Below are 72,089 nucleotides of genomic sequence, written 5' to 3'. Positions count from 1 at the left end.
ACACAGATGCACAGGTTAATTCGCTACCCGTTGCCATGGAATGGACACGCTGCCCACATAGACATAGGAAGACACATTGTTTGCATTGGATAAATAATTTTTGGACCAATCGGGTGAAAGCGGGCATTTTTCCACGACGCACCTGATGATCTCTCTCGGCACAGTGGTTGGGAAACACTGCCCTGATCACACACCTCAAATTCATCATCGAGAACTTAATTTTAGGTCAGTCTCCTCGGGGAAACAAAAGAAAAACACAAAAAAAAATCCAAACCGGGTGGCTGTTTTTCTAAAACTCGCGGGACGAGACTTTAAAAATGGGTGTTATACTTTTCATTTCATTGTTTTTCCTTCCACTCCCGCCCATCCGGGTGTTTTGAGTCGCGGTAGCAAAACACGGAAGCGAAAAGTACCAAATCTTACTTACCTCCGTATTTGTTTGGAAACTGTTTTGTTTTTCCCGCCAGTGATGAGTTTTAATAGCAGGTTGAAAACGCGAGGATGTCTCTGTTTAGTTTGTACTTTCTTTAAAGGTGCTTTCTTCCAAATCAGTTTCCCCCTCGGCTGTCTGCGAGCCGGAGATACTCTTCTGTAGATCAGACTTGTGAGCTCCATTATGCTTTATTCCCTCAAACAGTATGTTTTTCTTTTCGGTTTCCTTGGTTTTGCGAGGTATTTCTTTCAGCGTCACATCAAACTTAATCCACTTTGTTGTTCCAATTTCCCCTGCAGTCATTGGTCAATCATCGGGGAAACGTTTCGGCGGAGCTCTAAACACAAGAGAGGAAATGAGCTGAGACGGAAGCGCCTCAAAACACACAGGAGATATAAGCAAAGGAGACAATGGCAGGAATCATTTAGGAAGGACGAGCGGGCGGAAACGGACGAAGGCGGACAGGAGGGAGCAGGTGAGGTATGAGTGGCTGACCTTACGCCTTTGTGTCAGCCTCTCTGGCCGGGTTCATCGGCCGTCGTATAAACATGTCAGGACCGACAAACAAAAGGAAAACAAAGCGCGGCGGAAGCGACGGAATAGAAGGACGGACGTCCGAGCTCGGAGGAGGCTCAGCTGGGAGGATATCTAGCGGGGGATGTTTTGCCGAGCGTCGCGCCTCTGTCATCCATCATTTCTCTCTGTCTCGCTTTTCTTTTTCGCTTTTGCTCTACATTTCTGTGTAAACAACGGAGCAAAGCTAGCTCGCGTTTCCCGTTCGCACGTTATTATTAAAGGTTTACGCCACCTGGAATGTTATCAGACTCGTGCGCCATTTAAGCAGAAGTGGGTCACATTTTGTGCTCTCGTGAGCAGCTCTGAATTATTCTCCGGTGCGCCACCACGTCTCATCTCCGGCCCGCAAAGCTGCAAAAGAAGGCGGAGGGAGAGATCTCGGGGCCGGGGGGGGGTTTGGTGATGGAGACCCTGCAAGCCAAGATGCGGATTGTCTTTTTGTTTGTATGTTTGAACTCTTAATCTTGTCAAGTGGGTTATAGAGCACAGCTGTCAGTATACAAAACCAGTGGGGCGGCTGATCTAATACATTGAGCTCTTTTTACCTCCCCACATGCAACACACACACACACACACACACACACACACACACACACACGCACGCACGCATCTAGCGTACACGTGGATCTTCAGTGCCTCTTGGTGGAGATATGCAGCGCTGCAGCAAAGGCTCAAGGATACACTGCATGTGTTTATGACCTAGTTCTCATATTTGTGCGCATTTAATGTCTCCTTAATCAAATCTGTTTTGGGGGAGGGAAAAAAAAAAAGAAAACAACTTAGATCTTTCTCTCAGTAAACAGAAAATAAGGGAGTTTCTTCCAGACGCCTCCGTTCGGCACACAGATTATTTCATTGTGAACATTTTGAAACATTGCGGTTGGTGAATGTGACTGCTTTCAGCGAAGCCAGGTAAGGGTTACATCACGTCAGAAGGAAGTGACATGTATTGCAGTAAAAGCTCTGTAGGCAGGCTTAGAAGATACCGTTGATACCATTGCTCTGTTCTCCCGGTGTCTCTCTGGTCTCTTCTTTCTGTTTCGGTCTGCGTCGGATCTAGTCCCAGTTATTGTTCTCCACAAAGCACAAGAAAACCCTTAGGTTCTGGAGAGAGAAGCGCAACAAGAACATTGTGACTTTTGAGGTGGTGAACCCTCACCGCCTTTTCTTTCTGATTTAATGTCTGTCTGTGATGGCTGTCAATGGCTGGAGTCCATTTGGCTTGTACTTGTGTGCATGACGGTGGTACTTTTGGTATATTTTTACTGTTTAAGTGTGCTTTGCATTGCTTTTGATTTCAGATTTTCAAATCATTTCCCCTCCCCCTTGGCTTCCACACACCTAATTATGCCTTCTTGCACCGCAGCCAGATTATTTAGTCCCTTTTTTTTTCCGAACCTCCTCTGTTCGATTCATCGTGACACTCACGTTAGTGAACAGCGCTTTGCGAGCAGCATCGCCCCAAAACCTCCAGACGAGGGTGAAGAAATAGCAGGCGGGCTAAGAATCACATCTCTCTTCTTCTGCCTCCGAAGAAGAAACCCAGTGTTTAGGTCACAAAGAAAAACAAAACTGCACATTAATGCATTATAAAAAGAAAAACTCATGGAAACGTCAACATATTGAAGACAGAACGCCAGGGACTGGACCTGTCGGGGGGGGCCGAGGTCAAGGCGGGGCCTCACATGGCGAGGGGAGTTTGATGAAGGGGCCGCCGCTCTCTGACAACTTATTTTCGGTGGGTTTATCCGTCAAGCGTGTTGATTCCATTAGCTAGAACTTGACAGGGAGCGGCAGAGCTCCAAGCCCTCCCAGTCTCACGTCGCAAGATATCGCCGTAAAGTCACAGAGGGGTAAATAACGACGGCTTCTTTTCCGTTATGAATCCAATACCTTAAAAACCCCTCGCCCGCACCGCGATCGACCAACACGCCGCGTGTGATAGATGGACCGGACAAACAATCCCGAGATTCAATGCCTAATAATCTTGCGGTAAAAATTCCACTCATGAATATTATGACAATGCGAAAATGAAGCCTCGGAGAGCGGCGGCGTTACGGAGGACCCGATTGAAGTGGGTCAAAGCTTTAATGCCCTCTTTGTGAAAGTGACAAAGTGTAAAGCGACTGCCGCCGCCGCCGCCTTGTTATACCCCTTTCCCACGCACGGACACATAAATCTCCTCCTCATTTACTGCTCACATGATTGAAATTCAATTCCCCCGGAAACCGGTTCTAAAAAGACACTTCTGCCGCCGCGAGTTATCGGTTTACGCAACACTCCTCCCCATCCAGGCCGAGCCGGAGTAGATCCGGTGAGGAGGGGATGAGGTCGGACGACCATATTTCAGCTTTATACCCAAGCAAATATTTCCGTCTGCAATTTCCTGCCGCGGCTGGGATTTATTCAAAATCCAAATAAACCTTTTTTTTTTCAGTTGCCTCCTCTTTTTCCCCGGCAAGTCCATCAGTTTTGACTGATTACCATTTCCCCTCAAAATGCGTCAGGGATGGATCTTGCCGGTCTTCTGATGATGGAGAATCTCACTAAACGGGCAGGCGGCCGATACCGGAAAACGACGGAAGAGAATGAAACATTACTCATTTGAGGGGGTAATGAATTTGAACGTGATTAAAAAGTCCTTTCATTCTCTTGAGCTCGGACCCAAACAATTCAAGCTGGCTCAAAGTCGGGGTTTGACAGAACAATTTGTATGACGCTTGAGAACTCATTAGCTTGAGAAAGCTAATTACAGCTTTCTGAATGGTCCCTTGACCTGTGAAATCTGCGGGCCAGGCGACCACCAGAGAACGGAACAAAGTAGAAATCTTGATTAAAACTCAATAGGAACTCCCTCCTGGAATGGATTGTTTAAGCCGTATTGCCATGCGGGCTGAGACTCGGTCATTTCGGATCGAGTGGCGGCTTTTCAGAGAAAATGGACCAAAAATAGGCCTCATATAGACGAGCGTCACCTAATCGATGAGCGGAAATTGCGCTCCGGAGCAAAGGTGTAACACACGGAGGCACCGACGGGAGCGAAATCTGAAGGAATTTGTGATTTATATAATGCATCTTCTCGCCGCCTTCCTCCCCCACCGGCGTAATTGAATACGTTTGAAAAGTTTCGTCCGGGGTCGGACACCACCTCGGCTGATTTATCTGGAGAGTTCCCACTTTGCGGAGTTCACTCGAAACAATATTTCCTCGAGACGGAGATGATGTTTTATTCAGAGATGAAACCTGCTATGATGTTTTAAAAACAGCTGGATATGAATGTATGGAGTTGAGAAGAGCGGTCCCAGGATACCCATATTCCCGTAAAAAACGCTTCGGCATGAGACGGCGGCTAGAGTGAGGTAGGAAAGGGAAGGAGAGGCTCGAGTCTCCTTGACCTCGGCTCAAGAGGTCAGAGCGAGTCCAAATGCAGTCAAAGAAAACCAGATAAAAAAGGGGGAATCCCTCAGGTGGTCCCCCTGTCTGACCTTGCCAAAATGAAAGAAAATGGGCTAAACTCAACTCGGTCCCTGCAGGGAACTCAAGTTGGAGACCAAGAAAAGAGGTGGAGGAAAAGGAGGTTAGCGCCTCCTGTGGGACCCTCTGAATAACTGAGACCTTCGTACCGATAGAAGCATGAAAAAAGCCTTTGGATGTTAGAAAACATGCATAAAACATTTCTACGTGACGTGAAGACGTTCCGGCTTAATAACTCCCGTAAACAACGGTGTGGAAGTGAAGTTATTCCTGGGTAAAACACTCGGACGGCACGCTTGATATTCACGACTGAGTGTGTGGCGCTTTGGTCCGGAAGGATCGATAACTGCTAAAACAGCAAAGTAAAATGCAGAAAATCAGGTTGCCTGTTCAAGTTGTGGACTGAAACCTATCAAACCAAGGATGAAAACCAAGCCCAAATCTGCCGAGTCAGGGAGCCGCACTGAATATCTTATTCTTTTGCAGAGTCAGCCATCCTTATTAGATTTTTTTTTTTCATCTTTTTCCTCTTTTCATGTCATATTTATCGGTATCGGTATTTTTTTTTATTCACCTCTTTCCCTCACATACATTTACTCTCACTGTTGACTTCCGCAGTGACTGGGCTCAGTGTGGTCCTAGTTTTTGTTTGTTTATTTCTTCTTCCCGCTCACGGCAAGTCTGTTGTCTCACAGCTGTGGTTTTTTTTTTTCTGTAAAGTCACAGAAGTCGAAAAGCGTAGACACAGGTTGAATGGCAAACTTGGATGTTATAATTGCAGGAGGAAACACAGTATATATGATAGTGACGTGCAGTCAGGGGAGGCAGGAAAGGCCGTGCCTCACCTGCCATTCTTGGAAAGAAAAACAGAATTAAATGGTTATATTGACAGTGATTTACACCATAAAAGTGTTTTTTTTTTTTAATCATTTAACTTCAATTCTTTTATTCAAAATCGCTTGATTTTCACATTCGCTGTTAAAAATGTGAGAAGAGACATGTAGTGAAGCCCAGACTGTTGAGCCTCAACCTAGATTTCGCAATGATGGTTGACTGCTGGCATCCTCTGCACTAAAACCATACTGCTGTCTCTCTGGCTGTTGCTATTTTAATGTTTAAACACGTTTGCAATATGAACTACATTTCCAATGTACAGTGCTTTTGTCAACAACTGTGTGTGCGTCGCTGGTTTCTTGTGCTGAGCGATCATAAAACAGCTGCAAAGAGCCACTAAGTGAGGCATGGGGTTCTCCTGCCTCATGGAAGCCAGTGCCTCACCAGCCATGAATCCTCGGAGTCCTCGCTGTCCTTGCAACAAACCCTGGAGAAGAAAGATCAATTCAAAGCTGATCATTATCCTGCATACTATTTGATAAATTATTTGGACAAAAAGCATTTATCTTCCGTCATATGTTCTGATCTCAGGAATAATTTCGTGTGAACCCCGTCTTCCGACCAACGACAGCTGAGCTCGACTCCCGAGTGCAGGATAATAGAATATGAATAAACGATTGAATGTTCAGACCTCCTTCCTGTTGTTGCCAGTAGCTTTGTAACCGTGCCAAGTTCCAAATGCTCCCCCATTACATTTACAAACTCCGATATTACCGTATGCAAACAGAGGCTTCTGTCGTGAACCCCAAGAGGGCTCCGGTATCTGCTCTGGACCCAGGAATCTTTCCGACATTCTCTCTATTCCTGTCACACCCCAAAGTTTTATGGTCAATTACTGGAAAATTGAACACATAACAAACGAGACAGAAACATTTATGAAGACACTTCATTTGAACGTGCATTGTTCGCCGTCGGTCTCCCGTGGACCGCATCTGCATCGGCCGTTAATTATACTCTTAGAATCTCATCAAAGCATCAAGCTCTGAAAGAAGCGGGAGACGGCATCCTTTTGGAGGGCAAATCATTTATACAAATGCGAGCTGCCTCACAAATTTGTAACCCGTAGTACTGAAAAAGGCAGAAACATGTCACCGTGAATCATTTCATATTGATAATCCCATATTTGGCAATATTTCCTCACATTATCATATTATAGCCCTCACACGCAGCATCTCACATTTGCATGCGTTCCAAGTCTGAAGCAGAGCGTCTGAGTTGAGTTATTTGTGTGTTTCTTCTCTCCATACTATCAGAGGGTGGGAAAGATCGGCCAATTGTGGAATAATGGTTTGGCATGTCTGAAAATGAACACGGTGATTGGTATTAATGATCTTCTGGGAACTCAAAGTTGGTATAATGAGCTGGAATCACAACATCTGAACCTTCTGGAGCGGCAAGACGAAGAAAAGATAAACGCAGCTGGAAACTGAGCCCAAGAGTTTGGAGGTTCGGATGTGATTTATAAACCTGAAGATTTCGCGTCTGAACTCGAGCGATGAGTCTTCATGATGCCACATTGGACCCGTTAGACTCCCGCGTATTCTTGAGGAGATTATGCTTCGTCTCAAGAATGGCTGATGGATCAGATCTTGTGGGATGGGGTCCCGGTGCACTTTTGTTCTTGAGTTATTTCTGTTTTATGATGTTGGGGTATAAAGTTCAAACTCACACTCGTCTCCCGTGCGCTATGAACAAATCGGGGGATTAGCATGTCCGATTAGAGGAGCTTCCATCTCGGCCTACTGCGAAAACCAGTCATTGCACAGGACTTGATTTTCTTCCCTTAAAGACATTTCACCTCTCATCCACGTGGATTTATGGGCGTTTCCAAAACCAAACCGAGCCAGGGTTGGTGGCCGTTACGATGGCTTGTAATGCCACTGTTGACGTCGTGTGGAAAGTGGGGTTGAAGGTTGTTGTGCACATAGGTGTGTTATTAGCAGGGACGTGGAGGCAGGGGAGGCAGGAGAGGCCGTGCCTCACTTGCCAATCTTGGAAAGAAAAAAAAAATGAAAAACAGAAATGAATGGTCAGATTTATCAGTGATTTGCACAGTAAAGGATTATTTCATTTAACTTCACCAGTTTTTTAGATTTTCACATTTGCTGTCCAAATACCGAGAAGAGACATTCAATGAGGCCGCGGACTGTTGTGCCTCAACATAGATTGCATAATGACAGCCGATTGCTAGCATGCTCTGCATTAAGACCGCCTCGACTCTCTGTCTGTCGCAATTCAAACGTTTACACACTTTTGCTGTATGAACTACATCTCCAATGTACAGTGTTTTTTTTGTCAACAACTGTATCTGTGATACTCGATTCTTATTCTGTGTGATCATAAAACGGCTGCGAAGCACCACTAAGTGAGGCAGGCAGCATCCTGCCTCACCGTTGGGGGCGCTCGTGATCCCCAGGGATTCTTCTTGTGACTCCTCTGCTGCAGAATACAGTCCCTCCCCAGCCTTGAACCTCACCGCACCTCACTGGTTGCTAGGTGGAAACAAAGGTATATCTTCCGGGGATGTATCTGGATTAAGATGTCGCCAAAAATGGAATTATTGAAATCATGAACATATGGACAGGAACCCTTTGGATCTCATGGACTGAGGCTCCGGTGGTAGTCACCTGGTTCTAGTGGTTCCACTGTTGCATCTTCCCTGGTAGTTTGCAGGGTGCTTCGTTTTTTTTAAGCAAATCTGTCTTGGAATGGATCCCAATCCAGCATTCTTCAAAGGTGGAAGGTTGTGCCTCAGGCTCCCTCCTCTGTTCAGAGACATTTTTTTTTCCTGTTTTGACAAAGATGGCTTCTTTGACTCCTCTCTCAAACCATCTGTCTTCTCTGGCCAGAATGCAGACATTGCTGTCCACCTTCAGGTGTAGGTGGACAGCAGAGTCCTCTCCTGAAGTGTCACTTCTCCTGTGTTGTCCGTTTTTTGTTGTTTTTTTTGTCTCCCCAAAGTAGACTATCCAATCCTCAAAGCAGGTGACATTTCTGATCTTCTGCCTGGGTGTTTTCTCTTTGCACCGTTCTTTGCCTCAGGGTACTGCGGGGTTGGAAGTGTACCGCTACTCTGTGTTTATTGAAAACCCTTCTGAGTTTTTCCAAATGTTTCTTACTGTCTGGTGGTTTCAGATTTGGCAAAGGGCTTTCCTAATATGTTGGACCTTAATTCTTCTTCCTCCGGCCCAGTGGTATAGAATTTGGATAAATTGTGTTCAAGTGTGAGCCAAAGAGCAAATATTGATCTATTATAAGAAAAATTGTCAATTTTCGGTTCTCTCTTGATGTCCATTCTGTTTGGACGCAACTGTCCAAGAAAGGGAGTTTGTCATCAGCAGGCCGAGGTGTGTCGTAAACACTTCCACCCCTTTCTTTTTAATCTTGACCTCAATCTTCCTGAAGGAAGCCCTCGCTTGCTCTCCACTTACTCCATGTACAGGTTCACCGCTCTGGAAGATACGGGCGAGCCGTGGCAAATCCGTGTTTTTGATTTGAGAAACCGCCATTTAATTAAAAACATGTTGGAGTGCACGGTTGCATGGAGGTTGAACCCTACCTCTCACCCAATGACAGCCGGGCGATAATGTGGCGTAACAAGACTTCTCGTTTTTATACCAGAAAGAGTGATTTTAAAGCGTTTATCTTTTTCAATGGGCATCCGTGAAGCTGTCATTTGTTGAGATGGCCGAGCAATCGTATCCGCTTACATCTATCTGTCCGGCTTCAATCCAGGTTTGCACGTTAGTCAACTTATATTGATCTGCAGCAAGATCTTTTCTGTCCTCCATCCCAATTTTGCATAGAAATGAAGTCAGTCATGTGGCGTCAACATGTTTTTGGAAGGCATACGTGATTTCAGAAAGGCCCTAATATCGTTCAGCACACATTGTTTAACGTCACAAAGCGTGGATATGACTGGTTTTGTGCTTTGTTTTCACAAACTGTCTTGTCAAAACTAGTTTGAGGAATATAACCATGTTTAACATGAAATCAACGTTCTTTGTAAACGTAAGGTGGCATCCATCCTGCTCCGTGCTGGTGGATCTCGGGACATATGTCTCATGTTACTCACATTGGAGATGAAGTGAGCCGCGGGAGAAATCAACTCTATTTACACTCAGTGATGGATATAAAACTTTCCCTCCGGTGGGATCACCTGTTCAGAGAGGAGCGTTGCAGTGGGGGGGGGGGAGAAGCTGCTGGGTTGGAAGAGCATGAGTCCATTGAAGGGTTAGAAGATGAAATGAAGCAGTTTCTGAGCGTGAGGATGGAACATCAACACGAACAGGAACATGTGTCCTGCACAGCTGTCTTCTTATCGTCTCCGAGCGACGCTTCGGGCCTTCAGTAGGAACCTGCTGCAGTCCAGATTGTTAAGGGGGGAAAGAAAGGGAACGTAAAGGTCAGAGGTCGGCAACCCATGCGGATCTTCCTTCTTTACACTGCGGCTCCGAGTGGCTTGGGAAAATAAATGATAAATATTTGATTGAAGTATATTCCATTTGTGTTAATTCCTTTTTTAACTTTTAGTTCTTAGTTGGAAGATTATCGTGATCTTGAAATATTACATAAAATTATATTTATTATTTTTCGCCGCTCAAAATAAGGCGGAAGCCAGTATACCCGCCAGCCAGTAAAGTCCCGATTTGCAGATGCTGTGCGCAAAATTTCAGCAGCAGAAGCCCCATAAACCAGGTGAAATAGATATTTATGAAGATATTTTGCAAATATTTATTTTTTATTTTTAAAATTTTTATTTTTTATATTTTATTTTTTTATTTTTTATTGTTTATTGATACAGTGATTTTTTTCCTGATTTATTTTTTAAAATTCAGGTCCGCTAAATACTCTGAAAGCCCAAACCTCAAAATGAGTTCATTACATAAATAAAAATTTATTTTCTCTGTAATACTTTGTGAATTTCAGAAGCAACACACTACACACTTATTTATACAAAGTGTAAAGGTAATAAAAAGCAATATATACAGTGGTACCTTTATTTTAGACGTCAAAAAGCAATTGCGGCTCCCAGTGTTTTCTTTTCCGAGCAAACCGGGTCCAGATGGCTCTCTGGGTGTGACGGGTTGCCGAGCCCTGGTTTAGGTGAGCAGGAGCAGGTTGAGTTCATAGAAAGGTGATGTCAGATTGGGAGCGGCAGGGAAGGAAAGCTAAACCACGTGAACATTGTTTCATTTTATATTCTTATATACGCTTATGCAGGATGACTTCCGCTCACCGGTGCAAATCAGCAGGACGGCTCCACGGGGCCAAGGGCGGTAAATTTAGGAGATAACTCCAGGAAAGAGTGGAGGCTTGTTCAGGTAAAGCCTGGGCTGATCTCCCAAAGGTCCCCTTGATCATCAAACGTACCCCGTGGAGACTATGACTCAGTTCATTGCACCCCTGCTCCCGTCATATGCTCATCTTGTCACTAAGAGAGATGTGGTCGCTTGGGAAGTGCACACACCATAGAACACTCAAAGCACACACACACACACACACACAATCTCTCCCCCTGTCATTCTCTCTCTCCTTCTACAACACCATGTCTCAAATGTGATTTCCTTGACATTGGGGCGTTTTCTCATCACTCTTGTGGTCGTGTGTCATTTTGGTGAATGGCTCAAGTGTTGGTGAAAGTGTTGGGTAGGTGTGTGTGTGTGTGTGTGTGTGTGCGCACACGCCCCGTTATGAGTTCAGGTGTCATATGTCTTAACACCGGCGTTGGTAAATGGTCCCTCCGGTGATCCAGGGCTGAATTCTTCTGCGACGGAAAGGCAGGGATCCCGACCGTGGGGATAAACCAATATTCCTTACAGATGGATGTTCACACTCCCGGTGATGAAAGGACTTCATGACCTACTTCTACACCAACAGTGAAATGATGGTTTCAGGAAGGGAACAGCGAACAATGGGTTTTGTCCGTACAACCGTGCAGCGATGCAGCCACAGAGCCGGGATGAAACAAGAGCTATAACTAATCATGAGAAAATAAAAAGTGCATTGTGCACATTGGAAGCCTCGGATGAATATAATGTATCACCACCACAGAAACAGGGGCATTTCAAGCCCTTTGCCTTTCATCGGACTCAAGAAGACGGCATAATGCGATCGGCAGAGGATTATAGATACATGCGCTACCTATAACATCGGCTTCACTCCTGCGTTTTTGTTTTTTTACTCGCGTTCAACAAATGTGCAAACCAGAGTAGGATTTGTAAAAAAAGAACAGGGTCTCAGCTCTTCGGTACGTGGTGAAACGGACGAGATTTTTTTTTTAATTTCATTTTGATTTATTATCTTATCGAACGGTTTTTGCATTAAAGTGTGAGCCACTACATTTTGTTATTTACCAGACGCTGTGACTCAGTGTTTGGAATAAAAGCTTCGGTGAAATGGCACGTATCTGTGTTAGCTTGTTACTTTTGGTAGAAAGGGACTCACAGAATGCCGACAAAAGACAGAATTTAAATGCTTCCTTCGCCACCAGATTCTTTTGACGAAATCCGTTGAATCGCATACCAAGAAAGGACCTTGGTTTGGTGGCACAGAAAAAAAAAATTGAATGTCACAGATTGAAATACTCCATTAACAAAATGAAAGCAGATGTCTGTCGTTGAGTGAATTAAGAGAAAAGACCAACAGTCCACAGAGAAATCCTCGCAAAAGCCGTTTGGATTTACAACGTCGTGAGAGCCGAGCATATTTCTCCAAGATTATTAGTGACAGTGCAAATAAATAGCAGCGTTTATTTCTCAACCACTGATTGCTTTTAAATCCTTTTCAACATAGTGAACAAATACATCAGGTCTCGGAGTCGGCTTGTGGAGAGCTTGCATCATTCTTGGGGAATAATGTTGCTCGTAGCTGTTCGGTTAAAAAAAAAAACAAAATCCGGTTTGAATCTGAAAAAGTTCCTTTGAGAAACTTGAGAAATTGATACTTAGAGGTGTTATACGTATGATATACGATTAACTGACCCGTCTGTAGAATTCAACAAAACATGCACAATCGTGTGAAAGTTACAGACGATATTTCAAGACAGATTGTTGTTTGAAACAGAGGCGTGTTGAACACTTTTTTTTTGACCCGACAGCCCAGTTTTGTATTTATTTATTTCTCATCCATCGTGGATATGCAGAACAGACCACAGCGAGCTGAAAAGTTATATTAATTAAATATTCTCATTTCTCATGCACCGTGTGTTGACAAGCCAGATTGGATTTACAGTCCGGGCAAACCTCAGGAGCTTTTGGGTAATCCATGTCAAACACACCTCGTTTGTTTTTACCCCTCTGCTCATTTCCACGTACCCTTAGAGGAGAGCTAGATTTCTTCAAGGCGCCGTCTCACCGAGCAGTTGATCCCAACATGCAGACAAGTTTAGCCGAGACGTTTGGGTACCGTGTGTGTGTGTGTGTGTGTGTGTGTGTGTGTGTGTGTGTTCCCTGACCCACTTTCTCACAGAGAGAGAGGTAGAGCTATAAACCCCCGCCGCCGCCCCCATCTTCCCTCTGCTCCACCAACTCTGTCTGCCGCTGCATCCTGATGATGCAGCAGTGACTATGGCAACACTGCAGCAGGGAGTTTCTTTCTCTGACGCCATCCCCCTTTTCCCTATATCTTCATTTCTTTTTCATTGCATCACAGTGTTGTCTTTATAATTGCAAAGATCGCCATCTTCTGATTTATTTAGCGTGAATGCGTGGAGTGTTTCCACAGCGGTGAGCTTTCCATGTCACCGGTTGATATCCAATAATCCGCGTTACCGTTTTTTTGCCCGCGATTGCCGAAGCCGAGGGCGAAAAAAACTTCATTCCGGCTTGAAAAAAAAAAAAAGCATCACTAAAACAGGATTTGGGTAACAATCAGGATGTTGCAGGTTGGTGTTATTGTTGTCGGGCTGTTTACTTTGCAATCAGCTCACACTAAATTCGCCAGATAAGAAGGTCCTCTGGCCGTGTTCTTTCCTTCTTGCTTGTCATGCATGTGTGTTTGAGCCTGGTATCTATTTGGCAGAGTCCCGCAGCCCCTGCCCGGCAGTTTGAAGCTGAGGGCTCCTGGCAAAGACAGAAGGGCTTTTGGGACCTGTAGCCGTATGAATTTTTCATTCACTTCATTCCCTCCACCGACTCTCGTCCTCTCTCGCCGCTCGTCTCCTTCCCTCTCTGACAAGCGATGTCTCTTGCCCGGTCTGCGATATCACAACTAGTACCTACACAAATAAGGGGGGGGAGAAAACACAAAAGTGCTGCACACACACACACACACACACACACCCACGCACACACTTGCATTTGCTCAAGCACAGCATGTAGCCTGCAGACAAAGTAAACAGCTTCTAGACAACTGAACTTGGTATTCTACTTTCCATTGTTTTTTTTGTTTTTTTTTTTCCGTTCCATCGTCTTCTCACGTCTCGCGTCCCTCAGGCAAGGTTTATGAGGGAGGTCAGAGGGATCCCTTCTCCCGTATTTCAAAAACACATGCTAGCAGGTGCGTCGATAGTGTTTTTAGACAGAAGTGCATCGCTGTAGAAAAGGAACAAACACATTTCTTTTATTTCACGTGAAGAAATTCAAGTCCGGTTGTCACGACAAGAATTCACGGACAAACGATTATCCAGATTTGATTAAATAGCTAAATGTTGAAGACCTTAGAATACATCACCCGCAAAACTGAAATCCATCGGACGAAAGAGAAAGTCTTACCGCCGGAAACGATGTGACATGTCCTTTTCACGGACGGGAAAACAGAGTTGCGGAGTGGCGGCGCCGGCGCCGGGCCGTCGAACCCCGGCGGACTCCGCAAAGCAAAATGGCCTATCAGAAAGCAGGTGGACCCTGAGGGGGTGACATTTGAAATTTCAGCTCCAGAGACATTTAAGATCTCCGTGGATGACATCTTACCTCAGTGCGCTGCGTGCGCTCAGATAGACATGACTTGGCAGCTCCCGGAGCTCCAGGTAATGTCAGACGTGCAGACATGTTGTGTTTTGCGTGGACGCGCCCTCTGCGGCAGCTGGGAGGCTCCTCTTGAAGGAAACTCATCTCTGCATGGATTTTTGATGAAAGTTGAAGCGGTTGCTTCCACTCCCACTTTACACTCACTGAGCAGTTAGAAGATTCCCTTGATCAATTATTGATCAAAGACCTTTTAAAGCTTTGTGATAAGTCACAGCAGAAAAGACGGTGAGAAAAGTCCGTATAATTCCAAAATGATCGATTTTGCCATTTTCAGGGATTTTCACAGCCAAAATCATCAGATGATGCTATCATTGTTATTTGTAGTAGTATTGGTACTGTTTTCTGATCGGAAGATCCCAAAACAGTGACGGCAGCACAACATGGGGTAAAAAAAAATATATATATATAAAAAATATGTAAAAATCAACTAAAACACCATATGCAAGAAAGGGTGTATAGATTATACAGCAGAAAAATGACAATTCCGGTATTAAATATAACAAATAGCGAATGATTGAATATACAAACTGTAATATGCAAAAAAAAAAAACTATGCATTTATAACACTTAATATTCATATTTTTGATATACATATTAATGTATTAATATACTTAATATGTATATATATAATATGTTTCATCCCATATTTCCAAATACTTTCTAAATACTTAGGTGTAAACAACATTAATGTACCACAGTGTTGTTTTATCTATCATTACAAATCCATTACTACAAATCCTTTCATTATGTGATAGATAAAAGCTCAATATGTTCAAATATTCAAAGAGATTCAGTCAGACGTTGAGCGAAAAGAGCCGCAGCCATGATTTTTGGAAACCTTCGGCAGCATCGGGGTTTCTTGCCACGACGATACTCGTTGATAAACCTCCGATACTTTCTCGGGAAATTCGACGAGGAGACGAGAATGCGGGTTTGCTCACGGAAAATTGTTTTGAACCAAACAGCGTTGGTGTTTCGGAAAACGGTACTTGACAAAGCCGTCTCTGCCGGTTAAAGCCGAAGAATTGCAAACTAACACACGACACGATTCTCTCGCCATATGGGACGCCAAATTGTTTGCGCAGCTTTCGGCCGAGGCTCACTCGTCCCTGCGAAATGCGGGGAGGAGGTGAGAATTGTGATGTGTGTTTTTAATCTGGTCAGGAACAATGAAGATGTAGATCCGAGCGAAAAGACCCACCTCCTCCGACGGACATATCTGCGGAATCTTTATTTTTTCCCAACGAGAGCAATCGCATGAGCAAAATACAATTTGTCCAGTAGTGCGATTCTAACGTCCGTCTCCATTCCACGTTTGCCAAAACCCGACGGCCACCTGTGATTCCACTTATTCTTCTGCTGTTCAAAGAGACAAAGAAAACAAGATCTGTGGGCTAAAGAACACGTCAGCCATCGACCAGCGCTGTTTGATTATGATCACATCTGTCAGTTGATGTGTGTTTTGGACTGAGTCTTTGTACAAATGTCCAATTGCGGCTGTAATTGAAGATTTCTGGCCACTTCAGCTTGTCGGCGGTGAAAGCTGATGTTCTGGACAAAGGGAGAAGGATGGATCGTTTGGCGGGTTTCCATTCCACTTTTTTTAGATTTTTACTAGATCAGAGCAACGCGTAAAACAAAAGGGACGATCGCTTCTTCAGTTCAACTCAATAAAACTCGGAGCACTAATGAAAAAAAAACACCGGCCACAAGGCTGGCTAGAATAGAAATTGAATTCACAAATGGCTGCTGCGCTCGGTTTAAAGTCGTCAGGAATCGCTCTTCTAATAGCGTTTCATTATCCGGACGGCTTATCCTGCTCTCAGGGTCGCCGGGCTGCCGGAGTCCCTCCTGGACAGGCGAGGTTCGTCCTGGACCGCGATAGAGACGCTCAAACATTCATATCTGGGCAATTTAGGCTTCCCAAGTATTGCATGTTTTTGCAGGAGAACCAAGAAGAAACCATCAGCGCCTCGTCGTCGAGCCGAGGATTAGTCCGTTGGTGCCACAGGCTGAAATTGCTGTTGTTGGAAGGTGGGAAGGGCAATTTTTGACCTCTCAGACCTTCTCACATGTTTTAAAAAAGTGCACATTTGCCAAGAGGAGACAATATAGGTGGCAGTTGCACAAGTTTCTAACCAAAATCTCATAAATCCAACTAGAGTCCCAGAGACAGTTGACAATCCATTTCATTTGATTTGAGTGTTTTACATGGTTTAAATGTAAAAAAGTTACCACATTTGGTATTATTACTTTAGGCAAGGTTCCTCAGAAGACGTTAAAAGTGCAAATTATCATCTGTCCAATCGTCACTTTGCTTTGAAGGTATCTATTCAAAGTAGATGTCCTTTTTTTTGGAAGTCCTCCTTGCTGCGTCTGTGTTGACTTGATGTAATGTCGGATTCGGGCGATACATTTGTCTCTGGCGGTGTTTTCGACAAAATCAAATCCCCTGCCCCCGAGTATGTACAGTAAATCAGTAACGCTGGATGCAACGTCAAGCTGAAGGTGGACATCGAGTGTCACGATGCACTTTATTATCACCAACTGAAAGGCGGATAGTGATTGCAGGATTATCTTCTTGACAGTTTAAAGGAAAACATAAATTTTATATTAGCTGTCAGTGTGCCCATGCACTATGGAAATGATGAGAATGCATTGGCAATGTTTCTGCGGGCCTCTCAGCGCTCCCAAATCAGAAATACTCGGCCAGAATATTGTCAACAAAAGACAGGAGGGGAGATAACATGAGAGCCTTGAGAAGACACTCCGTAGAAGCAGTGCTTTGCTTCGAAATCACCAACTGCCCCCCGGCTTGGAGGTGTGCTTCCAAGGCCAAAAAAAACAAAACATTGTGTTTATCATTTCTCTTCGTGATTCAAATGTATCTGTCGCTCTTCTCCACGGAAGCCCAACGCTTTCTTTAGGGTGACTTTATTCGTTTTCCACTATTCTTTCAGCTCACGTTGACGATTTATCGTAAATGTTGGGTCGCTTTCGAAATTTTAGATGGCATTCAGTTCAGACTTGCTTTAAAGAACTTTAAAATGTCAGATGAATAATTCTACCCAAAAAGGTATTTGTTATTTCATTAAAAAACATCCCAGTGTCTTTTTAAGTAATCACATGTTTGTACATATCATGGTGGATGTCTGAAAGTGGCTGCACATCCATGTTTGAAACTCACCAATACATACGTGTTGTGCCATTCCTATTTGCCCACATGTCTACGTAAATAATGCATACTTGGTATTAAGATAAGGTCATCCGGTTTAAACCATTAAACTTGATGTTTACATTATGTTTTCGAAGTTTCTCTGATGAATAAATAAATTATGCATACATGCAAAGGTGAAGAGAGCGTTAATACCTTTATGTGAAAAGACTGGAAATAAGCAGTAAAAATTCATAAACGCAACACGAAGTATTTGTGTGGTTTAGAAGAGAGTGCAATAACACAAGTACTGCTCAACCCACACAAACCGGTCTTGTCAGTTGGATAAAGCGTGTATTGTTGTTTCAGCGGGATTTGTGTCCTTATTAAGATAAGAAAATAAACCGTGCAAAGGATGTTGCTCTTAATTGGGAGGTCTTTCTCTGCAAAGACGCCGAGTTAAAGCTTTCCACCGGGGTCTGGCTGGATCCGTTGGCGCAGCAGTCAGCGCTTCTGCTTCTCAGCAAGCAGGTTTCTGGTCCGATCCTGATACCGAACCTTCGCACGCTGGTTTTCTGCACGGGTTTCCACCTGTTTCCTCTCACACTCCAAAAACATGCGGTGGGTTCATCGGACAGCATTAGTTGCTCATTATTTCCCTAAATTTGGCTCAGGAGCGAGACCAGACCCCAACCTTTAAGAGCCAAAGAATAATTTGAACACGATATTTTTTTCTTATTTTCCCGTTATTCCTGACTGCATTTGTTGAGATGTTGACTCGACTTTTGGGATACTTGAATCGGTTTGAATAAATCTCGCCACTTTCCTCCACACGCCTTTTGTTTATGCTGCGTTTTCATCTGCAAACTTGCATCTGCTGTCGCTGGCCTGGGCGGGGTGACGTCTTCTGTAAATCTCAAATTGCTTGAATCCGCTGTTTGACAGCTGTTTGTCAGATTTTGGAACCAGCACGCCAGTAATGATCGTACTGTATTCAAAACCATTTAAATCTCACATCTTGCCCTGCCTGGGGTTCGGTTGCACAACATGTCTTGTCCGCTCGCTTTATTTGTTGTTTACAAATCTATCTGTTTTAAAAAGGCATGCTGTTTGCAAAAAAAAAAAAAAATATGGTATGTAAAGCATTTTTTACATTTTTTTTTTTTTTTTTGGAGAAACGGTAGGGGAGGAAAAAAAAAAAAAAAAGCAGGAATGCAAGATGATATGCCAGACATTTCTGCTGGAGTCAGTGCTTTAAAACTGGTAATTGAATTCAAGTCTCAAGAGTCACTGTGCTTACTTTAAAGCAGAACAAGGCAACTTAATTAAAAAAAATAAGCCATAAACCCCATTATGAGTGGGGTCATCTATGATTTTAATCCTCACCGATACACGTCCGTAAATCAAGGCTTATTTCGCGACCGTTTGCTTCACGCTGTTTTTAGAGGAGCATAAAAGCGTATCAATTTTCTTTATTGAACAATTTCAGCCTTTTCAAACCTACCGGCTTGATTTAACGTACCTTTCATGACGAGACGTCCCGATATGATTTAGCCGATGTGGTTCCCCCTCCATCCGAACGTCCTCCCTCGGAAACGGGGCTCATGGAAAAATACGTGTTAAAATGCATAGTTATATAATCCGGAGCGGCGCTTCAAGAGAAACCGATTGTGATTCCTCTCCTTGCACGAGGAATTCTTTGTAGCACCAGCGCCTCCAAGTGGCTCGGCCGAGCATTTTTCCCCCATCCTTCACCTCTCCGAGCACGACTGCCGCTTGCCTTTTCTCTTTCTATAAAGAAAAACTCAAGAGACACAGGAGCTGATGTATTGCTCGTGGCAGCCTGATATACGGATGGTATTGCTTTTTTGATGACCGCTGGTAAATGGCCTGCATGCTGACACAGTAAACCACACAGCGAGGATGACGATTACAAATCAGTCCTGAGCTGTCCTCGTTTCCTTTCCCTGCCAAAACACCAGACCCGGTCCTTGCCCCGGCCGGCCATCACACCCATTATGAATCAAAGAGGCTGGAGCCGGACTAGAGGAAGACAAGGACTTATGCACATTTGGCTTCGCCTCCCTATTTTTCCTCCGTCTCCCCTGCAGAATGAACATTTTTTTTTTCTCTTCTCAGCATCTATCTGTCTCGCCGGGTTGGATGATATATGCTCAGACATGGTCTGGAGCACGACTGAGGCAGAAATCGCCTCGTTGCATCTTGACTGTATCTATTAATACACAAAACAAATAGAGATGTTTTATGAAAATGCACGCATAACCACCCCTCCACCCCCACACACACTCTCCCTCCGTCCAAACCAATCAGATACTATCCTGATTCTATCAAACGCATTCAAAAGTTTTATATATAATGTTTCTTTTAACGTTCACCCCTGTTCGGCATGATGCACACTCAAAAGAAATTAAGTTACATATAATAAAATCAATAGATAAAGAAAAAACATTTGACGTTCGTCTCTACACACATACAAAAAAAATCAGGGTGGCGGTTATTGTATTATTTGCAACTTGATTTCCGCTGTTATGAAAGCCTGTCATGTGATCGCCGAATTTAAAATGAAATCTCTTTTTTATTTTGCTTTGCAAAGATTTTGTGATTCCCCTCAAGACGCTCGTTTCCGACACTTCTTCGATTCATGCCTTGAATCCGTTGGTCTCCTTGGAACGGGGCGGGCCTTTAATTCTCAGACTTTCGTATTTAGGAGAAAATCTATCTCTAAAAATCTTTATTTTCCACGCACAACGTAAAAAATCCAAATATGCGCCGGAGTCCGGCTCAGACGAAAGACTCGGCCGGGTCCGCTCCGTTAATAACACCCTGACCTTTTCTCAGTGTTCCATCCCAAGACAATGTGACACTTAATCCCTTTAGAAAATTAATTGACATTTTTATTTTTCAGGATTAAACTAAATGCTGCTGTCTATGGTCTGAAAGATTAAAATGGGAGGTTTTGTCTAATTTGCAACAGGGTGACCATTTTCCCCACAAAAAAAAAAAATATGTATAAAATATATATATATATATATTTTTTTTTGACTATTTTCCTCTTTTTTGACCATTTTCCCCTTGAAATATATATATATATATATATATATACATTTTTTAAGGGGAAAATGGTCAAAAAAGGGGAAAAATGGTCAAAAGGAAAAAAAAAAAAGAATATATATATATATATATATATATATATATATATATATATTTTTTTTTTTAAGGGGAAAATGGTCACCCTGTATATATATATATATATATATATATATATATACCAGGCATATATAACACTTTTCCCTTAAAAAAAGATACACATATATATATATATATATATATGTATATACAGTATATATATATATATATATATATATATATATATATATATATATATATATATATATATATATACTGTATATTGCTTTGGGTAACTGCAGAATAGGCTGAATAAATGATGTAATCCCTGACTCCACCAGATGCTATTCAGTATTTGTTTTTTCCTTGTTTACAAATTTTTTATATCGGACACGTGATCACGGAAACTTCAAAAGAGCGCTGTTTTTGAAAGAAACTTACAGTTATTTGCTTAATTCTGAGTCCGATTTCCAAATCCCCTCATTATGAAATCTGTTTTTGATGGTTTAAGCCGTCAAAAAGTCTTAAGCTGCTTGTGCTTGGATTGGCTGCCAATGGATCCATAAATAAGCCGTAATAAACGGGGTCTGATTGGTCAAGGAGCAAATAGAGCCGCGGCCCCGTCTGCCCTGCTTCGCTGGAGCCGAACACAACCATTTCATCTGTTGACTCGGCAGCCAAATCAAGCGCTCTTTATTAAAGTCATTCCGGTGGATTCGCCCCCTCGACTCCCCCCGTCGTGATCCATCACCCGTCCGACCCGTGGAGGTTGTAATAAACTTACTTAGCGATGAGGTCACTGCACGCAGGCAGAGTGTGCGAGTGCGGTGATGTTTGTTTGTTTATTTCTACTTATGAAGGATCTTCTCACCGTCTCTTGGTCCTGATAGATTTCTTGAAACACTCTCCTATGATTACATTGCATACTTCCAGCACGCTATTCCCGTCGCACGGAATATTGAGGACGTGATCAGGCAGAGTGGCAGCGTTGCAGTTTTTAAGTAACTTTACTGTCTCAAGCAGCTCCTGAATTTTTCCCCTAATAGAGTAGTAAATCAAGGCAGTTGAGCCTGGTTAAATCCATTTCAGAGTCAGTGAAGCTTCTCAAAGAAGCTATTTATATGTAAAGAAAGGAGGTTTTTTTATGCTATTCCAACATCAGAAATATGAATATTTCTTTGCGTGAATCTTCCTGGCTGGAATTAAAAAAAAAAAAAAAAAAAAAAATCAGATGTATCTCATTTCTCCAGCTCTAGTATATTTCCAGCTGTCATTCAGAAATGTATCATCGGTATTCGATTCACGGAGCAAAGAAGGTGAAAGGTGTTTCGTCTGTCCTCGGTGAAGGATAACGATATGCAAGCATCTGAGACACGGACGATTAATCTTTTCCACCACGACTCATCGGAATCACGGGCTTTAGCGCAGGAGTGTACAAACTTTTTGCAAAGAGGGGCATCTTCATGAGGATGTTTGAGGGACGACCATTCGGCCCCACAAGCATCTGCGCTTTCGTCGCAGGCTCACGGAAAAAAAATCAATCTCTGTTCCTTTTGCCTTGAATTGTCTGTTAATGTCAAATGAAACACTTTCATTTCTTCTCAGGAAAATTTTTCTCCATTTTCACCGCGTAGTCTTTAATAAATTCCCCCATCGGTAAAACATTTGCAGTGCTCGGCGAGCAGCTTTGGTCCCTCACAGCTTGCCTTTGTGGCATTTTCATTTGATTCTCGGGCTCCATAAAAAAGCGCTACCGTTAAAACACCTTCCAGTTGTTTCAATTTTTCACCACGTTCGACCGTTTGTGACAAAGGTTAAAGTTTCCTGCCGCGGTCACAGATCTAATGCCATCTTCTGGTGAAATATAAAATGGCTTTTAGCACACTGGTTCATACGGTGGTCAACAGTGCTGGCAGCCGCATATTATTGATTTCATGACGGAGGCCGCGGGCCGCTGTAAATTAGAAAGCGGGTCTCATTTGGCGCCGCGGGCCGGACGTTGGATGTGCTACATTAGCATGATTGGATGATTCGTCAGATGACGGATGCGACACCGCCGGCGAAGGGAACGTTTGTGCTGAGAAGTACCTGGTATGATGTTACCTCACAGGCCCACTACCACCTAACACTCTGAAAATGGGCAAATACATTTTGGTGTATAAATAAAATGCACAGCTTTACCAGACGTTATTACAAATATTTTATTGTCGCGAGTAAATCACGCGAGTGAAAGCATATGATGTGCTTTTATGAGCAAAAAGTCTTACAAGTAAAGTTTTATGAGAGGTTTGAACGGGAGGAGTGATGTTTCATTCTGAAAAGCCCCTTTGGAAGGGCGAAAACCTCTTATTGTTGCTGTTCTTTACGGCTTTGTTTTACGAACAGCTGTAAACCATCCAAGTCACACCCGCTGATCTGATACTGCATCGCGAATAACCAATGATTTTAAGGGAGAAACGATGCTTTGGACTCAAAGTGCTTCTGCAGGTGGGGTACCAACCAGGGCATTCCTTACGGGGGAATAATTATAATAATAATGATAATTATTAAACATTATCTTAGTAAATATTTGATCCGAGTCAAAACATTCAATACAAAATGTATGTAGTATCACAACAACAAAAAAGATGAACGGTAACTGGATAATCTGTTAGCGATGCCACAGCGTGTTTTGGGTCGAAATGATTTGAATAAAGTATTGACACAAATCAGACGTAATGGATAAAAGATTATCATATTCATAATGGAAAAAATGCAGTGCGGCCGTCTCAATTATTTAGGCGTCTTTTTGGTGGAATAGAAAATCCCGATTAAAAAACACTTGAGGAATCTTTATGAATATATTTCTTCAGCGAAATTCCTCGCCCAGTTATTCATCGAAATCAAAGTTACTTGCTGACAGTCCAACATTTAATCCCAGGCCGTTGCTTCATAATATCCACGAGTTGCGAAGGTCATCACTTATATGCACGTTCCTTCTAAAACTGGCCATTTCCAGGGTGATGTTCATCATTCTAAATAGGAGATGACATTCCAACATCCAGAACGAGTCTGGCAATCAGAAGTTTGCTGGGCGCACCATCATGGTCGTCATGGTAGCCATTAGATGCGGGCCCTTCCAGTAGTACCATTTGATACCGTTATAACGAATCACGGTAGACGAGCCGGGGTAATAGATGCCATTCAGGTTAGACGGACCGCAGGCCTCAAACCACCAGCCTGGAGAGAAAATGAGCCGCACAGTTCAAGGAAAAGCCGAAATTAAATGAATTCACGACACGTAACACACAAGTACGGTCCGCACTAACTCTGTATCGGGATACGACAGGCAACATGGGGATATTTACAAGGCGATGGGTTCAAATGAAAAAGCTAAAATGCTAAACATGATGACGGGTAAAAACCATTGGGGATGAAGATCAGAAGGTGAAGGAACGTACCTCCAGATGCCAGCTGGGCGCATTTACAGGTGCAGCGGTCGTTGTCTCTGTCCTTGGTGCTAAAATGGGTTCCGCTGTGGGTGAAGCTGCTGGTTCGACCCGCTGTGCCGCTGAAGCCGTCCACGTGAAGGCTGCATTTAGAAAAGTATATGGGGGAAGAAAATGGGGATATTCAGAAAAAAAAAAAAAAAAGTTCCAGTCGCTAGAACCAGAATGGTACATTTTTCATGAGAAAAACAGTTCAACAATTAACCTTGTTTGCATTTATAGGGAGATCTTTATTTGAAAATTAAATCTATATATCAATCCTAGCTAAAAGAGCTATCTATATATAACTATTCACATTTTTTACACTTCTATAAATTAATAAAAACCATTTCACCTATTTATTTTAGCTGTCTACGTTTCATAATTGGCGCAAAGACATTTTATGTGACTGGTCTCAACTTAAAAACGCTTTTACACCGGCGTGACGTGTTTTCATCCAGATTCAGCCGTCGCAAAAGATCACATTCACCCACTCAAACCCGGATCCAGTGTTTTGCTCAAGGACACTTTTGCATGCAAACAGAAAGAGCCGGGAAACAAAACAAAACTAACTAGGAATACGAAATAAATGCTGAAAGTCCCTCCTGCTTGGTTCAAAGTGGATAACCAGCACTGATTTAAATCATAAAAGTCATTATAATTCAAAGTATTTGCTTGCTTGTTTTGTTTGTTTTCTGCTTTTTTTTTGTCACAAAAAAATCATCAATCATTCCCTTGGATTCGTATGCGGTTGTGATTATTTTTCCTGCTATGTCTGTGGAGGCTCTCGGTCCTACAGGTCATTGGGAATTCTCGTTGAAATCTTCTTCTCTCGCATGAAGGGGGGAAGAAATTCAAGTCCAGTTGCCGTGACAAGAAGATTTCGGCAAGAATTTTAACGCCAAGATGCAACGTGCAAATGCCAACAGAGGCTTTTTGGCACATGTTCTGAAATGCACGTTGCTGTGGTGATACTCAGCTTTAGGAGGCGACGTTAGCTGGAACAATTTTCTAGAAAAACAAGCACCTGCGCTCTGTCGAAGATCCTAAATTCGCATCTATCTCGGATCATTTTGTAACCCCTGCGTCTTCTATGTTCCCATTGTTACTCAACTCCGGGGCTAAAATGAACCGGAAGAACCGCATTATTTCCTCTCTGACTGCGCTGAGCGAAGCAACCCAAACATCCCGAAAGAAATATCTGCCAAAAGATTTGCGCGACGGTTTTCACGCCGCCGCCCAACCGTGCCCGCGATCGCATGTGGGCATTTCTCTGACTTTGTATACGTCCGTAAGCATGTCAGAAGGGGTTGGAGGAGGCTGGACGGGAGGGTCAGTCCTGCTGTCTGGCCTCTCCTTTGCCCTGTCATTCTGTCTCATTAGTACAAGACTCTCCCCTGAGCTATTTGACCCCCTTCCATTCCTCGGGGCACACTGTCTGAGAGGACCAAATGAAGAATCCTTCTCTTGAATTTGTAAGTTCATGGGGCGTGACAACACATGAGCAGCAAGAAGAAGAGACTTGAGGAAGACAGTGATGGCGTCAGGGGTGGGTGTGAGTGTTCACGATTGGAAAATTAAACCAAAGTAAACCATACGAAGCATCGCGAAAGGAAGGGTCCGGATGGCTCGAAAGTCCACATAACCATTCCACATCACTTGTGTTTCGCCGTAACCTGGCGTTAAAGGTCTGTTATTTTATTAAAAATAGCACACATTGATTTTTGAGCTAAGAATGATTTTCTTGGCTCCCTTAAATGGAGGCGTTGTCTTTTCTGCTGATGATTAATGGGACCAAGGATGCAAAGTGAAAAGTTGCTCTATATACAGCTTTGGTGCACATTGCTTGATTCAATCATCTGGGAATTTAGCAGGTAAAAGGGAAACAAAAACAAGCTATAATCCAATTGATATATACACGATGTGAGTGTAGTATTTAATCGTGTCCATTTTGAGGGGGATCTTGGCTCAGCAACCCCGACACGACAGGGAGCTTTAAATTGTCACTGTCGGGCAGGAACAGGCACTGCCAAGCATCCCTGTTGTTCTCCAGCGCCTGCGGATCCCCTCGGGATATCAAGAACAGCACTAGACAAAGTAATGAACAACAAAAAGAAATGTAGGCGGACAAAAGTGATGGTGTTCCCTTCTCAGAGCTCATCATACCGAGTGACATAATTCTTCGAAATGGTCCGAGCGGCCCCTGGCCCGGGTGCTTGGGGACGACAAAAAAAAAAGACAAACTTGGAGACCAGGAAGATAGCGCGACCAAGAAACGAACCGCTGATTATGTTGTGCTTTTGAAAGTTAACGACCAAAGTGCATTTTTTTTAGGATACAACCGGTTAGAGCTGCTCTCTGGGCTTTCAGTTAGAAGGTCGGCCATTCAATTCCCAGATATTTCTGCTTGCATGCCAGAGTGCCCTTGGGCAGGACACTGAACCGCCAGGTGTACTGGTGATATCGTCTACATGTCCGAAGAGCGGCCGTCTACCCCGGTGATGAAATAGTACGTTTAGAATTCATGGTGTCATTGCACTTGGGATTTTGGGATTCAGATGGTATTTCAAGCGGTGCCAACTGGTGCAAGCTCAACTTAAAATAGAGAATTCGTCCTTAACCGAAACACCGTTTCTACCGTACTGCCGTATTTGCCGATATTTGCATACATATTGGCCTTTTGTACCGTGCTTTTTTTACCTTTTTTTTTTCCCCCTTTAAGTTTTATATTTGCGTGAATATAGGACAATAATAAATGCAGGTAAGCACGTAAAATACATACAACTACGCTGCCGGCGCATTTTAATATTATCACAAAGCCCGTCACAACTCCGAGTCATCGTTAAGTGAAGACCGGCTGTAATTTAGTTTTGATTGACTACTTATCTTTTCTTGTCATATTAGTTTTAGTTAACGCTAACATTTGTTTCACTCTTGAGATAGAAGATTTTTTTTTTTTTTTTCATACTCTTGTGCACTCCTTATCTTTCACCTGGTACTTAAGACCTTCAGACACTTTATAATCTTGACTTGTTACTTAGACACTTTATTGTTTATTTGTATATCTTGTTCTCCCCCCCCCCCCTTTTTTTTTTTTTTTTTTTTTTTAATGTTTATACAATTTTCTACTATTATTTATTATTGCTATGTTTTTCTTGTAACTCCGGCACAACAATTTCCCTCGGGACAGATAAAGTTGTTCTTATTCTTATTTTTGACGTTTCAGTGTATGATTGCCAGCGGATCTGCCTCCTTTTCAACTTCATCGAACCAACGTGTATTTAATTGTTTTTTCTCGATGCCCAAATATCAGAAATGGACCTCGAGTCAGATATGATGTTGATTTTCGTGTAATGTTGAACTTTTATAGAAAGTAGTCGCTGGCTTACCTGTAGTTTTGGTCCTCTCCTTCCACGTAGAAGTGCTCATAGTGTGAGTAGGCCTCGTTCCCTTCTCTGTCTTTGAGCTGGACAAGCAGACAATAATCTTGGGACTTGGTCAGTTTATGGATGATGTCATTTCCCAGCCAGTGCTCTCCAGATGGGTCTCCAAAGCCCTGGATCGGGCAAAAAATAAAATAATTTGCAATAGAAAGGGGAGTCTTTTTAATGAGGCAGATGATTTCACCTCAGCGTGGTTTTACCGACTGGTTTTGGAGTCTGTAAAGAAAATGGACCTTGATTTTAAAAAGCCTCATTCATCATTGTGATGTCCTAAGACAGCCCCACGGACTTTTGTGAGTAAAATACTCCCAAAGCTCAAGTAGCGATGAGCCAGTGAAAACCTCTGCTCTAATATGCATTAAATACACCGCCTGAACCTGCAAAAGCCCAAAACTGTTGCTCTGGATTTCAGAACTGGAAATCACACAAGATCACATATAATCAGAAATGGCATGAGGTATGTCATGATATTCAACACAATATGCAAACAGCTCTTGTACTGGCCGCTCGGCACGAAAAAGGTTGACAGTAGGAATGAACACTGGCTCTTGAAATACTCTCCCAAAGAGAGCGCTTAAAAGGAGGGAACAAATCTGGTATGACTTGATGAATATCTATTTTCACACACACACACACACACACACACACATATATATATATATATATATATATATATATATATATATATCAAGTAACAACAGCCCAGAGCAATGGACAGTGTGCAAAAGTGGTAAAGAAATGGGTTCAAGCAGGTCAGAACGAGTGGAGAAAAGTGTGAGGGCTAATATGAGATAGAAGACTATCGGCCAGAATGAAAGGAATGATGGACAAGACGGTGGAGATGTTAGACCAGCGTTGCTGTGAGCTGAAGAATCAGCGACAACGATGGAAAGACACGAGCAGAGCTGGAGGTCTCAGAGATGAAGAACTGGAGGTTCTTAAGGAGTGACCAGGTGGAGAGGATCAGGAAGGAGTCCATCAGAGGGACGGTGAATGTTAGATGTTTCGGAGAGAAGGTCAGAGGTCTAGAGGAAGACCAAAGAGAAGATTTATGGATGTGGTGAGAGAGGATATGAAGTTAGTCGGTTTGAAAGACGAAAATAGGGTTAGATGGAGAAGGTTGATTCACTGAAGGGAAGGGAAGGGAAAAAAGCCGAAAGGAAAAGAAAAAAAAAAAAAATATCTATATATATATATGTGTGTGTGTGTGTGTGTGTGTGTGTGTGTGTGTGTGTGTGTATAAATACTGGCTGTTTAAGAGGTTTGAACAATGTTGGAAGTAGCAAATGCTAAGATAAATTGTACATTTTTTAGTCTGTTGGCTTAAAATGCAATTTTAGGCGTAACCCTACATTTGTAGCTTTAACATTCTTTGCATGTTCTCGGTGTTTACTTAATGCCCAAGTGATTTCGCTTTTACAGCTGTTCTGTGTATGTGTGTGTGTGTGTGTGTGTGTGTGTGTGTGTGTGTGTTTCAAAGAGTAGAACGGTCTAATAATGTTTATCATTGACCTGCAGGACTGGGTGCTATATTTTATCAGCAATGGCCGCAGTGTAGGACAATGTAATGGTTGGAAGACGGCAGCAAAGTGTTTAATATATAAGTTATCTCCTGTACACAGGGACTCTGCGCTTCCATGCCCAACTGTTATATTTTTTAGCCACTTGTAAAAATATTGCTCTTAAACACGTTTTAAACCATTTTTATCACCCTATCTCTCTGGTTTTGTTAGCGTTCGGTCCTCTTTGCATTTCTTTCCGATCCCAGCCGCCGCAATTTATTTGTTCGTGAGGCTCAAAGACAAATTGCTGCCGGGTTTAATCCGCCGCCCCGGCCGGTCTTACTTTTTTGAAGAAGGCCGTTAAAACGGCTCACAAGTGTCAGGTTTGTTTGGCTCCTTTTCTCTGTCCCGCAAAGCAGAAAACTGATTCCGCGGAGACAAATTTGGAATGGGATTTAAGATTTAAGAAAGTCTTATCAGAATGAAACTCAATACAAACAAAATCTCTGAAGGTGGCCGGGGTAAACAATTCAGCCGGCGCGCTGGAGCAAATCAATCGTCTCCTGTGCACGACTGCATCTTGTTTCACCCTTCTCCTGTTTGTGTATAGAAATGATTTATTTGGGCTTATTTTGCGTTGCGTTTTTCCGCAACGGAAAATACCTCCAGATCACGTCAACGGATAAAAGGGGTTTTCCTCGCCACATGCGTGCACGTGCGCATGCGGTTGCCAGGGATGCCAGGGAAATAACAAGAATGCTGCCAAATATAATAAGTCCGGGTCACCTGGGAACGTTATCTCGTACATCTCCGTCGGTGGCAAACCACCAGTGGACAACAGTGGAACCACCTGTCCAGTCAATATGACCCATACGGACTATTTAGATATGATTTTCACTCAGCTCAGTTTATTTCTCACCATTTTGTAGTCCCTCCAACCACGATGGAAATCGACAGATCCGTTCCTGCGATGCTGCAGCACCGTCCAACCGCCACCCTTTGTCTCCATATCGCAGAAAACCTGCAAGTCAAATAAGATATTTCGCTTTTTAAAAGAAACACTTAAAAGCTGTCTAGGGTGAACGCATTGTTTACGAGTTTTCTAATCACTATCCAATTCAAAGCGTATAAGAATAAGTAGTTTGAAAAGCAAATACACGACCGGAGTTGCTTTTGCTGATCAAACCATTTTCACCGGGTGCGACTCCGGGACTGTTTTCCTTTGCAAAGTAGGGGGTTTCATTAAAACGAAAGGATCAGAATAACACCTCCCAAATGTGTCATTTACAACTCTTGATCTCCCCCCCGCTCTCGTAACCTTAACCTGTTTTTATGCCTCGTCGGGATTCGTATTTGATGAAATGACAGATACGCCGTAATGATCCCGACCGGCAAACAAACCTCACCTAGAGCTTTGTGGTTTGCCGCGCGGAGAAGGATATTTATCTTCTTGACTCGCTTTTCGGATTGACGAGAAAAAAATAGACGAAGAGGTCGGTGTGTCGAGTCTCGCTGAGGAGCAGGATATGGTCATATATAAGGTTTGTTCCACAAAGTGTTATTATCAGACAAAGGCGGTACTATTTGATTCCTCGCTTCTTTGTGGCAGCGCCAGTCTCAGTCACCCCACCTCGTGAAGTTCTCGCACTGATAGAAAACAGATTCAAGGGAGCTATTTTGTGCATTTTCAAAAGGCGTGAACTCTTCTACCTCTCCGCCGACTCGGATGAAACGAATCGGGCCGCGATTGCGTTCGGAGAAAAACTCACTTGAGTTCGCTTCCGAGCAAGACTGCCCGTTTTTTACTTATCCGGTAATTTCAGTGAGAGGTTTTGGCTCCTGCTTAATTATTATTTCTGTTTAATGCACATGCATAAAGAGTTAAGGGAGCGAGAGAATCGTACGTTTATATACATTGTTTATTTCCCTCCGTGTCTGTGGTTATTTGAAGGCCGACTTGGAAGTATCAAGAGCAAGGAGGAACCGAACGTGTCACGAAATGATCGGATCCAGGTGGGAAAGAAAATCTAACAAAACGCGTTGGCTTTTCCCCTGAAGAGGGCTCTGCAGCTTCGGTTACACACACTGTTTTCTTTTCTTACTCGGCCCCGTATTTAGTTTTTTTGTGTTTTGCGTGTGAGAGAAAATACAAATGAACATCTACTGAAAACAAATGGAGGCGTCCACTTGTCAGGAGATTTTCTTTCCACATCGGAGGTGTGTAACTCCATCCTCCTCTGGGTTCGGGGATTAAACGAGGGTGGATTTCTCAGGTGTGTGATGAGATTAGATTAGGTTTTTGTGTTTTAATTCCGTTGTTTCAACTCGGTCTGCAACCCTCGTTTTAACCCCAACACGGTGTCCTTTACCTCAGTGTCGTTTATACCGTACGTGGCTTTTTTGACGTGAAAACATTTAAAAAATGACAATCATTTGTACAACCAAAGTCCACTTGCGCCGTGTTGCATACGTGCCGTTCCGTGTCCAGCGACTGAAGCATTTTCCCTGTTTTGACTTCTCAATTTCTCACTGGGAATGAACATTTCTTGCGTTTTACACCGGATCTCACCAGGAATTCACTCGTTATTGGGCTGCAGTGAGTCATGTTGGATCACGTCCAGTGCAATAAATAACAAAACAAGCAGTGCTATGATTTTCACAAAATATAATTTCATGGTCATTATTTCCTGAGCGCTTCCAAGGGGCAAAACAAGTCTTCATTCTTATGTGCTCAGACAGAAAACGTGATGTAATATGTTGTGCATTTAGCTCTGAGAACATGCATAACAGAGCAAGGGTAGGAGAGGCGGATCAAAACGATGAATTATTAGATATGTAAACGTTAGCTCTCGAGTCCCGATTTGAAATGAGATATAAATTCAGGGGTGCCGTCCTTCGCGAGTCATTTCTTGACTCCCGTCCAACAGAGTAACCCGGCTCTCTGCTCGGAAAATAGGGCAATTTGTACGTGCCCTACTTTTAAGCTGCCACCCAGCTTGCCAACCACATCGGAATTAGATGGCATAGATTGAAAGCAGCGATGACGGGGAGGGGGAGAGGGCGGGTAGCGTCTTGCATCAGTGGAAATGAACATCGGCCCCGGTTGGCGGCAAATACGTGGAACAACTGCCTGACACCTGGCGGGCCGGCCCGGAGGAGACGGAGAGAGCCGGCAACGTGAAGACATAAATAATGAAGTGGTTGGAGTCTGTGCCAGCCAGATGATGATTTTCTGCCCTGAAAAGAGTGGAGCGCGTAAACCCCCGCATCCCGTGATCAATGACACGCTGTAGGACTCCTCGATGCCAGCAAGCGAGGCCTTCAGCCCTGCACCCCCTCTTTGTGATACCTCCAAAAAAATCGAATTTTCTTTTTTTTTTTTTTTGATTATCTAAAAAAAAATTAGATTTTTACAACTTTTACACTTCAGAGTTTTTTTTTTTTTTTTTTTACTTATATTTTTAGCTAGCTTGTCCTCGCGTGTTTTGCTATTAATGCTAAACACATCTCATCATCAATTCTGTCGCCTATTATATCTGTTCTCATGACGTCCTTCATAAACTGAAAAAATAAATATTTAGCATTATTATTATTTATTTTTTTTACTTATTTTTTAGCTAGCTTGTCCTCGCATGTTTTGCTATTAATGCTAAACACATCTCACCATCAATTCTGTTGCCTATTATATCTGTTCTCATGACGTCCTTCATAAACTGAAAAAATAAATATTTAGCATTATTATTATTTATTTTTTTTACTTATTTTTTAGCTAGCTTGTCCTCGCGTGTTTTGCTATTAATGCTAAACACATCTCACCATCAATTCTGTCGCCTATTATATCTGTTCTCATGACGTCCTTCATAAACTGAAAAAAAGTGTTTAGCATTATTATTATTTTTTTTACTTGTATTTTTAACTTGCTTGTCCTCGCATGTTTTGCTATTAATGCTAAACACATCTCACCATCAATTCTGTCGCCTATTATATCTGTTCTCATGACGTCCTTCATAAACTGAAAAAATAAATATTTATTCGAATTTGTTACATCAGACCACTTTATCCGTGTTGTGTTGTTAGGTGTTAAAATTGGCTGTGCAAAGACTGCCGTGTGACACCCCAAAAAAAGCTTTCACAATCAATTAGGTGATTTCCAGAAGAAGGAGTTAATGACTTTAACAGCCTTATACCTTGACAGTCTGGGTGGAGTTGAGTAGGCGAATGCTATATATTCCACTCTCTCTCGCTCCAGATTGCTGGATCTCGGCGCAGTCCCTGAAAATAGGCGGCTCCTCCTTGGGCGTATCGGAGATTTCTGCAAAGGATTTGTTTACAGATAGTAAAGATACGTTTTGCACAAATCCCGTCCCCGTACGTGTGCCCTCTTGTAATGTTAAGCTGCGGATTAAGCTCTGCTATGCATGACTGTAGATGTCTTTGCTTTGCATTACAAGCTGCTCAAAGGGGAAAAACAACAACAAAAAAAACAACTCCTCAGATTAACAAACATCTGATCCTCTCTTATTTAGATCCCTATTTAATTCTTCATCATAGAAGAAATAAGCACATAGAAAATTCAGCTACCGCATTCTAATTATCAGTAGTGGTATGTTAAATGACATTTGAGACGCAAAAAATGAATATTGATTGGCGTTTTTTTTTTTCCAACCTCTCCAGTAATGCTAAAACAAGTCATGTTGCAGTCGGGGCTTCTTAACAATTCCGTGTCACGCTATGAAATTTAATAAAGCGATGTGTGGACGTAGCGGCTGCTCATATCTCCCCGTGTTTGCTCGTCGGTAGGACCTGTTCATTTTAAAATACCGGAAATACCTCCATCTAATGTAACGGCCCCTCGAAAGCATTACGACATCCGCGTACGTGGAAAATGAAAGCGCTCGGTGTTACCGTTGCAGTGGTTGACCATCGCCAGCAGCCGCTGAACCGTGTCCGTGAGCACAGCCTGCTGCCTCTGCAGTAACGTGCTGTTGAGCGTGGAGCTGCCCAGCTCGCCCTGCAGCTGGCTGACCAGTCGGCTCTGGCTCTCCAGGAGCTCCTGAAGCTGCTGCTTTTCATCCTGCAAGCTTTGAAGCTCTCTTCCGTACCGAGCCTCCAGCGCCACAAGCCTCTGTTCCAGGAAACTGTCAAAAGCAAATCATCCTTCAACCTTTTTAATTAAAATGTTGCTATTTAAAGCGGGCAAATTACAAGCACAGGACAAGGTAAAGCTCAAAACTCATAACCCTATATCAGGGGTAGCATGAAAATGGGATTAGACGCCGGCGAAGAACGGAGGGCTGGCCGCGGATGGGTAATCTTTCCATTTAACATATATCTTCCGCGGAGGACGTCGGTAGTCTTATAACCGCAAAAACACCTGTGCTACGAGGCACGCAGATGGGCGTCTCCGCCCGACCTCTTGAGAAACTGTGAGTAACGTACGTGTTTGTTTGTTTGCCGGTTCGTGTGTTCGCCCACACGACTTTGACACCTCGCCTCCAAATGAAGATCGTAAATCCCTGCAGCTTGATATTTACGGCCTTGACTAACGACTCTGCCGCGGTTATTTATTGGAACAATCTCACCACCCAGATTGAACAAGCTACTTTTCAGCCCTCTGCACATGTAGCCGCTGCACTAAATATCTTCAGTCTCCAGCTTTAGGAAGCAAATCTGTGCATTTTCATAAACAAAAGCCGGGTCAAAACACATCCTTTGGCAAAACTTCTGTCGGCGGGGCGGGCGAAGAGATTGTATATAACTCATGTGTCGCACTGGTAGCAAAATATCTTAAAAAGTGAGTATCTCAGAAAAAAAACTAATTTATACTGCAAAAGTATCTCTGTTATTTATCTGTTTTGCCAACTGTTGTAATTTGCCATTGTTTTAATAAGCGTTGCCATTGCATTGTTCTCCTCCGCCGACTCCTCTCACTCCATCCCTCTAATGGCGTATTACACCGGATGGTTTTTGAAAATAAACACATCCTCTGAATAATTTAGTTTGGCAGGAGTTCAAAAATTGTCGGCACCGAGTAGTGACCATCGGGGAAACCTCCCCTCCGTTTCGCGGCCTGTTCTAACAGAACATGCCCATTGTGTAGTTTAACACCGTGAAGGTATTTTTACTTATATTTTCACGACGAGTCAAACCAACGCCGACGTCAGCTGACCTCCCGTGAAACGATAACACGTACGCTCGCTAACACGACGTGTATTATTTTCCGGTCATGCGCTGCATATGAGTGCATTTGTTTTTAACACGAGACATTGCAGCTCCGCTCCAGACACGCAAAGGTTTAAAAAGACACGTGTTGCAGAATCGATCTACAATGATTGTGCACAGAATGAGTGTGTCTGAAGCCGTTTGTCACTGAAGCGAACCACGAGCTTTGTTCGTCCAAACGCATCATCTCCACATCTACTGAATCACTACTATCATTTCAATTAATGCTTGAATACAGTGGACTTTATGAGTGTCCTCGCTGTAAAATATCATCCTTGTGACCAATTTATGTGTTGAAGTGTCTTTCGCTCCCACCTGTTTTTATCATTGAGGCGTGATATCTCTTGAGTCTGCAAGAGAATATGTTTCTCCAGTCTATTTGTGAAAAGCGAGTACTCCAGCAGCTGGATCTCCAGGCGACTTGTCTGGTTTAACACCTATATTTTCAAGACAAAAAGCAGGAAGATGCATAAAAGGGCGACAGAGCATGAGGACACAAGATTCATGGGAAAAAGTGTCGAAAAGAGGAACCTGCGAGAGGCAGAGCTTTCCAATCTCACAATAAAAATCTCATCACGCTTTCACCCGTGACCCGCTTTGCGGTTGAAGATAAAACAAAAAAGTTGGATCAACACCGCCCCGATATTTGTACAGGTTGCGATTTAATTCCGACTTTGATAAGAGTACAAGAGACCACGAGGATTAAAAACAGCCCTATCTGTAAAAACAACCTCTGTGGCATGATTGAAAACACATCTGTGTTGTGCGACCGACTCGTGTTTTAATTGGCTTGTCGTCAGATGCCGAGCTCAACTCGTCGTGTCAATCAGAACTCGTAGAACCAAACACCAGATGTTGCGGACACCTTTGGACACGGCTTCTCAATGAGCTACATATGATTTACATTTAATTAGTGATTTGCCAAGTTTTTCAACATGACACAATTTGTTTTCGCATGGGAACCACCTCCCAAGGTCGCGCATTTGGATTGGCCGCCAACGCGTTATCTTAGCTCCGCCGGGCTCACCTGGGTCTCAACGTCTGTCAGTTTGCGAGTTTGCTCCGCAGACTGGCTGAGAAGGTTGGTTCCCATCTCCAGCATGGCGGCCGTCTGGGTGTGCACCGCCGTTCTCTTGATTTCCTCCATTCCGGAGCGAACGTTCTCCTGGATGAAGTTCTCCAACTGTAGGGAGGAGAGACGTTGCTTATTTTAGGGCAGGGGTGTCAAACATACGGCCCACGGATCCGCAGGGGGTTCAACCAGGCTGGCAGGGTAATTTGAAAGTGAAAAAATGCATAAAAGACAAGGATTTGATTTTTTTAATTAAATGCAATCCAAGAGTTTTCCGCTAGGGGTGCACTATTTTGGTCAGAGTAGACGACAAGCCGCATCACTGAGACGGACCAATAAGCAGACGTTATCAATGCACCACCTGCTGCTTGTTATGACGTTGTTTCCACCCTGTTCTCCACCTCCTGCTACTCCCTCATTAGCCGAAATGTCATTATCAAAACAGAGAAAAGTAGTTTCAGGGTGTAGAATTTTCAAATAAAAATGGACTACGTCCTATTTATTTACGGAGACGCACGGGAAACCTTTGTGCTTGGCGTGTTTGCAACAAGTTTCGGTATTTAAGGAATATAATATTCTGCGCTCCTACGAGACTCAGAGCGAACAATATGACAGCTTGCAAAGAAACTGAGAAGAGATAAGATCAACCAATCGCTGGCAGGTCTGAGGAAACAGCGTCCACTTTCACCCATAGATGAGAAATCAGTGAAGCAGCGGTAAACGCCAGCTAGCTAATTGCTAGTGAAAATGTGCAATTTAATGTTAGTCAGCAGCTTCACTACAAACCAGTATGTTGGAATTCTACTGTTCATGCAACTCCATACATGTTCAGTATGTATCGTATGTGTTTGCATGTTTCATGGATGAAGTTTACACGTTTACAGGACAGGTGAATACTTTCTTCCTCACACATTTAATAGCACTCTTTTTAGTGTGTAAGGTGTAGGCAGGGATTCAATTTAGATTTTATATGCACATGTGTAAATGGTTTAAAAATCCCTTTCTTTATAAGTCTCATTTAATCTTATAGTGCATTACTATATTTTTCAATACCGATTACTTATTAAGTTTTGTGCCTTTGTGCGATCAGTGGGATCACATGATCATGTGATTGCAATGCAAACATGTGAATGATAGAAGTAAATTGCACTTTTGTCTGAGGAAATATGAGGTGTTTCATGAAATGTTTTGTAAAAGGACTGTTCATTAAATTCCAAGATTTTCCTCATGTCCTTGTACTTCTTTACACCAAAACAGAGGAAAGTCATGATATTTTGGTAATTTATTGCTAAGTATGCTATTATTTTAATGGTCCGGCCCACTTGACATCTACCTCGGCCGAATGTGGCCACCATGAGAAATGAGTTTGACACCCCTGTTTTAGGGCCTCGCCGGACAAACACGACTCATCTCTGAAATATCCGGCTCTTTCGGCACTTTGATGACATCAGTCGGCACTGCTGAGGTCATGTTTAAAACACCTTTCCATTGAAAACGCTCCGTACACGCCCTCACGTGCACAACGGAATTTTTTGGCAAGAGCAGCGCCGTTTCGGTAAACGGTCTCAACTTGTAACGCACTTTTGCGCTTTGCACGAGATAGCGTTCATGAAGTCACACACCGGAGTCGGGAATGAAACCGACAACCTTCCGAGTGAAGGGAAGCCAGGTTTACCCGCTGAGCCACCGCTGACATGATATTTGCGTCTCTAACTTCGGAGGCCGTTGTAAATAATTAATCGCCAGCCGATAGACGGACGCAGTGGCAAATCATTGTAACTTACAGAATTGGATCGCATTCATCTCGCTTTAATGAATATATTTTCATTCATGTAGCGGGTCGGAGAAATAAGGGAGACAAAATCCACTTGTTCCCCGCCGTGAACGCAAAAGATTTTCCAAATGTTGGACGGTCACGGCCCCGTCACGCAGTGAAGTGAAGTAGAATATTGAATGCCCAGACATCAATATTTATGGCAATTTCAAGGAGAACACATTGGACTTTACTCTTTCAACCACATTGCTGGAAAATGAAGTCTCAAAGGAGAAAGTGTTAAAATTATCCCGCTAATGAAAGACTGCGTGCAGACACAGAAGGGAATTCAACTGAGACTGCAATGTTTTTTTTTTTTGTTTTTTTTCTCTCGCTTGTTTTTTTAAATTTTCATTTCAGAGCAGAATGGGATTATGATAATCCATTTCCACAGGACTTGTTTTTTCTTTTTTTTTTTTTTTTTTTAATGAAAAAACAAAACAAAACAAAAAAAAAAAGATCCATGTGGGCAAATGGAGATGAATCTGCAATTAAATTGTTTGCCTTGCATAATCTATTTTTCCTCTTTGTCCCGCGAGCACCCCTCGGTCTCCCTTTATAACTTCCTCTTTCCAACTCTCCTTCATCCTTCCTCTTGTTCGCCCAATCCATCTTTGATATTTCCCTAGTTTTTGGACGACCGAGACGGCAGAAGGGAGCGTTCCCCACTCATAACATGCATTATGAAGTAATTACTAAACGGATGAAGGAAGAAGCGCGCTCGCTAATCAGGCCGGCATATTGAAAAGCGTCGTCGGCCACCGGTCCAAAGTCTTCCAATTACAGCCCTCTGTGATCCGCTCAATCCAAGATCTCGATATGTTCCTTCATCTCCGACTGCCAGTGGCCCTAATCGCAGTAATGTCACGCTGAACTGTGCAGCCAGATAAACCGCTTTTGGGATGTGGTATGATTTGGGCTTATTGTGGTATAATTGTGTTGTATTGTGTGTAAAAGGGACAGAGAGAGGATCAGCGGGGATTAAAACATTTCAAAGGAATTGTATCGCTTGGTATCTTAATTGTTGTTCTAATGGACGCGTTTGTTGCTAACAATTGGGAGATCATTGCGCCGATGGACCGGGTTTAATTGCATCAGAACGATAGGAGACGGTTATAATATGGAATTAAATATATTCTTATTAATTCAGGGACATGGCTGATTTATCAACTCACATGCATTTAAGATGTATTAACTATAATAATGATAATATTTACTGAAATATACATTTCTACCAAATGAAAATGTATTCCAGTCAGCAAATGGATAAAAAAAATAAATTAAAAAAAAATTCAATACTTTCTGTTACAAAAAGATACACTCACAGTTCTTAAGTTGATCCAAAGATTTAATTATGGATAAAAAGTAAGACGTATCATAAGGTTAATTTTGTTTTTAGAAGATTTTCAGACACATTCTCCAGAATGAAAGTGTGCACTTGGATACTGTTATCACTTTTCTTGCAACTGCACCTTAGCACCACTGTCACTTTAAAAAGAAATCAAAAGAAAATGACATAGTAACCACAAGTACCTCAGAATATATCCTGTTTCTTGTGACAGATCATTTATAATTTTTGGGACTTTTGCACCGTAGCACTATTTCAGTGCTCTGCATGTGTGAACAGTAGTGACAATTAAGTTGACTTTCACGCCCCCTCGCCATGTCTTTTAAACTAGACATGGCATCCTCTTCCCAAAAATGTTTCACGGCTTGGCGAAAATCCTTGCCTTTTTTTTTCGCCCAAGATAATATTGCTAGTTTTGCAGCGGGACATAAACGATGAAGTTAAATTTGATTCCATGTTGTTCAGATGTTCAGATGTTGTACATCAATGGCCTTTAGTCTCTTAAATGCATTTCAACAAATAGCAAACAGACACTCTTTCAACACCACGAAGCTTTGAAATGTCAGGCTAGTTGTAAAAACCCTGACTCAGGATGAGGACCCCGATGCAAAAATCAGTTTCACTTTATTTTTGACACTGAAACGAAGCAGGACACCAAATAAACCGTTGCCACGTGACTGCTGGAACTTTCCAGCAGTCACAGAACAAGAAGCCCGGGGAGTTGTGCTGGAATCTAAACTCACAAAGACCGGAAAAGTGTGGGGAATCAACAGAGACGACCCGACAGCGACGAGTCGGGGCAAAAATAGACGCTGAATTAATTACACCCTCGACAGGTGGGTCTTATGGGTGCAGGAGTAAAATGTACGGTGGGATAAAGGACAGACACAATGGGAACGGGGCGAATAAGACAAAAGAAAAGGGAACTCAGAGTCCATAAACACAAAAGTGTAAGCAAACATGAGCTGGTTGTATTTTTAACTGCACAATCAGGAATGGCTGGGGAGCAGTGTGTGTGTGTGTCTGTGTGTGTGTGTGTGTGTCCAGCTACATCATAATCAGAATAAACTTTATTCATCCCTGAGGGGCAATTGGGGGGCACATGGGGTAGCGGCGTCAAATTATGAACATCAAAATAAAGTATAATAAATTACCGTACTGAGTTTTGCAAATTGCGCCATTGGTAAGAGACTGTGAGGGAAGCTGCACTCTGCGTTTATATAATAAACACATCATGAGCGGCTTTACACTCGGCGGGGGCTGGAATGGCGATGAGGTTTGCAGGGTGGCTGAGAGTTGAGGAGTTGTACGGCTCTGGAGACCAGGGTTGTCCTTCTCCTCTGGGTCTTCCAGGCCTGATGGTCGAGTCTGTGACCCGAGAGGAGCCAAATGTAAGACGTGGGTCTGATCCGCGAGGATCTTTTTGGCTTTTTTTTTTAATTTGGCTGTCATGGAGTCAGGAGAGAGGTCTGAAGGGTTGGCCGATTATTTTAGAGCAGACCGAGGCTGCGGGGGAATCCTGTCATGTTGGATGATGGGATGGAACCGGCAGGTGAAGGAGAAGGTCATAACGTTATCGATGAAGGCATAATAGAAGGCGTTTAAGATTGTGCTGACATCAGCTTCCGGAGCAGGTTCTGCCATTGGTGACATTTCCTGAACATCTCCTCAGTGTTAGAGGACCTCAGGAGGTCGTCGAGGACAGAGCCCAGGTACTCCTTCGCTGTTTCTACTCGTTCCCCTGTATGGTCCTCAGTCTTGCTCACATTGATCTTCAGGCAGGAGGCTTAGCATCAGTGCTCAAAGTCTGGCAGGGCTGAACCTGGTGGAGAGGGAACCTGACACAAGGGCAGGAGGGGAGTGTCGTCGGCAAACCTCACCAGGCGGCAGTCCTGTTGGGTGCAGAGACGACGGGCAGGGGAGCCAGGATGTGGCCTCCAGGTGAGCCGGCGGTGTAGAAGAGGACGTTGTTCACCGGCACCATCTGGGATCGGTGGCCGGGGAAGCTGATGTTCCACCGAATGAGCCGGTGGTTGAGGTGGAAACGGGCGGACGGCTTCTTCGCCAGTATGTACGGTTGATGGCGTTCGAGGCTGAGTAGAAGTCGGCAAAAAGGAGTCTGGATGATTTGTGTGGGATGTCTAGGTTTCTGTATGTGGAGTCGCTGAGAAAGATCTTGGCATCATCCATCGTATTTATTTGACCATATCCAAAACAAAATTCCTTCTCTTTGAATTCTGACCGTATAACTGTCATTCTGCAAAAGTATGTGTTGAAAATCAAGGTGTCTGCCCTTTAATAGCTCCATAAACAGGCTGTCGTTCCTTTCAATAAGGTTTACCATTAAATCAAACTCCAGGTGGACACACACATTCCAGCTTTCACTGTGCATTCCTGTATTTGTGACAGAATAAAAGCTTCTTGAGCTTCTGGTCATGTATGATACCTGCCAATAACTGTGATATTACAACAAACCACGTCTCATCTGCGTCCGTGCAAAAACGATGGCGGGATAATAATCTAAATGGAGATTCACCTTATTATTGGACCTTGTTTATTCAGAAATATAACTCTGACCCAGGAGGGAAAATTCCATTAATACTGCATTATTTATACCAAGCGGGGGAAAATGGTGTCGTCAAGATTCCCTTGGAGTTAACGGTAAAGACGACGCTGCTTGCTTGATGAATACTCTAAACACCACAGTACTCCGATCGATCCAAACTGCAAGACATATAAATACTCCCATATTTGCCATTTCACAAAGCATTGTGAGGTCAGACCGTTTCTTCAATGTGCAATATTTTGTTTAATAACCAGGCCGATATCTGCTCGAACCAGGCGTTCTACTTTGCTTGTTTGTAGAGCACTTTGATGGAAAGTGCTTTGTGAGTCTATTGTTGTTGCAAGAAAATCAAAATATAATTGTGAGATTTGAGTCAAAAGCTTTATATAAGGACGGTGATTCATGTTGTTGTAGGTATTATCTTCTATTTCTATACATTTAATTTGATTTATTTGACAAACTGTTTTCAATTCATTACCTGGATGATGGAATTTGATCAAACCTTTTTAATGTTTTTTTTTTTGTTAGTTAAAATGTGTTAGTAAAGCCAATCTTTATAGTAACCAAAATCAGCTTTCTTGTATATCTTCTGCTCTTCCAGGAGCTCCCTTCAGGGGTCGCCACAGTGAATCAACCTTCTCCAACTTCTCTCACACGAGTCAACTTCACGTCCTCTTTCTCAACATCCACGTGGTCTGTGGAGGCTCTGAGTCATCCAGGCCACGCTGAATTCTTATCAAGATCTTCTTGTTGTGGCAACTGGACTGGAATTTCTTCGCTCTTCAATTTCCATCAGTCCTCTTGTCGGTCCTCCTCTTGTCCTCCTGCCTGGCAGATCCAACCAAGCTTTATAGGAAGGTAGATTTCCTTCAACCATCCTACATGACCCAACCATCTCAGTCCAGCTTCTCCTCCAAAACATCTAACGTGGTGCCCTCTGATGGACTCGTTCCTGATCCTACCCATCCTTATCACTCCCAAAGAGGAACGTCATCATCATCTCTGCCACCTCCATCTCTGCTTCCTGTCGCTTCATCATTATCACTGTTTCCAGACCAAACAGCGTCGCTGGTCTCGCCGCCGTCTTGGACACCTTTCCCTTCATTTTGGCTGTTACTCTTATATCTTACACATCATCTTTGACACTTTTCTCCAGCCGCTCCAATCTGCTTGTATGTGTTTCTTTTTTCTTTGTCTGGCACATATGCCCTTCAAAACAAGCGAAGAGAGTCAGTATGGTGGAGGAGGCTGGTGCAGGTGAGCACACATATTGTGCAACAACATATCGTAGCTTAGCTGGGGACGGATTCAATTTTTGTCTTGTCTTTGTAACAATTGAATGATTCGGGAGATCTTAATTCAAGTCAATTCCATCTTCAAGCAGTTGAGGCTCTGAAAATCACCCGCTTGAGAGCAGTTTAAATCTTTTGAGGAAGAGGAAGTATTTGTTTGCAGGGACAAAAGTTAAGCTGCTGACAGCTCCGTCTTGGAGGGTGAGCAGGACACGGAGAGACAAAAGCCAGGCTAAGGATGTTTAGATCGAGTCCATGAGCTATAATTAGCCATGATATCTATTTTAAATCCAGAGCCTAGTTTGAAAATCCGATCCAAATGCCTTGATTGATGAGCATAGTTAAAACTGAAATGGCCCGAATTGAATGATTCTAAACCAGTGGTAAGAGGTTAAAATGTATTAAACATAGTAATCAAGAGCTATGTCAAGATAAAAAGTTGAACTGTTTTACTTTTGTGAACATTTGTGAAACTACCAAGCCTCATTTAGCACTCGGTTTCTGTCGATCCACGCAGATAAGGACTCTGTCGAATTTTATCACGCCAATCAATTCAGTACACGGGAGGCGAAATCACCAATACACCTCATGGTTTTGGCAAACATTCACTCATTATCAATAACACTTATTCCGTAGCAGGGTGAGTCTGGAGCCTATCCAAGGAATACGTGGGTGAGAGGTGGGTTCACCCTGGACCTGTTGGAAGGCCACATACAGGTCCTTCTCAAAAACCATATTGCATACTAGCATATTGTGATAAATTTAATTATTTTCCATTATGTAATGATAAAAATTACATTTTCATATATTTTAGATTCATTACACGCAACTGTAGTAGTTCAAGCCTTTTGTTGTTTTAATATTGATGATTTTGGCAAAAAAGTGAAGAAAAACCAAAAATCCCTATCTTAATAAATTAGTGTATGTCATCCGACCAATAAAAAAAAAAAAAAAAAAAAAGGTGTTTTTAATGCAAAAAAAGTCAACCTTCAAATACTTATGTCCGGTTATGCTCTCAATACTTGGTCGGGAATCCTTTTGCAGAAATGACTGCTTCAATGTGGCGTTGCGTGGAGGCAATCAGCCGGTGGCACTGCTGAGATGTTCTGGAGGCCCAGGATGCTTCGATAGCAGCCTTAAGCTCTTCCACAGTGTTGGTCTGGTGTCTCTCAACTCCCTCTTCACAAGATCCCACAGATTCTCCATGGGGTTCAGGTCAGGACAGTTGGCAGGACAGTTGAGCTCAGTAATACCATGGTTGGAAAACCTGTACCAGTGGTTTTGGTCAGGTGAAAAATGAAATCTTCATCTCCATAAAGCGTTCCAGCAGATGGAAGCATGAAGTGCTCCAAAATCTCCTGCTAACCAGCTGCATTGACCCTGGCCTTGATAAAACACAGTGGACCAACACCAGCAGCTGACATGGCGCTCCAGAGCATCACTGGCTGTGGGTGCTTGACACTGGACTTCAGGCACCTTGGTATTTCCTTCTCCCCAGTCTTCCTCCAGACTCTGGCGCCTTGGTTTCCGAACGACATGCAAAATTTGCTTTCATCCGAAAAAAGTGCTTTGGATCTCTGAGCAACAGCCCGGTGCTGCTTCTCTGTAGCCCAGGTCAGGTGCTTCTGCCGCTGTTTCTGGTTCAAAAGTGGCTTGACCTGGGGAATGCAGCACCTGTAGCCCATTTCTCTGGATGGTTCTAACGCAGACTCAATCCACTGCTTCCACAGCTCCCCCAAGGTCTGGACTCAGCCCTTCTCCACAGCCTTCCTCAGGGTCCGCTCACCTCTTCTGGTTGTGCAGCGTTTCCTGCCACACTTTTTCCTTCCCACAGACGTCCCACTGAGGCGTCTTGATCCAGCACTCTGGAAACAGACTATTCCATCAGAGGTTTGCTTCTGTGTCTTACCCTCTGCTTGAGGGAGTCAATGATGGCCTTCTGGACAGCAGTCAGGTCGGCAGTCTGACCCATGATTGTGGTTCTGAGTAATGAACCAGGCTGGGAGGTTTTAAAAGCCTCAAGAATCTTTTGCGGGTGTTTAGACTTAATTCGTTGACGAGATGATTAGGTTAATAGCTTGTTTAGAGTAACTTGTCATGATATGCTAATTTTTTTGAGATATGAATTTAGGGTTTTCATGAGCTATATGCCAAAATCATCAGTATTAAAACAATAAAAGAGTCAGTGTGCAATGACTCTAAAACTATGAAAGTGTAATTTTTAACATTACATTATGGAAAATAATGAACTTTATCACAATATGCTAATTTTTTGAGAAGGACCTGTATAGAGACGACCATGCCATTCAAACATCAGGGTTTCAGACTTATGGTCGGTGGGAGTGGACCGGAGGGCCACCGCAAGGAAACCCACGGAGACACGGGGTGAACATGCATCCTCCACTGGCAAACATTAAAAAAAAAAAAAAGCCAAAAAAAAAAAAAAAAAGATCTACATGGGGGTTAGCACCGAGATGTTGCTGGTTAATGGCTTTCTGGAAAATGGAGTCCAACTGGATCATTGGTGTGATGCGGATGACTAATATCCTGGCTTAATGAAATGTTATTGGACCGAGAAATCAGCCACCTTGATCTCCTTGCAATATTCCTGCATTAGCATAATCTGCAGAGGCTCTGAAAAGCCGTAAGAAAGGCACGCTCTCAACCCTCTGCCAACCCCTCAGGAGAGCGGCGCGCTAAAGGGACCAAGCAAGGGGTTGCACCGGGGGTTAGATAGAAAGAAAATAAACATTAGTTTCTTCTTGGAAACTCAGGAGTCTGGAACATTAATGCGGCCCCGTTAGACTCGTCCACTCGGAGTTTCCTCCGCGGAACACGGCGGATCAGTGCATACGCTCTTACGTTCAGCTGCGTGGGTGTGTGTTCTTTCAAAGGGCTCGGGTAGATGGTTCGCAGAAAGAGTCATAGCGTCTCAGGGGAGCTTTGAGTGAGCTTTCACAGAAACACACACACATGCCTCAAGCTCTTCCACATGCTTTCAGCCAGGTTCCTTCTTAAAATTATTCAGATAAGCTAAATGAGCCCCACAAGGTGCGGAAAGGGGCATGTCATTTGGGGTCAACGGTCAGTACACACTTGCGCATATCCAAAAGGGTCATGTTTATCTGGAAGTACCACCAATACTGTGAGCACCTATGCATCCCCAGCCTTGCGGGGATCGGTTTCTCCAAGGCCTGATCTTAAAGTCATTTCCAGACGTTACAGGAGGCCGTCTGGCGTAGCAGGACATGTATGCATGATTTTTTTTTTTTTTTTTTTTTTTCCCATATGCGGTTTTAATGTCTCGTACGAAGCGATTTTAAAATCTACCCAACAGGGAACGGTTGCTGCTCGGAGAGCGGCCACGGAGAAGAAATGCGCGCACCGTTTGGTATTATCCATCTCAAAGAGTCCACAAAGGGAGAAGCAAGCACATCTGCAACATCTCCGATTTTCTCCATCCCATGAACACACGTCTATGAATAAATTGCGAAGCTCGACGGCCATAGCACCAAGCTGTGTGTGTGTGTCAGTTTGTGATAGCGAGGCGCACAAACAGGTTTGACTGTCAAGATGTGTGTGTGTGTGTGTGTGTGTGTGTGTGTGTGTGTGGCATTTAGCAGAAGCATGGGAAGACCTTTGGTCCTCACGTTACTGCCAAATCGAATTTCTTGTACATATCTGCTCTCAGTCTGACTGACACCTCCCTCGGAAAATACCCCAACCCACGAGTGGCTGCGACAGCTGACAGATTTGCGAACAAGGATAAAGAAGGACAAAGCATTGAGTCAGGAAGGGTGGCGTGTTGACTAGTTTATCCTAAATAAAGACCCGAGGGTGATATTTTTGCCCCGGTAATGAAAACACTATTGTGAAAGAACTTTTAATCACATTTTATGTCTGTCAGTCACCATTTAGGAGAAATGGAACTGTGAAGGCCAGCAAGTCATGCTGAAATAGATAAACAATTTTGTCTTTGTTTAGAAACCTATTCTGCTGCATTTCAAGCAGAATTTTCTGGCATCCCCAATTTAGATGCGCTTAAACCTGAGTCAAGTTTCAGGTTTTCTCTGCGCTCGTCGCCTGTGGGGACGAATAGTAATCTACCAGGTTCAACAGTCAGAGACGCATTTGGCAACGTCTCGTACGGGCAAACCTTGTTGCCTTTTCTCTTTTGCATGCAACGGGGAATTCTGGGTTCCCAGTGGTCTTAAAGACTGCCCAAGCGTGCACACACACACACACACACATACATAAAACATTGTTATACTGCCTGATCTGGGAAATCCGAGATAAGGTATGGATCTCGATAATAAGGACGACATGTCAGCAGCTGCTTCCTGACGGGAAAATTATCAGACGTATTGTTTCCACGGTTTGCCTTTTGTTTCGACAATTTCTTTTCTCCCAATTAAGCCGTCTGTAAGCTCAGGCCGTGAAGCTGCGTCGCACGAAAACAGAGGAGAGAATCGACACATCGGTCCTCGTTCAGAAACGTTACCTTCTGCAGCCACATGGTGTTGTTCTCCATGGCGCTCTCCAGACTTTCCAGCTTCCTCTCCTGCCACGCAGACTTCTCCTTCTGGACGGCGCCCGGCTTGGTTTGCCCCGTGCCATCATTTATCTGGGTGGGCGAGTCTCTTTGGAGGGTGTTTGTGACCTCGAAGTTTTTGTCACGGTGGCAGTGCTCCGCCTCGGGGAGGATGAAGGTATAGCTGCAGGCGCCGTGCTGCATGCGATGCTGCTGGCGCTCGGAGCTTTGAGCGTGGAGCGGCGGGTAGGCCAGGAAGGCCAGGGTCAGCGCCAGCAGACGGCTCATCGCAGGGGACGGGGAGTGTTTTATCCACCTGTCAGAGCGCACACTTGTGTAAAACAACCGCTTCCCGTCTGTCAAGTCTTTCCTCCCTAATCCGTCGCTTGGTCACTTCCGCTTCTCCTGGTTTACAGTCGTATCCAAAGGGATTCTTCTGATCTTCCGATCCTGACGTTCTTCACGATGAAGGATGTAAATCCCACACGGGAAAAAGGGGATTACATTCTTTTGTAACTCCGAAATTCAGCTCGCTCGCTCCGTCCACTTCTTCCGAGAGGATTCCGGCGTCACTGGATTCCCCCCCGGCTGGAGAAATCCGTGTGTTGATCTAATGAGATGGAGCGGTCGGCATCAGGATGTTGGCCGGAGCGGTGAAGGTCCAGAAGTAGGGAAAAAGTCTGGCCTGCTTCTCCACACACACGCTCTTGCACACAGACACACACACACACACACACATCCTCCCTTAATAACCCTCTCGCATTCTCTCCCTCCCTCTTAGGGCACCTCTGTTTGCAGGGGTTAGAAAGGGAATCTGCAAAAAATACATACCTCTCACTAAGAGAGAGCTGGGAAAAGGCAGAGAGAGAGAGAGAGAGAGAAAGCAAAAAGTTGTGAATACTCCTCTTCCCCTCCCCTGTTCCCTCGGATTAATCCCCGTCTCTTTCCAAAAGAATTTAAATTTGCTGGTAATTAAATACAGAATTGCCAGGTCGTGTTACACAAGACTCTAACCACAAGCATAGTGATTTAAAATGTCTGCTGCAGATGGTTTTATGATAAAGTGTTCTGAAATCAAGACTCATTTATTAGTTTTTTCTCAGGGCTTTTAACCACGTTCCTCAGAGCTGCCGAGAACGTAATCCAGAAGAAGTCTGAAGGATGCGGTCTAGTGATTGTTTGAAGCTTAATTCTACATCGGCCTAAGAGGCATTTTGACTGTGACATGGAAACATGTCTGTTTGTTTTATTTCTTGCAAATTGTCTGCGGAGGTTCTCGGTCGTCCAGGTCGCGGTGAATTCATGTCGAAATCTTCTGGTCGTGGCAACGGGACTTTCTTCAGCCCTCGCCTGAGAGGCTTCTAATCGCGGGGAGTTTCTGAAAAGAACTACCTGTTTTGGGCAGGTCGAGGTTTTGATGGCTTGTTATGTAAATTTGGGGGTTGATGGGCAGAAACTGGGTCTAAGGGGGTGGTTATGTTAACGGGGTTGTCGTTCATTGGGACATTAGAGCAGCTTTTTCCTGGATCTGAAAAAGGTAAAGCTAAATAAAGGAGCGCAACTGGAAGGCTCAAGCGGAAGATACCCGGGGTCGGCTCTGGCGGTCGATCGTTCCTGGTTGTCGGAGGGTACAGAAGGGCCTTGTCTGTATGCGCAAATCCGTCTGGGTATCGATCACGGTATGCCTTTATGAGTCTTTGAAAGGTCGAGTCTGAGGCGCCTCCTCTGTTCAGAGATGTTTTTCTTTTTTGACACAGATAGCTTCTTTGACTCCTCTCTCAAACCATCTGTCTTCTCTGGCCAGGATGCGGACATTGATGTCTTCAAACGAACGGCCCTCGTCCTTCAGGTGGACCGGAGAGTCCTGTCCTGAAATGGTGGCTCTCCTGTGTCGGACCACCCGTTTGGTCTCTCCAATGTAGACGTCATCACGATCCTCAGTGCAAGTGTCAGCACACGCACCACATTCTCCATCTTATGTCCTCGAGGTGCCGCGGGGTTTGAAATGTAACTGTTGTCGGTGTTAGTCGAACAAACGGTATGACGATGTTCTTTCGTTTGCTGTCGTCTTCCTTTCGTTCTGCGTTCCTGCGTCTGGCGGATGCCGATTCGGCGAAGGCCTGGTTACGGTAGCCACAAGATCTCAGGGCTTTCCTAACATGTTGTACCTCTGTCTTGCTGCCTTTGGCGTTTGATGGGATGTTCTTGGCCCGGTGATTTCGAGTTCTGATTACCTCAAGTTAATAATTATACTAAGAAGAAGAATTTAATAATCGCCTTGTTTCGTTTCGTTCTCTGCAATCAACCCATCATGGATGAACCATGAGCAGTAGGCTGCCGTCCACCGGCGCCAGGGGGAGCAGTTAAGGGTTCAGGTCTTGCTCAACAACATGTTGACACACTAGGAGGAGCCGGGCATCGAAGCAGGAATGTTCGGTTTCGGAGATGATTTTTCTACCTCCTGTACCACGCTGCCCCTTGTGCTCAAGAGGGCGGTGTGAGTCAAAGTAACTATAGGTCCGTTCCCTGTTAATCTTGATGTCCTGATTTCTGTCCTGTTGGACGTGAATGCAGTCCAAGAAGGGAAGTTGGTCAGCAGTGACGTCTTCCTTTGTGGATTTGATGCGGGTGTCGATCGTGTCGAGGTCAGCGGTGAACACTTCTAACTCATTATTCTTGATCTTGACCCATTTGTCATCTACATATCTGAACAAGTGGCTCGGTGGCGTTGCTGTGAATGAAGTGAGGGCCCTGATCTCACCACAAGGGGGGGATACAGGCGACCTCATTGTGCGTCCATGTGTTTTTGCTGATAGAAACCGCTGTTGGACTGGAAATATGTGGTCCGTAGGGTGCAGATGTGATCCATGGTGACTTTTGCTCTGTTTAACAAGGTATTGTCCTTAATGAGGCGTTCCCTCACTGCCGCCATTGCATCTGATGTGGTGATACGCGTGAACAGTGAGGTTGCATCATATGACACCATGGCCTTTATTTACTTATTTTTTTAATCATTGTTGTGTCAGTGTGAGGTTTTATATATCTTTTTTGTACATCTGCACCTGACGTGGTTGGCTCAGTGCCCTGAGCCACCGATGCTGTTGATGTATGTGGATACAGCCGGCTAAATGCTGGTCAATACTTTAACAGATTTTTTTTTTTTAATCGGTGTTCCGGAGGTGAAAATAAAGTCAGATAGACTCGGGAGTCTGAAACTGGTAATTGAAGGCTCAATGTTGTTGGTGGCCTCAGTTGGGATGTGGGTTAGAGGACAAGGAGAAGTTCTGCAAAGAGTCCGATGAAGTGATGCAGGCGATCCCTACAGATGAGAGAGCAGTAATTGGTGCAGAAGTTGGTGTTGAGTCTGGCGTCTTCACCAAGTCCTCCTGTGCATTATTTTAGATGGAATGAATGGAGATGATCTGAGCAGTTGCCTTGCCAGGCATCAGACAAAATAGAAAAATATAAATATTTATATGTACTCAGTGGATAGCAGTTGAGAAGCTCTGGGACCTTTGGACCTGATGCAGTGTTTGGGTCAGTTTGTAAGATTGAACATTTTCACCTTGTTCATACTCCAGATATCCTAGTCCCTGATGTCTATACTGCCCCTTAACCGACCAACCAACTAAACTCCATAGTCAACATGTTATCCTTGTCTTGTGATTCCACTCTACATCTTCCCACTATTTTCTCTTATTTGTTTCCATGTTTATTCCTACTATGACTTTTGACCTCCATTCCTGTATTTTATTGCAGTGTAGTCAGGAAATATCTGGTTCTGCTTTTGTGTCACCCTCGGCTACACATGATCAATCTTTTCCCCATCAGAATGGCATGACGTCCACAACAAAAGACAGGAGGGTGAGAATGAAAGATATGGATGGGGAGGGAAATGTACTGACAGATGCAAAAAGAGTGGAAAGGTCCTGAAGATATACCTGTGGAGATATGGAAATGTCTGAGATGCAGCTGTGGAATATCTGACTAGATTATTCAACAGGATCTTGAGAGTGAGAAGATGCTCAGGGAAAGGAGAGGAAGGGTGCCATATTTAAGAATAAGGGGGATGTGCAGGATTGCAAGGTAGAGGGAAGGAGATAAAGTTGAGGAGCCACAAGCAATGGTTCAAGGATGCCACCAGTTTGCCAAAACTTTTGGCATATTTTTTTCTTAAATCCTGACTGTTTAGCTCAGTGCCTCGAGCCAGTGGTGCTGTAAGTGGATACAGCCGGTTCAACGCTAAAGCCAGTCAACAGCCAGCTTGGGTCCCAAGTCCTCAAGGCCGATGCAATCCCAGGGAAGCAGCTGAAGTATGAGGAAATGATCTGTTCTCAGTGGGTCAATGGGCAGAGCTCACAGGTAGCTTGGTGGGTTAAACCACTGACTTTTGTTTTCTAATGCCGTTTAGTTCTGTGGTGATGGGAGTGTTACTTCCCTCGGGTCATTGTTTGTGTTTTGGGGTGTTTTCATCTGTGGCACTGTTTCCCTCCCTCTATTGTTTTTCACTCTATTTATATTGTCATTTAATTCTGGTTGTGTATTTTTCCCCCCTACTATTCCTTTATGTTGGCCATTATTATCCCTAATGTTGTTGTTTTTGCATCTGTTGTCTATTTATTTGTGGATGCCTTGCTATCTATCTATCTATCTATCTATCTATCTATCTATCTATCTATCTATCTATCTATCTATCTATCTATCTATCTATCTATCTATCTATCTATCTATCTATCTATCTATCTATCTATCTATCTATCTATCTATCTATCTATCTATCTATCTATCTATCTATCTATCTATCTATCTATACTTTTTAATTTTTTCCCATTATAACTCTTACACTATAACAATGATGTTAGATGTCAGATGTTTCTGAGCAGGAGAGAGCGTTTAGTATCTGTTGTCTATATATTTGTGGATGTCTTCCTATCATCTGTGTCTTTACTTTTATATATATATATATATATATATATATATATATATATATTTTTTTTTTTTTTACATTATAACTATTACACTGCTGTGAAAAAGGAATTTCCCCAATGGAGATGGATAATTGATTGGCAATTCCGAGCAGCTGAGAGTGTTTAGTAAATGCTAATTGGTGTTGATCTGCTATTGGTCCCTGCCAGGGCGCCGGCCTTTTTATAGCAGCTGTGATGCAGCGTCCTGATGACGCCAGGAGAGGCAGCTGAGCGCTGCACGGCCTCTTATGACTGGGAATTTGTTTTTGTGAGGGGGAAGCACAACGTTGTCTTGTCTTTCAGATCCGATACATTAGGAGTACGCTTTTGGCATTTTGTTTTCCTTGTTTGTTTTTTTTTTTTATTTGGGAATTGGGCTCATTGAAACAAAAGCGGGGAGAGGTGTCTTGTGGGTAGTTGCGGTGTTTGCTTCCGTTTTGGTAAGTCGTCTCTTTTAATTTTTGGCTTACGTTTTTTTTTTTTTGTTAAATGAAAGTGTGCTGCACACTTTAGTGCTTAAATACGTTTCAGATGCCCCTCCTCACCCCCGATGATCTTTGCACCTGTGTTCTTCTGTTCAGGCTTATGGAAGAGTGTTTCCACGTGACTGAAGATTCTCATGGATTTTTTTTTTTTTTTTTTTTTGATTGATTGCAGTGTTTATTCTGACTATTCTTTACTCCCTTTTTTTCTGTTTGGTGGAGGGGCAAAGACAGTTTTTGGCTTTTGGTTGCGTGTGTGTAGATAATTTCTAAATCACAGTCTTACTTTGTCTCACTGCACTAAGGACCAATTAAGTTAAAATCAGGCAATATGTGTTAGAGGCAGCAGCAGTTAGAGTTGCTAAAAAGGCTGGAGTTACAAAAATTAAAATCTGAACCTCCTAGAAAAAATACTGAGCTGTAACTCAGTTGAACTCTCCAAATGTGCACCATCTGTGCTTCCTGTTGGGTCATCGGTCTTTTTTTTTTTCCCTGTCCAAGAAGGTGATGCAGATTCGGTTCGTCCGATGGGCGATCGTGACACCGTGCCTTCACATGCAGACTCCTTAGGCTCGTCTGCTCAGTTGCCGACTCGTTTGCCAAAACGAGAGCACAACTGAGTTGATGTTGCTAGAAGAACTGGCTATTTGAACGATTTGCCCACCAGTATCTTCTGCTCGGCCCTCCGACTCATTCAAACTGGCAACCTCAAAAGTATGTATGTACATATGTAAGTATGTATGTATTTATATTTGTATGAATGTATTCATGTCTGAAACAAGTCACAAGTACGAACCATTGCCATCCAGTAACCTTTATCTAACCATGGGGTTTTCAATATGACATAACATATTTTGGGAGGTTTGGAGCAGTATACCTTTTCTGTGAAATCACTGCATCTTGCAGCGACTCGGGCAATGATCTAAAAGCTGTGCTGTGGTGCATTTCCAATATCGATCTTTGACTGGGTTGGGTTGCCGTTGTATGCACAAGCCCCCAGGAGACTGCAGTGCATGAGGACTGACTGACCTGACCCTACCTGTGTGTGTGAAGGGGAAACACACCTCCAATTTTTTTTTTTTTGGACCAAAATGTAAATAAGGTTTTACTGGTTGTCTGTTTGTTCAGGAGGTGCAGGAATTAGTACTGCTGCTTCACAGCCTGAAAGGCCAAGTCCAGATAGTTACATACATACCATATTTTCCGGACTATACGTCGCTCCGGAGTACAAGTCGCACCAGCCAAATATGCATAATAAGGAACCAAAAAAACATATATAAGTCGCACTAGAGAATAAGTCTCATTTTTTGGGGGGAAATTTATTTAATAAAATCCAACACCAAGAATTGACATTTCATCTTGAAAGGCAATTTAAAATGAAAATAGAATAGAGAACAACAGGCTGAACAAGTATAGCCTATATGACGCATAAACAACGAACTGAGAAAGTGTCTGATTTTAATATACAAATACTTTAACACATATATAAATAAATATATACATACACATATATTTTCATATATACATACCTACATATATAAATAAAAATACATACACATATACTTTCATATATACAGACAGATATAATTTCATTAAAAAAACATAATTTCAAAAAAAGACATACTTTCATAAAAAAATACATACGTACACACATACATACCTCCATACATATGTGCATACATAACTACATACATACCTACATAACTATGTTTTAGGTATGTATGTATGTTTGTATGTAGGTATGTGTATGTACATATGTATGTATGAGTCTATGTGAGCATGTATGTATGTTTTTGTATGTCTGTCTGTCTTTATGTATGTATTTCTATGTTTGTATTTACGTATGTATGTGTGTGTTTTTATGTACGTATGTATGTATGTTTTTGCATATATGTATCTGTGTATGTGAGTATATATGTACGTATGTATGCATGCATGTTTTATGTAAGTATGTGTGTGTATGTATGTATATTTATATGTATGTATGTGTGTATGTATGATTGTATGTATTTGTGTATGTTTGGATGTAGGTATGTATGTATATGTGTATTCATGTATGTTTCTGAATGTGTGTATGTATGTTTTTTAATATATGTATTTATATTTCTATGTAAGTGTATATTTATGTATATTTGTTTGTATGTATTTATGCATGTAAGTATGTATGTATGTCTTTGCATATATGTATGTATGTATGAATGTATGTATGTATGTACGTATGTATGCATGCATGTTTCTTATGTAAGTATGTATGTGTGAATGTATATATGTATCTATTTATGTATGTCTGTGCGTGTGTGTGTGTGTGTGTATGTATGTTTGTATTTATTTATGCATGTAGGAATGTATATATGTATGTATGAATGTGTGTGTATATGTGTGTGTGTGTGTGTGTATTTAGGTACATTTTCTGTATGTATGTTTGTTTGTGTATATGTATGTATCTATGTATGTGTGTGTGTATGTATGTATGAAGGCATGTATGTATGTATATATGTATGTATAAATGTAGGTCACTAATATTGGAAAAAATGTAAAAATCGTTAAGTATTGAAAAAATTGTTGACTAAATGAAAAATATTGAGAAAAATTTAAAAATTGGCAAAATGTGAAAAATATTTATAGTCATAAAAAATTTCATCAAAAATGTCTATGGTCACTAATATTGGAAAAAATATAAAAATCGTTAAGTATTGAAAAAATTGTTGACAAAGTGAAACATATTGTGAAAAGTGAAAAGTTAGTAAAATGTCACTGTACATTTATTCATGAAAATTTTGACCAAAAATGTGTAAAGTCACCTATATTGGATAAAAATGTGAAAAAACATAAAGTTTGGAAAACAAAATATTGAAAATGTAAAAACTATTGGCAAAACCAAAAAAATGGCAAACTGTGATAATATATGTATACTTATGAAAATTTTGAACAAAAATGTTAAATTTCATAAAATTGGAAAAAAATGTGAAAATCATAAAGTATTGTAAAAATTGTTGACAAAGTGAAAAATATTGTGAAAAGTTAATGCAATGTCACAGTACATGTTATAATGAAAATGTTGACCAAAAATGTGTAACGTCAATTACATTGGAAAAAATGTGAAAAACATAAAGTTTGGAAAAAAAAATATTGAAAATGTAAAAACTATTAGAAAAACTAAAAAATTGGCAATTTGTGATAATATACGTATATTCATAAAAATTTTGAAAAAATGTCTTAGGTCACTAACATTGTATGTATGTATATATGTGTGTATGTAGGTAAGTTTGTATGTATGTATATATCTAAGTGTGTGTATATATATTTTTATTGTATACATGTATGTGCGTATGTAAGAATGTATGTTCTGATGTAAGGATGTATGTATCTATCTACATATACATGTATGTATATATGTATAAATGTTTGTATGTATGTATGTTTGTATGTATGTATGTGTCTGTGTATGTAATCATGTATTTATTTATATTTGTATGTATGTATGTATGTACATATATATGTATATATGTATGTATGCATGTGTGTATGTAAGTATGTATATTTTTGTATGTATATATGTACATAAGTTAGTATGTATGTATGTATGTATAAATGTAGGTCACTAACATTGGAAAAACTGTGAAATCGTTAAGTATTGAAAAACTTATACATACTTGTACATATATTTATATGTATTTATGTATGAGTGTGTGTATGTATGTGTGTACATATATGTGTATGTATGTATGTGTGTGTGTATTTAGGTATTTTTTTGTAGGTATGTATGTCTGTATAAATGTAGGTCACTAATATTGAAAAAAAATGTAAAAATCGTTAATTATTGAAAAAACTGTTGACGAAATGAAAAATATTGAGAAAAGTTTAAAAATGGACAAAATATATATAGTCATGAAAAATTTCAAAAAACTGTCAAAGGTAACTAACATTGGAAAAAATGTGAAAATCTGAGTATTGAAAAAAATCTTGACAACGTGAAAAATATTGTGAAAATTGAAAAGGTAGTAAAATGTCACAGTACATGTACTCATGAAAATTGACCAAAAATGTCAAAGGTCACTAATATTCACAAAAATATGAAAATCATAAAGTATTAAAAAAAATGGTTATATATTTTTATTGTATTAAATTATGTATGTATGTACATATGGAAGAATGTATGTACGGATGTAAGTATGTATTTATGTATCTACATATACATGTATGTATATATATATATATACAGGTTTGTATGTATGTATGTGTGTATGTAATTGTGTATTTATTTATGTTTGCATGTATATATGTTTGTATGTGTCTGTCTGTATGTATTTATATTTTATGTGTGTATGTATGTATGTATGTATGTATGTATGTATGCACATATATATGTATGTATGTATATTTTTGTATGTATATATGTGTGTAGGCATGTACGTATTTATATTTGTATGTATGTATGTGTGTGTATATATATGTGTATGTAGGTATACTTTTTGTATGTATATATGTAAGTACATATGTTTATATGTATTTATGTATGAGTGTGTGTATGTATGTGTGTATATATATGTGTATGTATGTATGTGTGTGTGTATTTAGGTATTTTCTTTTGTATGTATGTATGTCTGTATAAATGTAGGTCACTAATATTGGTAAAATGTAAAAATCGTTAAGTATTGAAAAAACTGTTGACGAAATGAAAAATATTGAAAAAAAGTGTAAAAATGGGGAAAATATATATAGTCATGAAAAATTTCATAAAAATGTCAAAGGTAACTAACATTGGAAAAAATGTGAAAATCTATGAGTATTGAAAAAAATGTTGACAACGTGAAAAATATTGTGAAAAGTGAAAAGGTAGTAAAATGTCAAAGTACATGTATTCATGAAATTTGATCCAAAATGTTAAAGGTCACTTATATTGCAAAAAAATGTGAAAAACATGAAGTTTGGAAAAAAAAAATTGAAAGTGTAAAACTATTGGCAAAACTAAAAAAATGGCAAACTGATAATATATGTATAATTATGAAAATTTTGAACAAAAATTTCAAATTTCATCAAATTGGAAAAAAAATGTTAAAATCATAAAGTATTGTAAAAATTGTTGAAAAGTGAAAAATATTGTGAAAAGTGAAAAGTTAGTAAAATGTCACCATACATGTTATCATGAAAATTTTGACCAAAAATGTGTAACGTCACTTACATTGGAAAAAATGTGAAAAACATAAAATTTGGAAAAAAAAATATTGAAAATGTAAAAACTATTCGAAAAACTAAAAAATTGGCAAATTGCGATAATATATCTATATTCATAAAAATTTTGAAAAAATGTCAAAGGTCACTTACATTGTATGTATGTATGTATGTATGTATGTATATATGTGTGTATGTAGGTATGTTTGTATGTATGTATGTATGTAAGTGAGTGTGTATATAATTTTTATTTTATAAATGTATGTATGTATGTACGTATGTAAGAATGTATGTACGGATGTAAGTATGTATGTATGTATCTACATATACATGTATGTATATATGTATACATGTTTGTATGTATGTATGTTTGTATGTATGTATGTGTCTGTGTGTATGTAATCATGTATTTATTTATATTTGTATATATGTATGTATGTACATATATATCTTTGTTTGTATGTATGCATGTATGAATGTGTGTATGTAAGTATGTATATATGTATGTATACATGTATTTATGTATTTACATAGGTTAGTATGAATGTATGTATGTATGTATGTATGTATAAATGTAGGTCACTAACATTGGAAAAAATGTGAAAATCATTAAGTATTGAAAAAATTGTAGCCAAAATGAAAAATATTGAGAAAAGTTTAAAAATTGGCAAAATGTGAAAAATATATATAGTCATGAAAATTTTAATCAGAAATGTCAAAGGTCATTGACATTAGAAAAAATGTGAAAATCTATGAATACTGAAACAATTGTTGATGAAGTGAAAAATATTGTGAAAAGTAAAAAGTTAGTAAAATGTCACAGTACATGTATTCATGAAAAATTTGACTAAAAATGTTAAAGGTCGCTAACGTTCAAAAAAAATTAAAATCATAAAATATTGAAAAAATGGTTGACAAATTGATAAATATTTGAAAAACTGAAAAGTTAGTAACATATAACTGTACATGTATTCATGATATTTTTGACCAAAAATGTCAAGGGTCACGAATATTGGAAAAACTGTGAAATAGTTAAATATTGAAAAACTTGTTGACGAAATGAAAAATATTGAGAAAAGTTTAAAAATTGGCAAAATGTGAAAAATATATATAGTCATGAAAATTTTCATCAAAAATGTCAAAGGTCACTATCATTGGAAAAAATGTGGAAATCTATAAGTATTGAAAAAAAATGTTGACAACGTGAAAAATATTGTGAAAAGTGAAAAGGTAGTAAAATGTCACAGTACATGTAATCATGAAATTTTGACCCAAAATGGCAAAGGTCACTTATATTGGAAGTAAATGTGAAAAACATGTAGTTTGGAAAAAAAAATTGAAAATGTAAAAATTATTTGAATAACTAAAAAATTGGTAAAATGTGATAATATATGTATATTTATGAACATTTTGAAAAAAATGTCTAAGGTTACTAACATTGGAAAAAATGTGAAAATCATGAAGTATTGTAAAAATTGTTGACAAAGTGAAAAATATTGTGAAATGTGAAAAGTTAGTAAAATTTCACAGTACATTGTATCATGAAAATTTTGACCAAAAATGTCTAAGGTCACTTACATTGGAAAAAATGTGAAAAACATAAGTTTGGAAAAAAAATATTAAAAATGTAAAAACTATTCGAAAAACTAAAACAATTGGCAAAATGGGATAATGTATCTATATTCATAAAAATTTTGAAAAAATGTCTAAGGTCACTAACATCGTATGTATGTATGTATGTATGTATATATGTGTGTATGTAGGTATGTTTTAAGTATGTATGTATGTATTTATGAAAGTGTGTATGTGTATATATTTTTATTGTATACATGTATGTATGTATATACGTAAGTAAGAATGTATGTACGGATGTAAGCATGTATGTATGTATCTACATATACATGTATGTATATATGTATACATGTTTGTATGTATGTATGTTTGTATGTATGTATGTGTCTGTGTGTATGTAATCATGTATTTATTTATATTTGTATGTATGTATGTATGTACATATATATGTTGTATGTATGTATGCATGTATGAATGTGTGTATTTAGGTATGTATATTTTTGTATGTATATATGTACATAAGTTAGTATGTATGTATGTATATATGTATAAATATAGGTCACAAACATTGGAAAAACTGTGAAATCGTTAATTATTGAAAAACTTGTTGACGAAATGAAAAATATTGAGAAAAGTTTAAAAATTGACAAAATATATATAGTCATGAAAAATTTCATAAAACTGTCAAAGGTAACCAACATTGGAAAAAATGTGAAAATCTATGAGTATTGAAAAATATGTTGACAACGTGAAAAATATCGTGAAAAGTGAAAAGGTAGTAAAATGTCACAGTACATGTATTCCTGAAAATTTTGACAAAAAATGTCAAAGGTCACTAATATTCAAAAAAATATGAAAATCATAAAGTATTAAAAAAAATGGTTATATATTTTTATTGTATTAAAGTATGTATGTATGTACGTATGTAAGAATGTATATACGGATGTAAGTATGTATGTTTGTATCTACATATACATGTATGTATATATATATATACAGGTTTGTATGTATGTATGTGTGTATGTAATTGTGTATTTATTTATGTTTACATGTATGTATGTTTGTATGTGTCTGTCTGTATGTATTTATATTTAATGTGTGTATGTATGTATATATATATATGTATGTATGCACATATATATGTATGTATGTACATTTTTGTATGTATGCATGTGTGTAGGCATGTACGTATTGAAATTTGTATGTATTTATATATGTATGTATTTGTGTATATATATGTGTATGTAGGTATACTTTTTGTATGTATATATGTAAGTACATATGTTTATATGTATTTATGTATGAGTGTGTGTATGTATGTGTGTTTGTGTTTAGGTATTTTCTTTTGTATGTATGTATGTATGTATGTCTGTACAAATGTAGGTCACTAATATTGGTAAAATGTAAAAATCGTTAAGTATTGAAAAAACTGTTGACGAAAAAAAAATATTGAAAAAAGTTTAAAAATGGGGAAAATATATATAGTCATGAAAAATTTCATAAAAATGTCAAAGGTAACTAACATTGGAAAAAATGTGAAATCTATGAGTATTGAAAAAAATGTTGACAACGTGAAAAATACTGTGAAAAGTGAAAAGGTAGTAAAATGTCAAAGTACATGTATTCATGAAATTTGACCCAAAATGTCAAAGGTCACTTATATTGGAAAAAAATGTGAAAAACATGAAGTTTGGAAAAAAAAAATGAAAGTGTAAAACTATTGGCAAAACTAAAAAAATGGCAAACTATGATAATATATGTATAATTATGAAAATTTTGAACAAAAAATTCAAGTTTCATCAAATTGGAAAAAAAATGTTAAAATCATAAAGTATTGTAAAAATTGTTGAAAAGTGAAAAATATTGTGAAAAGTGAAAAGTTAGTAAAATGTCACCATACATGTTATCATGAAAATTTTGACCAAAAATGTGTAACGTCACTTACATTGGAAAAAATGTGAAAAACATAAAATTTGGAAAAAAAAATATTGAAAATGTAAAAACTATTCGAAAAACTAAAAAATTGGCAAATTGTGATAATATATCTATATTCATAAAAATTTTGAAAAAATGTCAAAGGTCACTTACATTGTATGTATGTATGTATATATGTGTGTATGTAGGTATATTTGTATGTATGTATGTATGTATGTAAGTATGTGTGTATATAATTTTTTTGTATACATGTATGTATTAATGTACGCATGTAAGAATGTATGTACGGATGTAAGTATGTATGTATGTATCTACATTTACATGTATGTATATATGTGTACATGTTTGTATGTTTGTATGTATGTATGTTTGTATATATGTATGTGTCTGTGTGTATGCAATCATATATTCATTTATATTTGCATGTATGTATATATATATATGTATGTATGTATATATGCATGTATGAATGTGTGTATGTAAGTATGTATATATGTATGTATACATGTATGTATATTTTGTATGTATGTATTTACATAGGTTAGTATGAATGTATGTATGTATGTATGTATAAATGTAGGTCACTAACATTGGAAAAAATGTGAAAATCATTAAGTATTGAAAAAATTGTTTAAAAGTGAAAAATATTGTGAAAAGTGAAAAGTTAGTAAAATGTCACCATACATGTTATCATGAAAATTTTGACCAAAAATGTGTAACGTCACTTACATTGGAAAAAATGTGAAAAACATAAAATTTGGAAAAAAAAATGTTGAAAATGTAAAAACTATTCGAAAAACTAAAAAATTGGCAAATTGTGATAATATATCTATATTCATAAAAATTTTGAAAAAATGTCAAAGGTCACTTACATTGTATGTATGTATGTATATATGTGTGTATGTAGGTATATTTGTATGTATGTAAGTGTGTGTGTATATATTTTTTTTTGTATACATGTATGTATGTATGTACGCATGTAAGAATGTATGTACGGATGTAAGTATGTATGTATGTATCTACATATACATGTATGTATATTTGTGTACATGTTTGTATGTTTGTATGTATGTATGTTTGTATGTATGTATGTGTCTGTGTGTATGCAATTATATATTCATTTATATTTGCATGTATGTATGTATGTATGTATATATATATATATATGTATGTATGTATGTATATATGCATGTATGAATGTGTGTATGTAAGTATGTATATTTTTGTATGTACATAAGTTAGTATGTATGTATGTATGTATATATGTATAAATATAGGTCACTAACATTGGAAAAACTGTGAAATCGTTAAGTATTGAAAAACTTGTTGACGAAATGAAAAATATTGAGAAAAGTTTAAAAATGGACAAAATGTTTATAATGAAAAATTTCATAAAACTGTCAAAGGTAACTAACATTGGAAAAAATGTGAAAATCTATGAGTATTGAAAAAAATGTTGAAAACGTGAAAAATATTGTGAAAATTGAAAAGGTAGTAAAATGTCACAGTACATGTATTCATGAAAATTTTGACCAAAAATGTCAAAGGTCACTACTATTCAAAAAAATTTGAAATTCATAAAGTATTAAAAAATATGGTTATATATTTTTATTGTATTAAAGTATGTATGTATGTACGTATGTAAGATTGTATGTACGGATGTAAGTATGTATGTATGTATCTACATATACATGTATGTATATATATATACAAGTTTGTATGTATGTATGTGTGTATGTAATTGTGTATTTATTTATGTTTGCATGTATGTATTTTGTATGTGTCTGTCTGTATGTATTTACATTTTATGTGTGTATGTATGTATATTTTTGTATGAATGTATGTGTGTAGGCATGTACGTATTTATATAGGTATGTATTTATATATGTATGTATGTGTGTATATATATGTGGATGTAGGTATACTTTTTGTATGTATATATGTAAGTACATATGTTTATATGTATTTATGTATGAGTGTGTGTATGTATGTGTGTACATATATGTGTATGTATGTATGTGTGTGTGTATTTAGGTATTTTTTTGTAGGTATGTATGTCTGTATAAATGTAGGTCACTAATATTGGAAAAAAATGTAAAAATCGTTAAGTATTGAAAAAACTGTTGACGAAATGAAAAATATTGAGAAAAGTTTAAAAATGGGGAAAATATATATAGTCATGAAAAATTTCATAAAAATGTCAAAGGTAACTAACATTGGAAAAATTGTGAAAATCTATGAGTATTGAAAAAAATGTTGACAACGTGAAAAATATTGTGAAAAGTGAAAAGGTAGTAAAATGTCAACGTACATGTATTCATGAAATTTGACCCAAAATGTCAAAGGTCAGTTATATATTCGAAAAAAATGTGAAAAACATGATGTTTGGAAAAAAAAATTGAAAGTGTAAAACTATTGGCAAAACTAAAAAAAATGGCAAACTGTGATAATATATGTATAATTATGAAAATTTTGAACAAAAATGTCAAATTTCATCAAATTGGAAAAAAAATGTTAAAATCATAAAGTATTGTAAAAATTGTTGAAAAGTAAAAAATATTGTGAAAAGTGAACAGTTAGTAAAATGTCACCATACATGTTATCATGAAAATTTTGACCAAAAATGTGTAACGTCACTTACATTGGAAAAAATGTGAAAAACATAAAATTTGGAAAAAAAAATATTGAAAATGTAAAAACTATTCGAAAAACTAAAAAATTGGCAAAATGTGAAAAATATATATAGTCATGAAAATTTTCATCAAAAATGTCAAAGGTCACTAACATTGGAAAAAATGTGAAAATCTATGAGTATTGAAAAAAATGTTGACAACGTGAAAAATATTGTGAAAAGTGAAAAGGTAGAAAAATGTCACAGTACATGAATCATGAAATTTTGACCCAAAATGGCAAAGGTCACTTATATTGGAAGTAAATGTGAAAAACATGAAGTTTGAAAAAAAAATTGAAAATGTAAAAACTATTTGAATAACTAAAAAATTGGTAAAATGTGATAATATATGTATATTTATGAAAATTTTGAAAAAAATGTCTAAGGATACTAACATTGGAAAAAATGTGAAAGTCATAAAGTATTGAAAAAAATGTTGACAACGTGAAAAATACTGTGAAAAGTGAAAAGGTAGTAAAATGTCAAAGTACATGTATTCATGAAATTTGACCCAAAATGTCAAAGGTCACTTATATTGGAAAAAAATGTGAAAAACATGAAGTTTGGAAAAAAAAAATGAAAGTGTAAAACTATTGGCAAAACTAAAAAAATGGCAAACTATGATAATATATGTATAATTATGAAAATTTTGAACAAAAAATTCAAGTTTCATCAAATTGGAAAAAAAATGTTAAAATCATAAAGTATTGTATAAATTGTTGAAAAGTGAAAAATATTGTGAAAAGTGAAAAGTTAGTAAAATGTCACCATACATGTTATCATGAAAATTTTGACCAAAAATGTGTAACGTCACTTACATTGGAAAAAATGTGAAAAACATAAAATTTGGAAAAAAAAATATTGAAAATGTAAAAACTATTCGAAAAACTAAAAAATTGGCAAATTGTGATAATATATCTATATTCATAAAAATTTTGAAAAAATGTCAAAGGTCACTTACATTGTATGTACATATTATGTATATATGTGTGTATGTAGGTATATTTGTATGTATGTATGTATGTATGTAAGTGTGTGTGTATATAATTTTTTTGTATACATGTATGTATGTATGTACGCATGTAAGAATGTATGTACGGATGTAAGTATGTATGTATGTATCTACATTTACATGTATGTATATATGTGTACATGTTTGTATGTTTGTATGTATGTATGTTTGTATATATGTATGTGTCTGTGTGTATGCAATTATATATTCATTTATATTTGCATGTATGTATATATATATGTATGTATGTATATATGCATGTATGAATGTGTGTATGTAAGTATGTATATATGTATGTATACATGTATGTATATTTTGTATGTATGTATTTACATAGGTTAGTATGAATGTATGTATGTATGTGTGTATAAATGTAGGTCACTAACATTGGAAAAAATGTATGTATATATGTGTGTATGTAGGTATATTTGTATGTATGTAAGTGTGTGTGTATATATTTTTTTGTGAAAAGTAAAAAGTTAGTAAAATGTCAAAGTACATGTATTCATGAAAATTTTGACTAAAAATGTTAAAGGTCGCTAACGTTCAAAAAAAATTAAAATCATAAAATATTGAAAAAATGGTTGACAAATTGATAAATATTTGGAAAACTGAAAAGTTAGTAAAATATAACTGTACATGTATTCATGATATTTTTGACCAAAAATGTCAAGGGTCACTAATATTGGAAAAACTGTGAAATAGTTAAGTATTGAAAAACTTGTTGACGAAATGAAAAATATTGAGAAAAGTTTAAAAATTGGCAAAATGTGAAAAATATATATAGTCATGAAAATTTTCATCAAAAATGTCAAAGGTCACTATCATTGGAAAAAATGTGAAAATCTATAAGTATTGAAAAAAAATGTTGACAACGTGAAAAATATTGTGAAAAGTGAAAAGGTAGTAAAATGTCACAGTACATGTAATCATGAAATTTTGACCCAAAATGGCAAAGGTCACTTATATTGGAAGTAAATGTGAAAAACATGAAGTTTGGAAAAAAAAATTGAAAATGTAAAAACTATTTGAATAACTAAAAAATTGGTAAAATGTGATTATGTATATTTATGAACATTTTGAAAAAAATGTCTAAGGTTACTAACATTGGAAAAAATGTGAAAATCATAAAGTATTGTAAAAATTGTTGACAAAGTGAAAAATATTGTGAAAAGTGAAAAGTTAGTAAAATGTCACAGTACATTGTATCATGAAAATTTTGACCAAAAATGTCTAAGGTCACTTAAATTGGAAAAAATGTGAAAAACATAGTTTGGAAAAAAAATATTAAAAATGTGAAAACTATTCGAAAAACTAAAACAATTGGCAAAATGGTATAATGTATCTATATTCATAAAATTTTGAAAAAATGTCTAAGGTTATTAACATTGTATGTATGTATGTATGTATGTATATATGTGTGTATGTAGGTATGTTTTTAAGTATGTATGTATGTATTTATGAAAGTGTGTGTGTATATATTTTTATTGTATACATGTATGTATGTATGTAAGAATGTATGTACGGATGTAAGCATGTATGTATGTATCTACATATACATATATATATATGTATACATGTTTGTATGTATGTATGTTTGTATGTATGTATGTGTCTGTGTGTATGTAATCATGTATTTATTTATATTTTTATGTATGTATGTAGGTACATATATATGTATGTATGTATGTATGTATGGATGTATGAATGTGTGTATGTAAGTATGTATATTTTTGTATGTACATGAGTTAGTATGTATGTATGTATGTATATATGTATAAATATAGGTCACTAACATTGGAAAAACTGTGAAATCGTTAAGTATTGAAAAACTTGTTGACGAAATGAAAAATATTGAGAAAAGTTTAAAAATGGACAAAATATATATAGTCATGAAAAATTTCATAAAACTGTCAAAGGTAACTAACATTGGAAAAAATGTGAAAATCTATGAATATTGAAAAAAATGTTGAAAACGTGAAAAATATTGTGAAAATTGAAAAGGTAGTAAAATGTCACAGTACATGTATTCATGAAAATTTTGACCAAAAATGTCAAAGGTCACTAATATTCAAAAAAATATGAAAATCATAAAGTATTAAAAAATATGGTTATATATTTTTATTGTATTAAAGTATGTATGTATGTACGTATGTAAGATTGTATGTACGGATGTAAGTATGTATGTATGTATCTACATATACATGTATGTATATATATATACAAGTTTGTATGTATGTATGTGTGTATGTAATTGTGTATTTATTTATGTTTGCATGTATGTATTTTGTATGTGTCTGTCTGTATGTATTTACATTTTATGTGTGTATGTATGTATATTTTTGTATGAATGTATGTGTGTAGGCATGTACGTATTTATATAGGTATGTATTTATATATGTATGTATGTGTGTATATATATGTGGATGTAGGTATACTTTTTGTATGTATATATGTAAGTACATATATTTATATGTATTTATGTATGAGTGTGTGTATGTATGTGTGTACATATATGTGTATGTATGTATGTGTGTGTGTATTTAGGTATTTTTTTGTAGGTATGTATGTCTGTATAAATGTAGGTCACTAATATTGAAAAAAAATGTAAAAATCGTTAAGTATTGAAAAAACTGTTGACGAAATGAAAAATATTGAGAAAAGTTTAAAAATGGGGAAAATATATATAGTCATGAAAAATTTCATAAAAATGTCAAAGGTAACTAACATTGGAAAAATTGTGAAAATCTATGAGTATTGAAAAAAATGTTGACAACCTGAAAAATATTGTGAAAAGTGAAAAGGTAGTAAAATGTCAACGTAAATGTATTCATGAAATTTGACCCAAAATGTCAAAGGTCACTTATATATTCGAAAAAAATGTGAAAAACATGATGTTTGGAAAAAAAAATTGAAAGTGTAAAACTATTGGCAAAACTAAAAAAAATGGCAAACTGTGATAATATATGTATAATTATGAAAATTTTGAACAAAAATGTCAAATTTCATCAAATTGGAAAAAAAAGTTAAAATCATAAAGTATTGTAAAAATTGTTGAAAAGTAAAAAATATTGTGAAAAGTGAAAAGTTAGTAAAATGTCACCATACATGTTATCATGAAAATTTTGACCAAAAATGTGTAACGTCACTTACATTGGAAAAAATGTGAAAAACATAAAATTTGGAAAAAAAATATTGAAAATGTAAAAACTATTCGAAAAACTAAAAAATTGGCAAAATGTGAAAAATATATATAGTCATGAAAATTTTCATCAAAAATGTCAAAGGTCACTAACATTGGAAAAAATGTGAAAATCTATGAGTATTGAAAAAAATGTTGACAACGTGAAAAATATTGTGAAAAGTGAAAAGGTAGAAAAATGTCACAGTACATGAATCATGAAATTTTGACCCAAAATGGCAAAGGTCACTTATATTGGAAGTAAATGTGAAAAACATGAAGTTTGAAAAAAAAATTGAAAATGTAAAAACTATTTGAATAACTAAAAAATTGGTAAAATGTGATAATATATGTATATTTATGAAAATTTTGAAAAAAATGTCTAAGGATACTAACATTGGAAAAAATGTGAAAGTCATAAAGTATTAAAAAAATTGTTGACAAAGTGAAAAATATTGTGAAAAGTGAAAAGTTAGTAAAATTTCACAGTACATTACATCATGAAAATTTTGACCAAAAATGTATGAGGTCACTTACAATGGAAAAAATGTGAAAAACATAGTTTGGAAAAAAATATTACAAATGTAAAAACTATTCGAAAAAGTAAAAAAAATGGCAAATTATGATAATGTATATATATTCAAAAAAATTTTGAAAAAATGTCTAAGGTCACTAACATTGTATATATGTATGTATATATGTGTGTATGTAGGTATGTTTTTAAGTATGTATTTATGAAAGTGTGTATGTGTATATATTTTTATTGTATACATGTATGTATGAATGTACGTATGTAGGAATGTATGTACGGATGTAAACATATATGTATGTATCTACATATACATGTATGTATATATGTATACATGTTTGTATATATGTTTGTTTGTATGTATGTCTGTGTGTATGTAATCATGTATTTATTTATATATGTATGTATGTATGTATGTACAAATATATGTATGTATGTATGTATGTATGCATGTATGAATGTGTGTATGCAAGTATGTATATTTTTTATGTTTATATGTACATAAGTTAGTATGTATGTATGTATGTATGTATGTATAAATGTAGGTCACTAACATTGGAAAAACTGTGAAATCGTTAAGTATTGAAAAACTTGTTGACGAAATGAAAAATATTGAGAAAATTTTTAAAAATGGGGAAAATATATATAGTCATGAAAAATTTCATAAAACTGTCAAAGGTAACTAACATTGGAAAAAATGTGAAAATCTATGAGTATTGAAAAAAATGTTGACAACGTGAAAAATATTGTGAAAAGTGAAAAGGTAGTAAAATGTCACAGTACATGTATTCATGAAATTTGACCCAAAATGTCAAAGGTCACTTATATTGGAAAAAAATGTGAAAAACATGAAGTTTGGAAAAAAAAAATGAAAGTGTAAAACTATTGGCAAAACTAAAAAAATGGCAAACTATGATAATATATGTATATTTATGAACATTTTGAAAAAAATGTCTAAGGTTACTAACATTGGAAAAAATGTGAAAATCTTAAAGTATTGTAAAAATTGTTGACAAAGTGAAAAATATTGTGAAATGTGAAAAGTTAGTCAAATTTCACAGTACATTGTATCATGAAAATTTTGACCAAAAATGTCTAAGGTCACTTACATTGGAAAAAAGGTGAAAAACATAGTTTGGAAAAAAAATATTAAAAATGTAAAAACCATTCGAAAAACTAAAACAATTGGCAAAATGGGATAATGTATCTATATTCATAAAAATTTTGAAAAAATGTCTAAGGTCACTAACATTGTATGTATGTATGTATGTATGTATATATGTGTGTATGTAGGTATGTTTTTAAGTATGTATGTATGTATTTATGAAAGTGTGTATGTGTATATATCTTTATTGTATACATGTATGTATGTATGTACGTATGTAAGAATGTATGTACGGATGTAAGCATGTATGTATGTATCTACATATACATGTATGTATACATGTATACATGTTTGTATGTATGTATGTTTGTATGTATGTATGTGTCTGTGTGTATGTAATCATGTATTTATTTATATATGTATGTATGTATGTACATATATATCTTTGTATGTATGTATGCATGTATGAATGTGTGTATGTAAGTATGTATATTTTTGTATGTATATATGTACATAAGTTAGTATGTATGTATGTATGTATATATGTATAAATATAGGTCACTAACATTGGAAAAACTGTGAAATCGTTAAGTATTGAAAAACTTGTTGACGAAATGAAAAATATTGAGAAAAGTTTAAAAATGGACAAAATATATATAGTCATGAAAAATTTCATAAAACTGTCAAAGGTAACTAACATTGGAAAAAATGTGAAAATCTATGAGTATTGAAAAAAATGTTGACAACGTGAAAAATATCGTGAAAATTGAAAAGGTAGTAAAATGTCACAGTACATGTATTCCTGAAAATTTTGACCAAAAATGTCAAAGGTCACTAATATTCAAAAAAATATGAAAATCATAAAGTATTAAAAAAAATGGTTATATATTTTTATTGTATTAAAGTATGTATGTATGTACGTATGTAAGAATGTATGTACGGATGTAAGTATGTATGTATGTATGTATCTACATATACATATATGTATATATATACAGGTTTGTATGTTTGTATGTGTGTATGTAATTGTGTATTTATTTATGTTTACATGTATGTATGTTTGTATGTGTCTGTCTGTATGTATTTATATTTTATGTGTGTATGTATGTATATATGTATGTATGTATGTATGTATGCACATATATATGTATGTATGTATGTATGTATATTTTTGTATGTATGTATGTGTGTAGGCATGTACGTATTTATATTTGTATGTATTTATATATGTATGTATTTGTGTATATATATGTGTATGTAGGTATGCTTTTTGTATGTATATATGTAAGTACATATGTTTATATGTATTTATGTATGAGTGTGTGTATGTATGTGTGTATATATATGTGTATGTATGTATGTGTGTGTGTATTTAGGTATTTTCTTTTGTATGTATGTATGTATGTATGTCATTACAAATGTAGGTCACTAATATTGGTAAAATGTGAAAATCGTTAAGTATTGAAAAAACTGTTGACGAAATGAAAATTTTGAAAAAAGTTTAAAAATGGGGAAAATATATATAGTCATGAAAAATTTCCTAAAAATGTCAAAGGTAAC

General features: G+C 38.8%; 1 protein-coding gene across 2 annotated transcripts; it reads right to left on the bottom strand.

Moving 5' to 3' along the window:
• Positions 1-22,922: 22,922 nt before the first annotated feature.
• angpt2b (angiopoietin 2b) lies at positions 22,923-48,410 on the bottom strand. Of its 2 annotated transcripts, XM_086171442.1 has the most exons (10): positions 47,874-48,410; positions 36,309-36,464; positions 35,597-35,718; positions 33,965-34,197; positions 33,881-33,895; positions 33,247-33,371; positions 29,979-30,080; positions 27,504-27,670; positions 24,088-24,218; positions 22,923-23,866 (listed from the first exon to the last, which is right to left on the bottom strand). In XM_086171442.1, the coding sequence occupies exons 1-10, from the start codon at positions 48,189-48,191 to the stop codon at positions 23,706-23,708; spliced, it is 1,530 nt and encodes a 509-aa protein (XP_086027568.1). In that variant the 5' UTR covers positions 48,192-48,410; the 3' UTR covers positions 22,923-23,705. The 2 variants fall into 2 exon arrangements, with proteins under 2 accessions (XP_086027568.1, XP_086027567.1); XM_086171441.1 differs by lacking the exon at positions 33,881-33,895.
• Between the last annotated feature and the right edge of the window lie 23,679 nt (positions 48,411-72,089).

The sequence above is a fragment of the Fistularia commersonii genome, chromosome 24 (assembly GCF_037954325.1).
Source record: "Fistularia commersonii isolate RoL2024-O1a breed Wild chromosome 24, RoL_Fcom_v1.0, whole genome shotgun sequence".
NCBI classification, from domain to species: domain Eukaryota; kingdom Metazoa; phylum Chordata; class Actinopteri; order Syngnathiformes; family Fistulariidae; genus Fistularia; species Fistularia commersonii.
This window is presented reverse-complemented; position numbering and strand designations above follow the sequence as displayed.

Bases quoted from the DNA above. Each gene is read 5' to 3' on its own strand.
- angpt2b (XM_086171442.1), bottom strand. From the start codon at position 48,191: ATGAGCCGTCTGCTGGCGCTGACCCTGGCCTTCCTGGCCTACCCGCCG. The intron at 24,219-27,503 runs GTAAGCCAGCGA...TTCTAAATGCAG, and splicing joins GGAGAGGACCAAAACTACAG to CCTTCACGTGGACGGCTTCA. The intron at 23,867-24,087 runs GTACGTTCCTTC...TTTTCTCTCCAG, and splicing joins CGCCCAGCTGGCATCTGGAG to GCTGGTGGTTTGAGGCCTGC.